This window comes from Caloenas nicobarica, chromosome 1, assembly GCF_036013445.1.
Source record: "Caloenas nicobarica isolate bCalNic1 chromosome 1, bCalNic1.hap1, whole genome shotgun sequence".
Classification (NCBI taxonomy): Eukaryota; Metazoa; Chordata; class Aves; order Columbiformes; family Columbidae; genus Caloenas; species Caloenas nicobarica.
The window spans coordinates 184,191,990-184,264,078 of NC_088245.1; the positions used below are offsets into that span (position 1 = coordinate 184,191,990).

At 45.2% G+C, this 72,089-nt stretch overlaps 1 protein-coding gene across 1 annotated transcript; it reads right to left on the minus strand.

Moving 5' to 3' along the window:
- Positions 1-11,699: 11,699 nt before the first annotated feature.
- SIAH3 (siah E3 ubiquitin protein ligase family member 3) lies at positions 11,700-58,096 on the minus strand. The gene is given in 3 exon segments (XM_065658711.1): positions 11,700-12,293; positions 57,637-57,786; positions 57,788-58,096. Coding segments are annotated over 3 exon segments (1,053 nt in total).
- Positions 58,097-72,089: the final 13,993 nt, after the last annotated feature.

A 72,089-nucleotide genomic window follows, 5' to 3' on the forward strand; every position in this document is an offset into this window, starting at 1 on the left:
CTACAAAGGAAACTACTGGTGACTTGTGCAGACACAGGTACTTATCTTCCAGATGTCTAAAGTCAGAAGGAACAACATCCCTGCTTCATGTCCAAGGGGGGAATGTGGTTCTTGTAGTCTCTCCAAATTCGCTTTCATTTGCACGTGCCTCTGCTCTGGATCAGATACGCTTTTTTTTCACCGTTTTGCTGAATTATTTTACATGAGCTCAATGTCCCTTCCAGGGACTGTTCCAGAGGAATGGGTGGTAATGAGGCAGTAATTTGTATGAAAGACAACAGGTCAGCTGAGTGTACCCTGCTCTGAGAAGAGAGTGGAGGTTGCTCCAATAAAACATGAAAATTCATCTTGCACATCTGGTCAGTTTTGATCACTCTTTTCAACGCAATTTCTATCAAGCTTCATGAGTACCTGAAACAGATTTTGGCAATAAGAAAGCAAAGAAAAATATTGATGTTAAAAGGAATTGACAGGTAATAGGGTTGGAGATCCAATTCTGATCTTGCATATAACCAACCTGAAATTAAAGAAACAATCTGTGGAGGTCCTGGGCAATTTGTGGGGCAGTGCTAAAGTATATTCCCTGTTACTTGTCCAGAAAACAAACAAACAAAAACAAACAATCAAACAAAAATCAAACCCCGAAGCCAGCAAGAAATGAGGAGCAGCCTCATGTTTTTTTCCATCTAGTGAAATGACAGAAAGATATGAAAATGACGAGAACCTCTTTCTTTATTTCCCCACATGATCAGCTTTGGGCTAGACACAGGACCAAAGCTCTGATTTCCACATGGGTTTTCAGCCTCCCACCACCAAATGCAGGTGGTGATGAATCCAGCACACAAGGGCAACTGAGGACAGCCCAAGCTGGGAGCACTGGAACTTGTGTTTTGCCTCTGGTGATGGTGACACTTTTCTTTTCAAACTGGTTGTGACTGTAGAAGATTAAAGGTAGGCAATAACAAACTGCAAGGCAAGCTTTAGCAGGCAGTGCACTTTGGCAAATTTTCTTTTATTCCTAATATTTCATTTCCACCCTCTCATGATGTACTACCCTTTTCATAAAAGTAGCCCTCCAATGCAAGCAGGTGATACAAGCTGAGAATGCTAAGTAGGAATTTAATGGCGTTTTTCATGGCAGACATTGTGAAATGTTTTACAGATACCAATAGAAAGGTTTATTGCAGCTCTTTCATGTAATACATCATCATAAGCATTTTTAGAAAATTATATACATTGGTCCAGATTAAGAAATTCTCTCTGAGCACTTCATACAGTGTAATGTATATAATGTATGGGGCAATGGATACAAACTGGAACACAGGAGGTTCCACTTAAATTTGAGAAGAAACTTCTTCATAGTGAGGGTGCCAGAGCACTGGAACAGGCTGCCCAGGGGGGTTGTGGAGTCTCATTCTCTGGAGACATTCAAAACCCACCTGGACGCCTTCTGTGTAACCTCATCTGGGTGTTCCTGCTCCGGCGGGGGGATTGGACTAGATGCTCTTTAGAGGTCCCTTCCAGTCTCTAACATTCTGTGATTCTGTGATATATTAAGTCGATGGCAAATATTTGGGAGGGACAATGGAATGTGAATGCTAGCAAATAGAAGTATATGTCAAAAAACATACGGAAGGAAACACTGCTTAGCATTTGTACAGTAAATTTCATACCTATTCTTATGCCACTTTCTTTACTTAAATTCCAAACTGTCATGGCTCACCTGAGTTCAGGCAGGTTACTCATGCTTATCTTTGAGTCTTTACATAGTCTTTCCCTGTCCAGTGAAATGCTTAAGCATACACAAAGATCTCTTGACTGAAGTCCTAGGAAAAAATTACTATGTATTTGCCCTTAAACGAAGCTCTAGGAGCTTTGCCATCATAAGGATCTCAAGTGGCACAGCCTTGTACTACTCATTCAAAAAGCAGGAGCTTCAATTTCTTGAAGGATTTTCTTGAGACATTAGCAGAGTGATGCTGCTTGAATTTTAAAAGAAAAAAAGGACTTTTGAAGATGCTGTCATTGATGCTCACAGATGGACACACCTCAGCATTTCAGAGTTAAGCTAAGTATTTGGATTAAGTGACCCGAACTGTAATTAAATCATAGGCTAATCATGTTCCAGAAAATCCTCTTCTCCGTAGTCCTTTGTGGAGCTTCAGGGATGCCCACCTTGCCAGCCCAGCTCCATGCGCTCCTCATTGCCCTCCTTGATGCCTCTTTCTGTGATAACTGGAACTGGAAGCCCGTCTCACAGTTTCTTGTTTGTTTTCTGCCTGCTGCGCACATTGCAATGCCTTACACTAGTTTGCCTCAGGGTTAAATGTGTCTATCCTGGGAAAGGACACTGTTATGACACGTGGCATCTGACACGAGGCTGAAGAGATATCCAGGATCCCCTAGCCCTCTGGGAAAATGAAGTCTTGTGCAATTATATTGAGATAACATAGAGATGGTTTGGGTTCTTTTTAGAAGAATTGAAGTGAGGGACTTTAAGCACTGCAAGGGAATGGGATTGCTGCCTGTGGAGGAATAAGGACTGTTTTGTGGGGTGTTTGGTCTGGAGGCCAGGCTGCTTGCCAGGGAAGGGGACTGCTCTGGAGTGGGGTGATGAGTGGACAGCCAGGTCTTCTGCCTTGGGGGTGGTGACCTCATACTCCATGAAGGTGTTTGAGCTGGAGCTGCAGCCTGAAGTGTGTGGTCTGAGGGACTAAGGACTGTTCCAAGGATCATGCGTCACCATGACCACAACCAAAATCTTCCCCAGACAAAGAGATTTGAATGCAGTTGTCACCACTGGATGAGAAAAGAACAGTAAGCCATAGGCATTTTAGTGACCATGAAAATGCTTCCCAGCATTACCACTGTTATTTCTGCCTTTTCCTAGAGGATCTGAGACCAAATATTTGTGTAGCTGAGGAGTCAGGAGGACCTCTCCTGATCACACCCTCATGTGGGAGCAAGCCAAAAGCAGCCTCTAACTACACAGCCCTTTTCCAACACACTCCTGCTTGACAACAAATCAGTTCTGAATCTATCTTGGTTAGTGCTTCTCTGATCAGAGACGATTGACATCGAGTCCTTTAACATGCAATTATGCTTTTAAAGGTCACCCTGTGAAAATGATGCCATGAGGCTCCATGTTTATTGACTCCCTTCCCTGGATAATTTGCTCACTTTATATGTAGTGAATAAATGCTGTTCTTGGCTGCTGCCCAGCCCAATGGGTCTGAAAGCCAAGCTGTGTCAGCTTTCTGCCAGGGCATTATCACCAAAACTAAAGGTTACTCCAGAAAAACCTCTTAACCTGTAGCCTAAGACTGTCTTTTTCCTGTCACATTTGCATTTGGGCACTTGGCCATAATTCTCCTCATCAGTGTCTCTCCATTTCTTCTCATTTTCAGAACCTGATGAACTCCACCACTCCTTGTATCCAAGTTAGATTTTGTCCAACTGTCAACTTTCTTCTGCAGCGTAGCTCCTAATTTAGCTGTGATGGTTTAGACCTCTCCCTAGAACTGGCTGTTGTGTCTGCTTGGCACAATCAGGAGATGGAAAATTTTGTTTGTTTGTTTTTACTGTCAGCCTGGCAGATGCCTGCAATTGGTAGGGGTAACTTAGCCCCAAGTTGGGCAGTTGACCCACCATGGTCTGAGCCAGTGACTTAACCTGGTAAAGTGCTGAGACTGTTGTGGCAGAATGGCTTCTAATGCTTGTGCTGGCTCACATGTAGTCAGATCATGGACCTCAGAGCAATGCAGTGTTAACATAACGACTTCACAGATCTATGGCTGGAAAGGATCATTCTGACCTTGTGACTGGATGGTGTACATGGGGTATCTGCAAGAAGCCTGTTCCTGGAGGACATCATCAGGTCTGGAGAAGAGCTACATTGCACCTATGCTGCAAAGTAATTGTGTACATCACTGAGGAACTAAGAGCCCAGAGTGTGACACATTTGACCAGACAGCCCCTGAATCTGCATGGGAAATGCAACCATCACCACACAGGGAAACTAAATGAGCCATGGTAAGACCTTCACTTAGGTTGCAGCTTGAGTGGACTCAGCAGTGAAGACAAGTGCATTTTGGAGAAAGGAATCTCTGTTCCTCTCTGGATGGGAGGATCTCTGAAGGTAAGGCTTATATTCAAGGACTTCTCAGTACTTGTATCTGTGCTATTTGGAGTTTCTCTCTATGTACAATGATGTGCCCTCCAGGATGTGCACCCCCTGTGGTGCATCCATGCTGGCCCCAGTGTTCTGGACAGCTGCACTGCTGGTGACTCAGCTCTGGTTCCTCCAGGTTTCCAGTTGAGAGAGGAACAGCAATCAGGAGTGAGACGTGAGGAGCAATCACGGGTGAAATGTGACCCAGCACAGACAGTATGATTAAGTGCTCACCCTCAATACACTAAGGACATACGACATGCAGAAATCTTTTTAACATGGCCTCCCAGTGTGTACATAAACACCAGTCAACACATGTCAGTCCTGCATAGCAGGCTATAGGGCTGGTGAGTTTGCCATAACTCACAGACTGTTCTGTCAACATCAGCCAGTACAGACATCGACTGCTGGAGGGCCCAGGTTTAATCTCTGCCAGGTTTCAACATGGAAGCTATCATACACAATCGCTGTACAACAGCAACAACAATTTACAGGCTGTCAGGAATGCAGCCAGTCCTCCTCGGACCTGAGGCTGTCCCTGTCTTCTGACAAGCCAGCAGAGGAGCCTCATGGAGGCTTACCCAGGGGAGGATAGATAAATCTCCTTGACAGCTCTGACACTGGTTAGACCATTCAGTAGATACTTACACTACTTTCTTTTTTTTTTGCAGTACTGGCTAAGTATTTCTTCACAAAAACTCTGAGAGCAACAGAGCAGGGGCTGTGACCTGCCAAAATTCAACCCTCTCTGCTTACTGGAAATCCCTTTCCAAGGACACATGTCACAAGAAACTGCTGCCCAGAGGCAACAGCAATTTATTTTTGCTGCACTCAGGACTCTCCTAGCTAATTTTTCTTAGTTCAGCATTTCTTTGAGTCATCAGGGTAGCCCCGAGACTGTCACTCTTCTGATTATGTTCTTCCACATCTCAATAAGGCAAAAGCACAGGCATCACCCGAAGCTCTTTTTGAGTAATGATCACTTTCAGGATCAGCTGCTTTTTTAAAGATGTTATCAGCCCTAAAAGACCTCACTGCATTATTATTTTATGTTAGTATATTATACAATTATTCATTTTTATTACTTTGGTTCCCAGAGACCTTTCTGTGCATCAAGACTCTACTGTGGAAGGTACAGCACCAACTAGCCATGTTTTGTAGCCTACTGTCATCATCGGAAGCCAGAGAGGAAGCCCGAGCCATCTGATGGAGATATGAATGGGCCTGATGTTTCTGTGTAAGATGCTGTTTTAATTCTCAAAGCTAAGAGAGGGACTCACAACGATTTTGGCTGCTGTTGGATCGAACATCTCTACAACTGGTGGCATACAGTTCTGTGGTCCAGCCATTTGCCACAGTTTATTGGGAGAGACCCAAACTGATTCCTGCAGGTGTGTCTAGTGCTCCTGCTGTGAAAAGCAGAGATGAAGACGCAGGGTTTGCCTGCATCCCTCCCATGCACACACCGATGAGCCTCACAGAACCTCAGTGGAGCCTCGCTGTCTTGTGCCCTAAAAACACCTCGGCCTAAAAGTCGGTATTAGTAGATTTTTAGAGAACAGTCTTAAAGTCATCGAAGGCTTCAAGCCAGCTGGCCGGCAGCTGTTATCTTCAATAGTTGAAGCAGGGATTGTAACATGAAGAAAGTGCCTACGTAGGCTGTGCTTGTGACTCTGGAGGCACCCTAAACAGGTAGGAGATCATAGAACCATAGAATGTTCTGAGTTGGAAGAGACCCACGAGGATCATCGAGTCCAACTCCTGTCCCTGCACAGGACAACCCCACAGCTCACACCATGTGTCTGAGGGTGTTGTCCAGTCTCTTCTTGAACACTGTCAGGCTTGGGGCCGTGACACTTCCCTGGGGAGCCTGTTCCAGTGTCCACCACCCTCTGGGGGAAGAGATGTTGCACTCTCCCTACAGTCTGCTGGCCAGGCAGTCCAGTCTGAAAATAAAGATCCTTTCCAGACATGTTTCATATACGACAGTGCTTGCTTTTCTTTTTAAAGCGGTCTCCCTCTAGTAGAGAATGGAAGAATATCTGAGTTTCTCTTGAACCCAAGCCAATAGGACCTGACTGGCAGTGAAATTACTCTTGCTATGCAGACAACTGGTCTGCAGCAATAAGGAAAGTGTTTTTAAGATCACCTGAAAACTCTGCCCCAAATCTCATGTTTGCATTTGAATAGGTTTATTTCTTTGTCTAAAAGCTCTGATTTTTCAGCCTGCACCACATGGATGTTGAAGCAGTTCATCACTGTTGCCATGAAAGTTCAAAGTCATTTATCTTCAATAAGGTTACTTGATGCAATTTCTAACAGCAAGAACCCCTCAGTCCTGGGGCTTTCTACAAGATTAAGTGATGTATTCAGATAGGCAGTGTCTCAGGAGAATTTTTCAGTACCTAGAAGATATAAAGCTCATTCCAGTCAAAGGACAGCAGGCTTTGCAATTGGTGTTTTCTATTTGCTTCCCACTAAGGTTTGTTAGGTTCTTTTTTGAAGCTTGGCACCCCTTTGTGAAAGTACTGTGAGAACAGCCATCTTTGCAATGGGTGTTAATCCTCATCCTTCTCTGATGATCACTGCCTGCTTATCTTTCACATGCTTGTTCTGGAAGGGCAAAGCCCAAGGGGGTATAAAAAAGCTATGCATTAATCTATTGCCTTTGTGGAGAAAGAACGACTGATCATAATCGTAGCCAAGGGTATGAGGTATAGGTTTAATTTGATGTTCTGCCAAAGGTTTTTCGAGTGGTTTTCAGCAAATACTTTCCTTCCTTGGTGGGAGCTATGCAGGTGAAAGGCAACAAAATGTTGGGTGCCAGGACTTGAAGGAGCCACTAGCAGCTGCAGGTAGCTGGGTACCCACTTTGGTGTGGAGCAGGACTGCGTCTGGGTGTCCGCACTCATTGTGCAGCATCACGGCCATCTGCACACAGTTCCACAGTGCCAAGGGCTGATCCTCTCATCTGCACTGCTCCCAAGACAAGGCTCCCAGCAGACGAGAGACCCTTTTTCTGGGCAGACAGTGCTGATGTGAAGAGACATGTCCCTGCACAGAGCCTCAGCTCCTCACTGAATTACTGCTCTCAGGAGGTCTGATCATTTTCCTGACAGCTCCTGCTGTGACCTCACTCCGAGTGGTTTCAGCAATGTTTCTGTCCGGAGGTTGAGCTCTCCCTTCAGTTGTACATGTTTGCCTCTGGAGCCTGCAGGCACTATCCTGTGCTACTCTGCTCTGAAACCCCCTTGTTTTCTCCAGGGTCATCTCTGCAGAAGGTGAAGCATCTTTTTGTGTGAATAGTTCTTGTGATGATACATGTGGCAATCTCTGTCTTTCACCAGTCACTCACATGGTGTTAGCATTCAGAGTTAATTGGATTAAAAAAAAAAGGTATTATAAACTTATGCTTGTGTCTGAACAGTTCAGAAGCTGCAGCTCCTCCATGTGAGGTGTTTCTGATCGAGTTGGAGCAGAAGTGCATCTCCAAGTCTGTTCTGATGGACTCTTCTCCAATCAAAGAGTTTTTCAGGTGTTTTATGGGCTAGAGAAGCAGATAAATCACCTATACTAGGGTACTGTCAGTTTGGTTTCATTCCTCTGATGCCCAAAAGAGAGAGCCATGCAGCAGTATCTGGCAATTTATTGTAAACCATCCATCTTGTTATAACCCTTTCATTCTCCAGAATTTACCATCCCTCCTTTCTTCAGTAGGCCTGTATTCATAAAGGATGGTATGAAACAGAGGATGTGATATCAGAGTCCAGTGGGAAGAGGACTACTGCCCTACTTCTCAGCAAGCCCTCCAGCTGGCACTTGCACAGCGAGATCCTTTGTCATCTTCAAGATGATGAGACTCAGGATGCTTCAGCTGATTTATAAGGAGTCATGGATATATGATGTGAGCTTAATTCATAATGGGACTGAGCTGAAAGCACTAATGCTGTTTTACTGCAGATCTGACATTAACATTCACACTGTGTCTGATGGATAGTGCACAAGAACCAAAGTAAGTATTCTAGTGGGTCTGGTAGCTATCCATCTGGCTGAGCCTGATGAAATTACTGTTGCAATTTACTAATCTAGGCACGAGAAAATCCACCCAGGAACACAGATATGTAAAAACTCTTGAAAAACCCCAAACACCATTTTGTCTATCTGTAAAAAAAAAAAAAAAAAAAGAAAAAAAAAAAGAAAAAGAAAGAAAAAAAACCCCCAAAACTGCTTTCGGGTAGGCAGGGAAACAGAATTTTGCAACATCTGCATAGCAATTTTTGCAACACCTCATTTTCTCATGTACCAAATGAAGGGTACTGTCTTACTTCAAAGAAATGTAAGTGTAAGACTGTGTTGTTCATATTTTTGAAGGAATTTGGAGTGACTGGTATAATACATTATAAAGATGCAAAATATTACAGTACAAAATGAATTCTAGAAGCCTCGATTTCAGCCCAGATTTAGGAAGCCAAGCTACAGCTGCCTTTCAACCATGAGTAGAGAGCTGTAAAAAGTGCTGTATTATGGGCACTATCAGAGTGCATGTAAACTGAATTTCATTGTTGATCCTACTTACCAGCATTTTAGGATTTATGTCCCACCGTGCAGACTGTTTGCTTCACCTTTGCTTTATGGCAGTGAAGGTTTGCTCATAAGCTTTGAATTATGACAGAATTAGAATATCTTCCACAGCAGAAAGTCCTTAAATATACCCTTAAACATTTGAGTTTTATGTTGAGATACTTATGAAGGCTGGATTTAGGCAACTGTGTCTTCTTTCTCTCCAAAATGTGTCTTCCTTTTCGGTATTGAGGGTATTACTGGGCAGATTTTCATCAGTACTCCAATGTATCTGGATTTCTGAAATCCCTGCCAGAGCCGGGGTTTTGCAGCTGTGGAGAGAGCCAAGCAGGGAGGTTGCTTGCTTGGCTGCAAGAACAGCGAGAACAGTTTAAGCAACAGCACCCAAGAGGCATAAAAAGGAAGAGGCAAGAAGCACCTTGGGCTCTGCAAGCCGAAAGGCGAGACCTGGGTTGAGAGCTTGAGAATGGGCTGAGAAGGGTGGCCACCAGATGAGGGGGAGGACTGGGAAGGAAATGGAAAGGCCAAACTTTTGATGTGGTCATGAGAAAGCACTGGGAGAAGGACACATCGGATGTGAGGAGGTCCATGCCAGGGGAGTCGCATTGCCACCGTGTCTCATACTGCATTGAAACCAGAAAACCAGGGCACTGGCAAGGGGTGGAGATGCCAGTCCCAGAGAACTGCTGCTGTAACGCTCATCCTATCAGAAATACCCCGGTCCTTTGGCAAGGAGTGTGCCCAAAAGTACCAACAGTGCATTCTTCATTTCAGTAGATAATTTAAGAACAAAAGGTGCCAACTAGCCAGAAGTAAATAGTCTGGAACAAGTGAATACCTGAGGAATATCCCTCCCCCAAGAACCGGTTGTGATCAGGCAGCAAAAGCAGAGTTGCGTTAGGTCTCTTACCACAGCGTACAAAGAATTCAGGAAGTTTAAGCTAGAGGAATTGCTTTTATTGGGGTTTTACTGTTTCTGCTTTGTTTTAATTCAGCAGCAGAATATTTGCCGGAGGAACTGGAGAAGCCAGTTGCAGTCCACAAAAATGCCAATGATTTATTTATAGCTATCATTTAGGGAAAGGGCAGCAGTTGCTGGTTCTGAATATTTAACATCGCAGGGAAAAAGCAAGCCACTCCAAAGCCTGTGTGTTCCAGTGAAGCACTGCAAACCAGCATGTCCCCTTGGCCACCCAAATTCAGAGGTGGGAGAGCTGTGAAGTATGCCCCAGCATACTCTTACAGGGACAGAGACTTCTTCTTCAGACCTCAGCCTGAGTGGTCATGAGCAGCCTGTTGAAGAGACCCTAGCTCCTCTCTGAGTAGTGACCTGCTACGAAAGCCCAGGGAAGGAGGCGAGGTGCATTTGCAACTCAGAAGACATTACCTGCGTAGCATTCACATCAGGAAAATTGCAATTTGTTTTATTTCACACATCATTTATAATAATTCCCAGGAGAGCAGCAGGTGGGAGAGATTAGCATCAGCGTTTTTGCTTACTCAAAGCTCACTACAGCATTTTGAAACACTGAAGGACTGGTCTTAGCCTGCTTTCCTTTCTTCTTTAGTTTTCCAAGAGATTCAAGCAATGACCTTCAGTTCCTCTAGCTACTAACTGACTCAGCCCACCAGATGTTTCTCAAAAAAAGCATTCAGGAGCGGCCAGGCCACAGCCACCCACGGGCAGAAGGGAAAACAGGGAAAGACAATTTCCCATGCTTCTCGAGTGTCACAGGCACTGTAGAGCCCCCTCCTTCAACACAATACCTGCTGTGGTGGGATTTCACTGCTGTTGTTGGCTATGGAGGAGACGCCTGACTGCAGATGGGACCGAGTGTCAGGGGATGGCCAGCACCTGCTTCTGACTCTCCCCAAGGAGCCATCCAAGGGAGAAGCTCTTAGTGAAGCCTGTGTCTTCTTGTGACTATCGTCATCTGTGAAACACTCTCAGCAGAAGAAAGGGACCATCACCACCCCCCAGGTGTATGGAAGAAAAAAAATTAGCGTTATTTTTAAAGGTGAGCATTTCAAATCTCATAGCTAGTTTGCAAGCAGATATTCTGGCTGCACTGTTTAAAATCAATATTTAGCAGCACACACTGTAGGTGTAAGGGGCACAGAATTCAATAGCAAGATCAGTACACAACTTAGAATGGCCCTGATACTTTATTTTCTGAAAATCTCCTTTTGAACACTTAAGGAAATAACAGCTAAAAAGGTGAATAGCCCTGTGGCTGGCTGTGGTTATCTCTATCCTGGAGCCAGACCATCTAGCAAGCCTCTCACTGCCCATCATGACACAGGAGTGAGATTTCACCACCCATTCACTAGATGTCATCCCCGATTTAATGCAGGATGAGTCTTCCCAGGCCCTGGCTCAGCAGACGTGGTGACTTTTTCTTCTGAAGATTTCGTTGTCTGGGTGGTGAAGGTTGCTTCCTCAGAAGCTGAAAAGAGCTCTGGAATTGCCAGCTCCCCAGGGCTTGTTTGTGACCACAGTGTAAGAGTTAAATCACTACTGGTAATACGGAAATCTGGGTGCTCTTGTCCATTAGTGGATTACTTTACCTTTTGCTAGCCAGGGGACCTCCTTAATACGAGGCATTTAGGAAGAAAATGAAGGAAACACATTTGCATATAGCATGCTCAGACCAAAGGTTTCTATGAGTCACCCTGGGTACCCTTCCCAGGAGCAAGTGTTGTTCCCAGTGTTGCTGGAGGGCAGCAATAAATTGATTAGCCGCTTTAAAACTTCTCATAAAATTGTATTAACAAAACGGTAAATACATTACACAGAGACTGTAACCACAGGATGTTTACATAATGCCCACTGTGGACAAGTACTAAATACCATAAAAGACCTGAGACCCCCCCAAAAAGTCCGCAAGTTCTTGCTCTCACAAGGCAGCTAGAGCACCATTGTTCCTCCTCCTCTTCCTCTTCTCACTCACATTTCAGCTTCGGTGTTGTGAACTTTGCTGGTGGTTATTGCAATTCCTATCGCTAGGCTTCCATTGTCAGAAAAGAGCTGAGCCAAGGAAGTGTTCAGCACAAGGCAATCCCCATCTGAAATGACAGAGTCAACACGCTCCAGTACCGACCTGGGGGTCGCCTCCCATTTAAGACGCCTCTGGTTCCTGTTGAGCTCGAGCCGGTAGGTGAAATTGTCAGCTTGGGTCGGCGTGCCTATCAGCATCATCGTAGCAAAGAACTGGGGGTGGCCTTCATACTTCTCCTGCTTCCTGAGGACCAGCAAAAACTGGTGGCCAAGGCAAGAGTGCATGATGATCCAGTCTGTGGGTGCAGGCAGGTGCATGTCCGTAGCCAGGAAGACAATCTCTGCCCCCTGAAGGATGTTGATGTGGTGGGTCTGCCTCAGGTGGGACACCACCACCTCCAGGTGCCCTTCCCATGGGCAGGAGAAGAGCGGGCACATGCAGGGAACCAGCTGGGGGTCGTGCACGGCTTCATGATGATGGCAGGGAGGGAGGACGCCTTGCTCCGCAGATGTCTGCGCAGCTGCACAGCGGGTCGGTGCATACTACGAGAAGAGAGAAATTACATGTGATAGCAGGTGGACCAGGAACTGGTGCAGATACATAAGGTGCAAACCCCATAGACACCAGCCACCTCATACCCCACCTAAAACAACACCAGCGAGAACATCAGGAACTCAGCAGTGCGGAAAACAGGCTGAGATCAAGGGCAATGCAGGCCTGCATCTGCACAGCAGAAGGTGCTGGCAGCTGCCTTGTTCTCCAGGAGAAGAGAAAAAATATTTGAGTCATGATAGGTCACTTCAAATGAAAGTGATGTATGTGTTTAAAAAGCAATTTCATTACTTTTTAGGGAAAAAACTGATTAAAAAGAAAAAAAATCACAGAAAAGCAAGAACAGAATGGGGCATTTTATATAGTTAAGACTCTTGCAGATCAGAACAAGAAAATGAAATATGTATGGCGTTATTATTCTTTAATGAAACACACTGGCAAATACAGGCGTTTCTCCTGAAACAATATGCTTTATAATACCCATAATTTGTGAAATAAAAGCCAGGTTTTGTTGTATATGATGCTTTCATTTTTTTTTTTTCTTTTTGGTCAATGTATTTGTGCTTAATTGATACGCTTATCTCCATAAATCTTAAATGTCTCTCAAAGGTGGATGGGTGGCAAATTAAGGGCACTTTTATACTAAAGCAAATCTGGATTAAGGTAGGACAGCTGGCTGAAAAGGCAGCAGGTCTTGTAGAATAATTCTACACGAGGACTAGGAAGTGAAACCCTCTAACCCTGTCAAGTGGATGTTGTTGAGGAGAAATGAGTAAGTCTTATTCAACCAAAAGTGCATCCACATGTAATGCCATTCAGAAAGAATAATGACTCTCCGCAATAACTCTGTAGGCAAACCCTAAGGTACAGGCATGACAGTTATGATTCATCCTACCCAATTTTAAGCATTTAATTCAGCCACCGCAGACAAAAACCTGGTTCCCTTGGACTGCATCTGCAGTCAGTAGACGGAGGCAGCCCTTCCCAGTGGTGGGTTCAGATCTCAGCTGGACTAATTCACCTCCTAAAGGTGGCACCGACTGCGGGCTGACTGACTGAAGCTGAGATCCCATCTGTCTAGTTCTACCAAGATTTTAGATGCATAAATGTAGATGGACATTGTCTCCCTCTGAACTCCTTTGGAGATGCTTATAAGGAGTATAAGCATTAAGAGTACCTGTATATATATATGTACATTTTGCTTTAACATGTTTTAGGAATACTCATATAATCAGCCCTATGTCTGCTTATTTTAACATATGTACCCAAAATTACACGAAAAATAGTACAGTTCCAACATCTAACAGTTGTCCTCCTCCATGCCACATCTAAGTCATAGCAGATACAGGCTATTTTTGAGCAAAGATTTGTTTTAACCAGGGGCAAGCATAATCCCCTATAACAGGTGCCAGATATGTTGCAAATGGTGCATTGTCTGATCTCTCCATGGATACCATGATGACTTCCGTTACAGCCTTGCCAGGAGAATGAGCGTTCTTATTTCAAGCAGTTTTTCACACCAGAAATTTCACTTTTGCTTTTCAAGATGTTTTGGAAGGCAAACTCTTGGGTCAACAGTCCCAACACTCAGATGACCGGGGCTTCCTTGCCAGCCAGGATTACAAAGTCCTGTATATTCATTCTCATTTTGTCAGTAGCTGCCAACGGATGTGATGGGCAGAGCAGGGTTGTGACTGTTGCTGCTGTGAAATTCATGGCTCTTCCCAAGGCACTGGGTGTCAAATGGAGCTGTTTCTTCTGTCTCTGATATTTGCTATGAAGAATAATTGACTATTTAAGCCCTGTTATTGAACCTTGCAGCTTTTTCTTTGGAGAATTATTACTTTGATAGCACTGTTCTACTTTTCCTCATATTTTACTTGTTTTGCTGTATAAAATTCAAGAATATAAACTTTCCAAGAAGATAATGAATTGAGGACAGATAAATGACTGTCATTGTCTGGGAAATAAAATAGGTCATTATAAACTAATCGAGGTTTAGCTGCCTGCTTATCACAGTGGGATTGCTGGTTCACACTTAATTCTACATTAATTTTTGCATCCCATTAGAATGAAAGTTATGGTTAATTTAAACTCTTTTTGGTGAAGGAGGTTACTGCAATGGCAGATCGTAAAAGCCTTTTAAAAAAATCCCTGAAATGCTAATTGCCTCATAAAATGAATTCTAATCTCCCAATCTAATACAGTGGGTGTGAGCAATTACTTTCTCTCACCAAACTGTTAATGCAACATTAGTGATTATACTAATTAAAACTAATGAACTCATACATGCTGATAAACCTCTCAACCACTCAACAAGTTCCAGCCTTCTATCAGTTTTATTTAACTCCTCTTTAGGAAGATGAATCTTAAATTAACCTCTTGAATAACATTCAAAATTAGGTTTTGAAATGTGAAGCTTTATAGACTGTGTATAATTCCTCTCCAAAGATTACCAGAGTCAGAAAAACCATTTCCACTGAGGATGTAATTGAATTTAAAAATGCATTCTCCTAATTTGATAAGCATGGAGAACAGTGGTAACTCATCCATCTAAACTGTATCCAAGGTAAGAAAATACAAGTATCTCCAAAAATCACTTGATGACAAGCACTTTTCTATGGCTCGGAAACTGGAAAAATAAATTATGATGAATGATTTATTCAATGTGTCTTTCTTCTTTCCTTAATTTGTGATTTTTGTGTGTATGTGTGCAAATAACTGAGAATTCCATTTCACATCTTACATTTTCGAAACTTTTCCATTAATCACTTCAGCAAAGGATTTCTGGTTTGACTTTTTTCAGTTCAGATTTTTTAAAAATTCTGGAAATCTAGCACAAAGCACATGATCTATTTTTATTCTCTGACTAGGTGAGAACCGTCTTCAAAATCTGGTTTCTGAATTATTCAGCATTTCTGTTTCTGAATTCTAAATTTTGTAATATTCTGAAGGAAACATTTAAAAATTCCCTGTCTCGGAAAAAAAGTATCACAGAAAACTATTATTTTACTTTTGCTTTTGAGGTATGAGAGTTACTTTTGGGGCACCTGTTCCCTTGTTGGTCTTTCATATGGCTATGAATCAAACCTCTACAATTAAAATGCAAAACAGGCCTAAAATGGTCACCTTGAACGCATTTAAATTCTTGAATATTTATGAACATTTTTTTAATATGTTTAATCTGCTCCAGTATTTACTTTCCATCATTTATTGCCTGATTACCTGATAAAGTTAGGTTTATTATATTGTTGTGTCAGTCCAGTATTATTCTTAATTATCTTTTAGCCTATTGGCCAATTTCAGTCAAATTTAACTGTGTGATAGAAGTCTCAAAGGCTTTAATTTTCAACCAATTTTGTGAGAAGAGGCAGCAGGGCAGAGAATTATGATGCTTTTGCATCTCCAGGGAAGAACAGCTTGCCACGTGGGCAATATTACATTGTCAGATACGAGGGAATCTAAACAACAGCAGTTTGATCCCAAATGTATTATAGACCCCAGAGAACCCACATGAGACAGCATCTTTATGAACAGGAGAAAAGGCTTCAGCCAGAGTGCTCCTCATTAGACATGAGATAATCCCACCATGAGGCACCAAACCGCAGGAAACCAGGCTCTGCCACTCACAGAAAAATTTCTTTTTAATGATGCAGCTTATTACGGTTCAATTCTCTTTCAGAACAAGTAATTTGGCAAATAACAATTTATAAACACACGGTGCTCTTCTTATGTAGAAAAACCCAAAAGGTTATATAGGGACCTACAACACAAGGATTCTGGGTCCTGCCCCAGCCTTTCTACAAAATTTGTGCTAAAAATGTGACAAACTGCTCTAGGTATGACTCATCTGTTCTAACTTTGCTGTCTGAGGAGTAGGTGGTTAACTCTGAAGAACATCAGCTCCTTTTACAGCTGATGCAGAGCCGCAGAGTACAATTCACTTCATCCTAAGAGGTGCCAAAGGAACATTCTCACAGACACTGCTCTCTACACACAGTCAGGACCAAACCCTTCCTTGGGGCAGACCCACAGAGGTTTTACTGGTTTCTAGACAAGGAGCAGAAGGGCACCTGTATTTTGGTCAGGAGAGTGTTGTACCACTATAGGCTTCTCCTTCTGCACCGGAGACAATGAAGACTGTAGAGAGAGAAATGGACACTTGTTCACATGTGGGTGTAATTCCGTGGCTCCATATCACCACTACCTCCAGTCACCAGTGCCTTGATCGAAAATCCAGGGGGAGGTCAAAGGGTAGGTCCAAGAGGCAGGAATCTCCAAGAGCTTCAAGAGGTAGGGAAGACACAAACATATCTTAGAGTTTGCAGCTACAAAGCTGAGACACTCACCCAAGAGAGAGGGCTTTGGTATTGCTCCTCACGCTCTGGGGAACCTTTTCTGTTTTAACTAGTGAAGACTTTAGTTCAACAATGGCAAAAATAGTGGTAACAGAGGCAGCAACCCACACTGCACCCCTGCTGGGTGAGCTCTCAGCCCTGTGCGATGCAGGCACCAGCTACAAGTCCTATTTCTCTGCACATTGGCACAACTTCAAACAGGAGAGCAAAGGTGGCTGCTGCCCTGAGCTGCCAAATGCCTTGCAATTAAAGTCCTGACCTACAAATGGAGAATCTGCTCACTGCAAACCCCTCAGGGTGAGGGAGGGTTGAATCCAGTCCTCCCACCCCAGGGACATGACCCAGACCCTGTTGATCTAGAGTATGAGGGCGAGTAGCACTGCTGCATTGTAGAATAAAAGCTGCTCAGGTCTTCAGAGTGAAGGTTAAATGTCACTGTTCTGCAATTTCCAGTGCTCCCCAGTGTTATACTGTGAGCCTGGATGCTTCATTCATACTTTTCCTTACAGTAACACGCATAATGTGCAAAAACCCATCCTTTTACATGTCCATGAACAGTGCAGCATGTGCCAAGGAGAACATCCCAAGGAGTGAGGACAAGGACTCATTTGTTGTCCAGTCAATAAGGGTTTCTGACAGCAAAGCAGGTGCTGTGAATAATTATCCTTTTCCAGACACTTCACACCTGTGCAGCTGTATTTTATCCAGTGATCACACACAACTTCACAAACACTCATTAATTCACCCCTTGGCTGGGCTATTTGCTTGGTGAAGTCAATGGTGTAGTCCAGCAGTAATCACAGTAGAGCTTCAAGGCAGGGTCACCCAGAAAACGGCAGAGATGAAAATAAAGCCATTGGACACCAGCCATACTGAACTAGCAGAAAGTGCTCCCTCATCTTCCCAGGTCCAGCTTTAGCACATGCTGAGACACTGGAGGTTGGACTAGATGACCTCTGAAGGTCCCTTCCAACCCAAACTGTTCTATGATTCTTACCTAATCCTCTTCCCAAGAGGGAACCCATATCTGCTCTTTCTATGAATCCAAACTCTTTTTTCCTCAGCTACAACTTTCTTGGCTGGATTACAGGTGACTTGGTAGGAGCTGAGCATGTTCATTGGTGCCTGTGACCTTCAGTGGAGCCAGGGGCTGAGAGGGGCTATGCTCACACCTCTGTTACAAACTCACCCCCTGGGCTAACGCTGCCTCCTCCCATGGCTGACCCCACTCCAAGATCCAGGTTCCTATTGTCTACAACTTTGTAAAACTTAGGCTGTTTGGCATAGCACCTGAGTCTGGCTGACTTTGAAATATATATTAAATCATATATGCACTTATGTAAACACACATAAATGTATTTATATATAGACTCGTAACACTTACAGGTCTGTTGCAAATTTTTCTGAGAATAACGCAGTGGGGAAAAAACGCATTGTTTTGTCCAGGCTAAACCATTCTGGTAGCTTTTTTATTTAAAAAATGGTGGGTGATGATGAGCTTATTTTTACTGTCATTGTGAAAACAGTCCCAAATTTGAGACTGCATTTTTTTTTAATTGTCTCCGAGAAGAGTTCGTTCTGGCATGTATTTTTTCTTCTATGAGGCTCATTGCTGTGGCTGTCTCTGTGCATCACAGGCACCTGCTAGCTGATACCTATGATGTTGAACTATAGTACAACAGCAGTGTTATTTCCTTGTTTAGGATCAAGGAATTTAGCCACAGAGAGATTAAAGATCCAAGTGTATTGACCATATTTCACACAGCCTCTAATTTTTCACTGTAGAATTGCCTCCTATAGCATTTCATGCTTTAAAAATCCAGCCTCCCTCAACTTCAGATGCAGCTACAAGTGATTAAACTATCTGCCAATCAAGTCTAAGACTTTAGGTTGAGCAACTCAGGAGCAGGGATCGACTCACAGGAAGCCATCCAACATCACACAGGGCTTTCCAGGCAGAGTCATGAGTGGAATCCAGCTGTCCAGGGCAACGTGGTTTTCCTCCCAGCTACAGGACCTCTTTGCTAACCTGCCATCACTTATCTCCTCTATCACCCTACGTGTGACAAGGGACAACAAAGGATGCAGTCACCCTGTAGGTAGGCGAGCAACCTGGAAATGTGCCATGAAAACTTGGTGGATTTTTGTCTTTGACCTAAAGATCTCTGCAGGAAAGGAAGGACCTGTGCCTGAAGCTTTGGGATGCTTTGGGTGAGAGCTCCATGGCAACTTTCAGGGTTTCTGTTGGAACAAATCTGCGTGTTCTTCGCCAGTGAAATTTGCCATTTATTCAGTTTTCTTATTGTCTTCCTCCACTTCCATGGCTTCTCAAGCTCTGATTGCTTCTTCTCATCTGTATTGAAACTGCCTCCAACAATTTTCTAATTCTCAGCTTTTTTCTGCCTCATAAAAGATTTGCCACCCACTAACATCCACCTCCACAGTACTTACACCCACCACACAGGGACAGATGCTCAAAAGAGCTATAAAGGTGACATGAAGAAACTAGTGAGTCTTTTAATCCTGGTCTTCACTTAATTTCTCTTCTGCTATTTTTTAGTATGCTAATGAGATTTTGTAAATCTCTCAGATGAAAGACAAGAGACGGAAGGAAAAAACAAACAAACAAACAAACAACTCTCAACCTATTTTTTTCAAAAGCTGTACTTCCACATCTGAAATTAAGAAGTCCAAGCCAGGGCTCATGTTGGGAATTTATTTGAAATTTTAATTACACAAAATCCTATTCATTATGAATGCTTCTGTTGAATTTCTTAAGTACTGAATATTAGTTGCAGCTTTGGCAGTGGAAGGATTTGTTTTCCCTACTATCAAATGGCACCGAGAGGAGAACTTCAAACTCATTTTGATAATCTCATTCTGCAACATAATCAGGCGTGACTTGGTGACACAGCGTACGGGATGTGTTAATGGATGTCCTCATACTAATTACACACCTTTAAGTATGCAGAGAAAATGCTGCTTTAGTACATGTCCACACTGTAGCACCACTCTTCTCTGTATCAGAGGACCCCAAATTTTAGATGAGGTCACATATTTTTCGAGATATTTTGGAAAAAAAATTGGTTTTTGTGGTAGTTATAGATGTAGCAAAAATACATTACAGCATTTTAAATGTATCTCAGATGGAAAGAAATACATTATTCTCAAATTAAAATCCCTTGCTTGCTTTTCAAAAATCAAGTTTTTCAGCATAAGCTGTCATGTGGTCTTGAAGTGCAAGCAAAAAGTATAAAGATGCTTTACATTCTTGAATATATTGAAAACAATGTAATTATAATGAAATATAAACATAATCCATACTAAAGCATTTCAGCCTCATAGATGCTTTCTAAAAGACACTCAGTATACACTGGACAGGGTGGAGCAAGATCTCCTGCTTTAAAACAAAGTTTGATAGAGCATTCTCAGCCCAGGTGGGAGGACATCAAGACTTCACATGTTTCAGGCTGAAGAGTGATGCACTGCCTTGCTGAGCCTCAGCCAAAGCTGCAGATGAGTCACAGACACCCAGAGAAGTTGTCCCGGTTTAGATGCTGTGTTTGCTGGATCTCACCTGGGATCACTTTGTGTGCTTTCTTTGAGGAATAAAATACATTGAATAGAAACAAGCAAAACAATGCACATGGGCAATTCCTGTGGAGCATCTGGCACAGTTGTTTGCTAGGCAGAATAAATGAAAAGCATGGAGATGAAATGGATGAAATGGAAGCATCTAGACCAGTGGAGGTCTGGCAGGTTGGCAAGTTGATACACATCACCTGCTCTGGGGTAATTGCCCTGCACCTGCTCCAAGGGCTTAACCAAGGATTAACCTTAGATTTAAAATCTGTAACAACAGAAAAAAAAGGCATCCCAGCTTTGGGTACACACAGTATGAGACCATGAATGTGGGAACGAATAGGACCAGACATGCTCATAATGCCCAGAGCATCCTTGCTCAGTGCAGGTTTATCCTCACCCACATTGCCTTTCTGCTCTCTGCTACTTGAGTTTGGGACCCTCTGACAGAAACAGTGGCTTCCTGGAAATTTTGAAGGGCTTTTAAAATGGAGGGGATCGCTAGAGGACAATAAACTGCTCCTGTTCCTCAATGAAAAGCCCATGAGGATGCCCTTGCCAGTACCATTTACCTTTACAGAGGCACTAAAGAAAGGAGCTAAACTGAGGCTGTTTTGGTGGAGCAGGAGTTGGCATCCACGCTGTGACCATGGAGGGAATGGAGACAGACTCTGTCTCTGTCATGAGGAGCTTCCCTGCTGTGTAGATGGCTACTGCAGATGAATCTAGGACTTGGATCCTGAGATACAGCTACCATCAGCAACAGAGGTGGAAAAGGTGGGCAGCTGCAGGTCTTTCTCCTCTGCTGGTAGCTTAAAGATAATCTGACTGTTTACTTCTCTGATTCAGTTCTGGAAGACCCTGAACCTCCTCTTAGCAGGCTGCCCAACCTCACAGAAGGGCTGGAGTCATTACAGATTTGGAAGAAGCGGGGCTGGAGACTTGCCTTTGGGACCTAGTTTTGTAACTTGAATTCTTTTTGCTGCATTTTAGGACTGGGCACAATGCAGTGACAACAAACCATAGGCCAAAGCATTCGATGTTGCATTGCAACTGCTGATGCACTAGGGCATGGAGACATATATCCTCTTGTCTTTGGACTAGAAGAAGATTTTATATCTTGTTCTAAGCAAGGGTGATGCCTCTAAATGCCATCATCTTTGGCCACACAGGGCAAGTGTCAGAAGCCAATGCACACGCTATCAGGTCCTGCTCCAGAAGGGCAGGGTGTAGCCATTGTTTATCATGAGGCAATGTTGGTTGTGGCTCTGGGTGATGTAGTTAACGACCTACATATGTAAAAAGAGGGAATCCAAAATGTAGAATTAACTGAAGATTCACTTCATTCTTTATTGACTTTGTATTTTGGATAAAGCCTGTTTTAAAAGTGCAAAACCATTATAGGCTTTAATTAAGAGCAAAATGATAAAGTAGTTCCAAGCTGCATCTGCTCTGTCTGACAGGGGAAGCAGAGTTCAGAAGAACCCTATATCTGACCTGTTGATTTTGTGTTTTACATTCACACTGAGAAAGAAATTAATATGGAAAGGAATTAAAAAACAAAGAAGAAATGATTGCCCACTGTGCTCATAAACTTACCAGTTTAAACTACTTCTAATAACTCATCATCTAATATTCATTTACAAGTTACTACAGTAACAGCATGTCTCCAAGAGAAGCAGATTTGCTGGTGTCATCTGAGATAATTAGACCAAATCCAACCCAAGACAATCCAAATGCTTCCCTTCCATCAAGCAACCTCCAGCTATCACAATTGTATGACATTTAAATTCACTAACTGCTCTTTCAGAAACGGACCCTGGGAGTGCCAAAGGATGGCGCAAACATTCCTGGTCTACTGGAAGGAGAGAACAGATGAGGTGGTGATTGCTGAGCAAACCTGCAACCTCTCTTGGTGGAAACCATGTCTCTGATGCCATCCACACACACTTCCTGGCCAAGGATTTGCGCTGTGGTCTATGTCACGTTGCTCTTGCAACTGTCACAGGGTTAATGTGCAGTTAAGCCTATGCCAGACAGGTCACAGCTGAGTTCACACCCTGGGCTGGGGCCGCATAGGTGGAGCAGGGAGGTAGTACAGGGCATACAATGATGCTGATGCTGGCTTGTTGTCCTGTCTTATAGGCTGTGCCTGTGCCTACATCTCTGTAGCAGTCACTGAGCAACGTATGAGTCATAAGAGACTCCTCATTTTTGGTTAAGACCTTCTCCTGAGATCTGTGTCTGGGGGAATGCAAGAGTGGCTTACAATGGCACCCGTCTCCCTCCTGCTGAGGCACCACTGGTACTGGTGGGTAACACCTGTCTCAAACCCATCCATAAAGGCCTGGAGTGGTGGAGGTCATGCTCAGGTTTCAGGAACATATGGAAGAGGGAAAAATAAATTGTGCCAGGTTCAGAGTAACTGCCCTTTACCCTTCATGTCCCTGTACCTTCTCCACTGGTGACCTAGCCCTGAGCTGTCAGCTTGCCTTGGCTCTGGGTGCTTGCAACATGACTGTGGTGTTGAATGAAGAAATTCTCCCTGTTACAAGGCAACATAAAATTCATCATTATTCCACTGTCAGCTGAAAGTGCGGCTGGAGTTTGTGCTGTCGATCTTAAGAAAGGGAAAAATCGACAAATAATCCAGAAAACCAGTGTGAACCATTAGCTTTGGCCATGAAAAACAAGCTGCAGGTTTGGGGATTTTTTTTTGTTTGTGTAATGTATGCTGCTGCTTCGTTGATATATTCTTTGCAGTAAGGAAAGGGACATTTCTGTGGGAACATTTGGCTTGTGTCACAAATGCTGCTGCTTTTAATTTCGTGCAAATCATAGCCTGTTCTTTCTTCTCCCTCCCCCTCAAATTCTCAAAGAATAGTTCTTCTAGAAGTTTTCTTCACATGGGGAGGATACAAGTGGAAAGAGAGAACAGAAAGGGAGGTTCAACTTAGCCAGAGAAGACAATGTTCCACATACAGCAAGAAAATTGCTTCTATTAATAGAGTGAAATTTTAGATGGTTTTGTTGAAGAAAAAAAAAAAAAGCTTACAAGAAACCTCCTAAGCTAACATTCATGCTTGTGGGAAGGTACTGTATCGACAACCCTCAAGTTTGTAGTGCTCTGCCTGCAGAAGGAGCAGAGCACAGAATACAACAACATTATTTTTTTCCCCAGCCTGCCCTGTCAAAATGCCTCAGATCTGAGACAAAGAAGAGGAAAAGAGGTCAAGACAATCTCAGTGCTGTGCCTTCTGCAGCACTGCCCTTCTGGGGAGGGAATCCCCTGGTATGACCTGGCGTGCTGGCACCTCCGCTTGGACCTCGTGTGCTACCAGTAATGGAGGTTCATAGAATAACAGAATGACAGAACGGTTGGGTTAGATGGGACCTTTAAAGATAATCTAGTCCAACACCTGCCTAGGGTGGCGGCATCTGTCACTAGATCAGGTTGCTCAAAGCCCCATCCAATCTGACCTTGAACACTTCCAATGATGAGGCATCCACGACTTCTCTGGGTAACCTCTGCCAGTGTCCTCACCGTAAAACATCTCTTCCTTATGTCCAGTCTAAATCTACCCTCTTTCAGTTCAAATCCATTTCCCCTTTTCCTGTCACTACAAGCCCTACTGAAAAATCGCGCTCCATCCTTCTTGTAATCCCTCTTTATACAGGGTGTTTCAAAAAGATGGACCCAGTTTCAAAGATACAGTGATTTCAAATCCTGTCCATCTTTTTGAAACACCATGTATATTGAAAGGCTGCAATAAGGTCTCTCTGGAGCCTTCTCTTGTCCAAGCTGAATAACCCCAACTCTCTCAGCTTTTTCTCACAGCAGAACTGTTCCACCCCTCTGATCATTTTCATGTCCCACCTCTGGAACCACACCAACAGATCCGTGTCTGGTTTGTGCTAGGGACCCCAGAGCTGGATGCAGGACTCCAGGTGGAGTCTCACCAGAGTGGAGTAGAGGGGCAGAATCACCTGCCTCGACCTGCTGGCCACACTTCTCCTGATGCAGTCCAGGATATGATTTGCCTTCTGGGCTCATGTCCAATTTTTCATCTACCAGGATCCCCAAGTCCTTTTCATTTGGGCTACTCTCAAACCCTTCATCTCTTAGTCTGTATTGATACTGAGGTTGCCCCGACTCAGGTGCAGGACATTGGACTTCATAAGGTTCACATTGGCCCACTTCTCAAGCCTGCCAAGGTCCACATGGATGGCTTCCTTTCCCTCTAGTGAATCAACTGCACTGCTCAGCTTAGTATCATCCACAAACTTTCTGAGAGTGCACTCAATCCCACTATCTATGTCATTGGTTAAGATATTAAACAGTATTTGTCTCAGTATGGACCATTGGGGTACACCACTGGATACTGGTTTCCACTTGGATATTGAGCCATTGACTGTAACTCTTTGGACACCGTCATCTAGTCAATTCCTTATCCACCTAGCAGTCCCTCCGTCAAACCCATCTTGCTCTGCTATAAAGGTGAGGATGTTGTGGGGAACTGTATCAAAGGTCTTACATAAGTCCAGGTAGATGACATCCATAGCTCTTCCCTTGTCCACTGATGCAACCACTCCATTGCAGAAGGCCACTAAATTAGTGAGGCACGATTTGTCCTTAGTGAAGCCATGTTGGCTGTCTCGAATAACATTGCTGTCTTCCATATGTTTCTTCATCTTCCAGGAGGATCTGCTCCATGATCTTACCAGGCACTGAGGTGAGAATGACTGGTTGGAGGTCACCAGGGGATGACAATGTTGTTCATGGGGAAACCATGAAAAATCCAGAAGCTAGAGACTCATCACCCAGCAGAGCCACAGCTCCTGGAGTCTCGTTATTTTTAAAGTCAGGAAGGGTCTTGCTGGAAATCCACTGGCATAGGTTGTGCAATCTCTTTATGCTGGCTCTGGTCTCACTGGCTCTCCATCCCAAAATTTCCTATTTCAATGCAAGTGTAGCGTTGGAGAAAGGGGGCAGAGGTGCCATATTCGTATTTCTTATTCAAAGCCATTCTTGCACTTTAATGTCCCTCCTCACACCTTCACTTGTCTTGTAGGAAGGTTCTATGTTTTAACTTCAGTCAGGTTCTCCCCATGCAGGCAGCTTAATACATGTTCTTATAAACTTGTCTGGCTGTACAACACTCCATACCTTGCACATCATAAAAGTGAGTAATTGTACAACTATTCTGATATATTTATGGATTTTGAGGATTTGACAGTGGGGTGGCTTTTTGTTGGTTGGTTTTGGTTTGGGGTTGGTTTTGTATTTTTGGCTTTCTATAGAGAGCTTTTTATAGAGCTTTCTGCATGACATGTTATTGAACAAGATGACAGACCACTCATTTCATCACATCAAAGGCATTTCAGCCTTTCCCAGGACCAGCCTCTCTCCTTCTACCCAAAGGGCTGCCAGGGCTGGAGGGAGCAAGTGTCATGGCTCATGGGTGGGACACCGAGGAAAGGGCTGCTCCCCATGTCTCACACTGAAGTGTTTCCTACCTCTTTTCCAGGCCAGTGTGCATGTGTCCAATAGAGGGTACAGCTCCACCACCCCCCAGGGCTCAAACCACCGAGCTCCTGGCTGCAGTCTGGGCTCCTTGTCAGGATGTGACCCTGGGGTGATCAGCATGGCTTTGCTGTCAGGACATGCCTGCCCTTGCGACAACCTGAGTTCAGTTGGGATGGGCATTACATCCACTTCTGGTTTTGTAGAGGGCTAGGAGAGCTCTGGGCAGACCTCTGACACCAGACTCAACATGGCTGTGTGGTGTTTTGTGCAGCCTGTCAGGTCAAAGCATGAACCCCATGCATAGTCACTGCAAGAGAGACACCCGTGCTCCCAGGAGAAGCCACCCAAGTGTTTCTGAGACTTCATAGGCAGCGACTTGCTCAGTGAAGGCCATTAAGCACCTTCATGCTCCTATCAGTGTAGCTTCCATCTGTCTTTAAAACCCTTCATTTCCACCTTCTTTCCACTCTATGAGCATGCAGTGATGGCTCACCCTGCAATTTCCAAATCCACAGAGAGTCCATGCTAACTCAAATCTGAGCTATTCAACTGAAGCTCCCTTAATAATGGAGATAAGATGTACCTCCACAGAGCAATTCATCATACCTATCTTGAACATCCCTGTCTTCAGGGAAAGATGAAATTACTGTGCAGCACCCACAGGATGTTCACTTCTCTTCTGTGGTTAGAAGTGAAGCTGGCGTGACTGGCCCAGAATTGGACATCAGACTTGAAAATTTTCATCATGTTCAGTGCAGCAGGAGAGTCATGACTCGGAGTAGGAAAAGGTGTCAGAAGACAGCCACTGTGACTGTTTAATGGGTGATTATGAGCCCGCCTATTTGCTTAATGCAGAAAATCCTTTGAGCTTACACATTTTCTTCCCAACTAAGAGCTGGTCATCCTGATTTTCAGGCCTCTAGATTTAACAGTGAAATAAAACTAATTTACAGCTGTTGCCATTAGGAGGACAAATTTTCATCTCTTCCTTTGGGTGAGTGGCACTATAACAAATGAATGATTACTGACCCCTGATACCTATTAGAGATTGCAGTTGGGTCATCTCATTTGTTGTTTTAACACAAGAAATTAAGAGCCCTAGCAGGGCTGTCACAAAAATTGAACTGATTATGAGATTAACACTGCCTTTACCAGAGGCTCTGTCTAGAATTATATGTGGGAAAAGCTCAGTGATGAGAAGACCTTGAACCATGGGCTTGAATTGTGGAGCCCAACATGACTTTCCACTTGCACTGGCTTCCTCCCATTGCTACCTGGAAGTGTAATCCAGCTGCTGCATGTTGGACTTTGTTAGCCATATACTTTCTTGGCCTTTTCCCCTCCATCACTGCTCACAGCTAAATTGCCCACCAAAAAGATTTTGAATCCAAAGGGGATCCGTGAACGGGACAGTTTGCTCCCAACAGCAGCTGCTGCAGCAGACTCCTGTGCACTTAACCTGGTGCTGATTGAAGACTGGTCCCTGCTGCCAGGTAACAAAGCTGCTCTCCTTCAAAAGCATCCTCAGTGCTAGGAAACAAATAGCTTTCAAGTTTTAAGGGAAATACTGAAGAACGTTATGGGTAACCTAACTCTGAGCTGCGTGAAGGCAAAATGAGACCCTAGCAGTTCAGCAGAGTCTCAAGCTCAAGAAACACTTAATTGGATTCTGCTTAGACCCTGCTGCCCTTAGAGTGAGGGGGCTGCACATCACGCAGCCCCTGTGCTGATCTGAGATTGTTCTCCAGGTGCACCCTGGACCCTCAGATCTGCCAGTCATCTCTGATCTAGCAGCATTGCTCTTCCCTGCAATCTACACTGACACACCGTGCATTTCCCATCGTGTGACACAGTGCCCTGGCATTGTCTCATGTACTGAAGGAAAGAAAATCGTAAGAATTGACTGCCACTTAACCACTAGCTAGTCATTAGTTGACTAGTTGTTCCTTTTTCCGATCCAACGTACAAGGGAAAACTGTCTCACTGCCTTTAGTTCATAGAGGTCTGTTTAGTGCATCCAGAGGCAGAGAAAATACTCAGAGCAGTATCCTACACTGGGGTTTCAAGTTAGCACTGCATGAAAGGAGATCAGAGCTATAACTCTCTCTTCTACAGCAGAGCTGAGTGTCTCTGCAAGCTTGTGTTGTGAAGCTATGTGGCAAGACCTGCTTTAGATTTAGACCATAGTGCAGAAGATAAAGGATCAATGAAGGACTTAATATCTTCTGTTTTCCTTCATCCACAGCCACTTAGCACATTGTACTCCAGCACAGAATAGAGCTGTACAAACATAACTCTTCCACCACTGCAAACCAGAGCAGAACCAGTACACGCCAGCTTAGCATGCAGATCATTAACCTCATCCCTGCTTGGGGTCTTGTCAGCACTGATGAGAGCATCTACCTTCAGGGCAGGCAGTGGAGACCCTGTTTCCACAGAAAGTTCTGATGCAGTTATGGTGGGAAACCTTCTATTCCCTTTCCATTGCTGCAGCCCCAACTCATTCATCACAAATGCTCTTTCCCTAGAGCTGCTTCACCTCTTTGGTGGACCGGGGGTTGTGAGGTCAGCATTGCAAAGCTGGACCTGCAAGTCACATCTCCATTTTGCTTCCCATATGAGCTTTCTCCTTGTGTTACTCCTGCTGCCTGTTTTACATGAAGATCAGCTTTAACTTTTGGGCTTGCTCCAGCATGATTCACTAAAATTATAGTAAGTATTGAATGGTAACAGATATATTACAGAGGCAATGCTATTTGGGATACATTAAGTAAAGGGAGAGGTAGGCCATGCTGCTTTCTTCTTTTCAGTCTGTTACTATTTATCAGAATGGAAATTAGTAGCAGCAGAGACGTACAGGATCTGAATCAGCCACAGCTTAAACTGGTCAGAGATCATCCAAATGAATCGGTTACAAAGAAGACTTGCTGTTGTGTTAGATAGTTATGGGCCTGGTACTGCCCGTGGTTACACAGTAGTTACATGAATGATCTTGTGAAATCAGAATGGTTCAAGGAAAAAAAACTTGTGATTCAAGAACCTCGATATTATGTTAGTCTGCCATACTGCTTCTTGTTTCATTTTTACTTAGTATTGCTCAATATTTTATTTCCTTCTGTACTTAGAAAGGTGTCAAGCACTGACAACAGTGATGACTGGATAGTGTTTTTCAAGCCATGCAACTTGGGCAGTGAATTATAAAGAAGAATAAGAGAACAGGGAAGGGGAAACACAGTCACAGCTCCAGGTGACACTGGCAAAAGATCAGAGGAAAGTGAATGTTTCAGGATAAGAAATTGAGGTAAAAAGAGTTTTATGCAGCAGATTTACACTAATATGTGGAACAAGGTGAACTATGACTCTTAACAGTCAGATGAAAAGACGAGCATCAGTGACATCAGTATCAACCTAAACTGAGTTTCCCTTTAGCTGGAGTTCCTTGCTATTGGTCTTACACAGGTGACTGTAGTTAAAGGAATGCAGGATGAAAAATTAGAGAAGACCGTATGTGAAATAACATCAGGATTAAGTTAAACAATCTGAAACTGTAGAGTGGCAGAGTTATAGCTTAACTTTCTTCCCAGTTTAGTCTGTCATTGTCCTGATTCTCCCATCACTCGGCTATTTCTCTCTCCACTGCATGAAAGGGGAGTTGAGGGTTGAGGGTGAATAAGCCAAGCTCAGATGCAGTCATCTAGTTTTCAGTTTCTACACTCGGCTGAGACAAATCCCACCCTGCTACCACGTTGGCTCCTGAGCTTCCTGGTCACTCTCAGCCCTTTGATTCTGTCTCTTCCTGGACCTGCACTGACTTGTCCCCATGTTGCCTCAAATATGGCCCTCTTATTGTACCCATGTCTATGGCTTGCAGCCTTTAAAGGACAATGATGCACCGGTCTTATGTGCAAGGCCTAAACTGCCAAATGAAGGAGGTCTAGGGACAGATCTCTGGTCTCAAGCTCAGGTGACACAATCTAGCTTAGAGACCAACCTTTGTTGAAGGAAGACAGGGCAGCCTGAACCCATGCCAAGGAACAAGTGGTGCAGATAGTCAAGGTCCTGACCTCAAACCCAGACCTCATCACTAATTTATCAGCCTTTTTACAGGTCAATAAAACAGGCCAGTAGCCATTCCTTGCTCCTGAGGAAAAGTGGCATAGCTTCTGTCCATGTGGTTCAACTCACCTCTCATACAGGATGACTTCTCCATTTTGTCTGGTGGGAACAGCCCCTGATCTCTCTGAACCCATCAAGGAGAGCACTCGCTGGCACAGGACAAACCCAGGGGGAGTACTGGCCATCACACAGCGTGGATGATTGCAAGTTGGTGCTGTGGCCTTGGTCTCCTGTGGCTTGGTGGATACAGCCATACCCAAATTTCCCACACCCAGAGGTGGCTCAGCTTGCACAGGCGAGAGGCAGAAATTCACATCAGGGGAGTTCATGTGTCACTTCCTGAGCCCTTGAAGGTTAATGGTTGCACGGAGACTGTCAGCCTTCAGGGACATCTTTTGGCACCTTTCCTAAGCACTCGGTCATTTGGAAGGGAAAATAATAAGTGCTTTCCCGCAGAAGGCTTCTTCTTTTGACATCTCATGTCAAATTGCAGTTTCATGTCAACTACGTGTTTGTTTTCATAAGGCACTGTGTAAAAAAAAAAAATCTCATCCTTCAAGCGTACATTGTGTCAGCAGTTCTTTTGGACTGATTTCAACTCCTCAGCCATACTACAGCTCTTCTACAGCTAGAAGAGGGCATTCAGGCTTTACCTCCCCTGTCAGCCAAAGAGTCACACCGCTCTGCAAACTGCCCTTGAAATCGATGTGGTTGCTATATGAGAAATACTTAGCACATAAATCGTAGGACATGGAGGCGTTGCATATTACAAGGCATGATAAGCGTGCAGCGAACCTGCTGTACAAGCTCATTTCAAAATCTAGCACAGGACTCCCTACTCTCCTGCCTGCTTGGTTCAGAGCTTTAAGGGAGGTTGTGCTTGTGAGGGCATGTGGCTAACCCCATCCAGAGTCCAGTCAGCCAGAAATGGGGCTGAGCTTTCTCACACATTATGTTTTTTTTTGTGGTGATATGCCCACAACTCAGGCTTGATGGTAAAATGAGCTTTCTCGCCTATTTTTTGCACTTTCACCCAAATCTGAGGATGTTACTGGGTGGGCAGTGGTTAAAGAACAATAAAACAGGAATGGAAGTGGCATACTCACCTTTCAGTAGATGCCTCTACAGGGCTTGATAGTGTGCACACTGATAAATAATTATAAATGGGCACCTTCTCCTGAAATAGTGAGACAACAAGGGAGGATGGGAACGATCTGTGCAAGTTTTCATGTGTCTGGACATTTGAAAGCCAAGGAGACCACCGTAAGGCTGCATCCAGGAGGTGCTTTTGTTTCCAAGCCCACCAAGGAGAGTTAAATCTATGCATGTAACTATTAAAGGCATATCTTCCATGTTCACAAACCTGAGCCTATAAAAAGACAAGCTCGTTTACCAGGGAAAGTCTTTCTCTGTGAAAAACCTAAAGGCTCTTTAGACGTGCCAAATTGATTTCTTTGTCTTCAAGCACGAATATCAATTAAACTGAGGTTATGTCCTAGCTTAAAAGCAGGATGAGATTTATGTGAACAATCAGTTTCAGTTACAGGGAATTAATCCTAAGTGTATAGTACAGGCATAGGAGTGCATTACTTCCCTTTTATATAATTTGTTTCCTGATACTGGCACTCTGTAGCAAGGGTACCTCAAGTAAATTTGGCTTCTCATTATACATCCAGATCCCATCAGCACAAGTACAGACACCTGGCGAAGGGTCACATTCAGTTGAACATGCTCAGCTGTGTGCAGGTGACATCATGTATCACTGGAGGCACCTCAAGGTTTTGTAGATGTTACTGGTAGAGGAGCCGTGGCTCCAGGGAGAAACGCAGATGCTGAGTGGCCAAAACAGGTCTCGCTTGCGCTGGAGCGGTGCATTTCTCACTTGGCTGCTTTCTTGTACTACCACCCTCATTATTTCTGCTATTATTATTTCTCTAGCACTGAGCATAACAAGTACCTTCAAAAAGGACCGTACAGAAAGGGTGAACTGCTATAAACCCAAATTCTTAGCTGGACAAAGCCAGCACAGCTCCACCGCAGCCATTGCACCTCCGCTGTGAAGCTGTGCTGCTAGGAGCAGGGAGACATGGGGACAGCAGAGGCTCTCGCAGTTTGCGTGCTGACGTGAGGAAAGATAAAGCCCAAAGTGCTTGTGGTTTTGACTGCATGATGACCCCACTTCAACAGAAAGAGTGGAGAGTGATCCTCACACTGATCCTTTCCACCATTAGGGCATTACCCTGAGAAGAAGGAGATGCGGCTTCCAAGCCATGGGAGAAACTTCTCACTTCTAGGTTCCTCTGCAAGCAGTGAATGAAATGTAGACTGAAAGCTGCTGCCAGGGAGCTGTGTCTTCTCCTGCCCTCTGTGCTGCCATTCTTTGTTGGGTACACTCACAAACTAAATACAGGATGCCCTTGGGGAGCATGGGACTGCCTGATTTTGCACCTGGTGAGGTACAAATCGGAGACACTGAGATGAGCAAGACAGTGTCCTAAGATGTCAGCCCTTGGGGGGCAAGGAGGCACACCAGGAACATTAGCACATTTTCAGTGCCAGCTTTCATATACAGAGCCTCTTATGGTATCTAAGTGATCAGGTGAATCCTTTTGCATTAGAGACCAAACAGCATCTAATTGTATTTTAGGAGCTGAATCTCACCCTGAGTCTCCAACAGGTCATGTTGATGGACAGGCAAAGGAAATATCACAATTTTCCCCTACACTGGCAAAGGCACAATCCATCATGGGAACTTATCCATCCCCTATATACTGGGAGACCACTGAAAACCTTGGGTATCTCAGTCTATTGACTGCAGAAGGGTTACTCTGCTCTGTAACACCACGCTCAAGCTTGCACCAAATGGGTCTCATACAGCTAGCTGAGAAAAATGGGACACCTTGAATGAAGATATTGGGAAAATGAATTCAAAAGGAAGGGCCAGGTACTGGAGGTCTCTGCTCTGCCAATGGGAGCTGAGCCTGGTAGTGGCTGTGGCTGCAAAAGAGGATGGGAAGAATGAAAATAGGCTCAGCCAGACCAAGAGTTCAGTCTGAAATGCTTGCATGGGGGTTCCCTAGGTGTGAGGCACACGATAACAGTGGCACACAAGCCTCACACAGTGCCAGGACATACCAGTCATAATATACACTCTCACCAGCACTGCTGATCTTGGTGCCCGGCAAAAAATCACTTGCAGATCTCTGCATCCATATATCACTTATGCCCTGACTCACTTGCAACCTCCTCTCTTCCTAGAAATGTAAATCTCTGTGACCCAGGGATCCCAATCTGGGCTCTGGTTCAGCTCAGCTACGTATTTTGGCTCTGACCGCTGTGGAATGATGAGAAAAAGTCTGTAGAGCAGTGACTCATGAGATGAGAAAGGTGAAAAGGCAACCAGAGGTAGGACTGCAGAGGTGGGGATAGGTAACAACTCGAAGATTCAAGAAGAAAAACACCATCATAGGAAGATATAAAGTCCTAGGCAGCAACGTAGAGAGCTGAAAACTGGAAATGAAGCAGCACTGAGGACCTGTCACAAGTGCAGCATAAACCAACTCTTCCCTACCTGATGGCTGGCCACCTGTCCAGCAAGGACTCTTCAGATGTCTTATCAGGGACACCGAGCATACTAATGCTTAGCCTGGTAGCACATTAAACCCCAGCAATCTCTTGTTTGTGTCAACCAACAAACAACTTTTATACTTCAAAGTCGTGTATATCCTGCTTACAGAATCTCTTTGTGCATAGCAAAAGGTGCCTGAACAAAGTGACCTAGAAAAGGAGAGTTACAGTTTCCTCTCTCCAGCATAGAAAGCCAGCATGACCAGTAGAAGAAAATCCGGTTTCTTTGTTCTTGTTCTCCCTTTTAATCTTCATCATCCCTCCAGCTAGTGAAAACAAAACACCGTCATTGTGAATTGTTGGTGTTGGGAGTTGCCACAAAGGCACAGGGGTAAAAAACACTGGCAGAGTTATATTTCCACTTGTACACAAGTGGAAAGTGAAGTGTGTAGTATGTCATGGCACTGACTCTAAAAAGACAGGACAAAAATTCAGTAAGAGTCACTGAACAAAATACCTTTGAAGATGTGGACAGTTTATTTAATGGAAAGTGAGAGTCTGCTGGGCTAGAGTATCTGTGCTCTCAAAAAGAGAAATCTAGTTGAAGTTTTATGCTTTGTGTTTCAAAGATCTCAAAACCAACTCAAAGTGTGATTCATCTTATCTAACACCACATGTTCACAGGCATCTGCATATGATCTAGTCAATATAGGCTGTCCTAATGGTCAAAGTAAATAGCATAGTCCTCTGGGCTCACCTCCTGATCTACTTTTCCATCTACTCTAGGCATGTGTATATCCCTCCACTGGGTAAAATGGGACCCTCCAGTTAGCCAGACTTCTTCTGTATTTGGCACCTGAGAGGAGCACTGTGCACAAAGGGAGGAGTCACTGAGGGTGTGGAGTGAAATCAAAACGAGGAGCACTGGTCTGGCTGGGATGGAGTTAACTTTCTTCCCAGAATCCCATATGGTGCTGGACTTCGGATTTATTATCAGAACAATGCTGATGACACAGGGATGTTTTAATTATCGCTAAGCGATGTTTGTTCAGTGTTGAGGTCTCTGTTTTTCACTCTACACCCCCGACAAGTTAGCTGGGGGTGGGCAAGAGGTTTGGAGGGGATACAGCTGGGACATATGACCCAAACCAATCAAAGAGGTATTCTACATCATGCTCAGCAATAAATTACCAGGAGTGGGGGAGCAATCTTTCCAAAGTAGCTTTTGCTTGGGGACCAGCTGGACATTGGTCTGCTGGTGGGATGTGGCAAGTGACTGCATTTGTATCAACTTCCCCCCCCCCACCTCCTTTTTCTTCACTTATTAAATTTTCTTTGCCTTGACCCACGAGTTTTTCTTGCTATTGATCCTCTGATTCTTTCCCTCATCCTGCTGGTGGGGAGTGAGGCCAAGACCAGCATGCTAGCTTTGTCAGAGTCATCCCTGAAGGAAATGGGCTGAGCCAGTGGTGAAGCTGGTGAAGGGTCTGGAGCATGAGTCTTATGCAGAGCGGCTGAGGGAACTGGGGCTGTTCAGCCTGGAGAAAAGGAGGCTGAGGGGAGACCTGATCGCTGTCTACAACTGCCTGAAAGGAGGTTGTAGCATGGAGGGTGTTGGTCTCTTCTCCCAAGTAACAAGTGATAGGATGAGAGGAAATAGCCTCAAGTTGTGCCAGGGGAGGTTTAGAGTGGGTATTACGAAAAAATTAATAACCAAAAGGTTGATCAAGCACTGAAACAGGCTGCCCAAGGAAGTGGTTGCATCACCATCCCTGGGGATGTTTAAAAGACACGTAGATGTGGTCCTTAGGGTCATGGTTTGGAGGTAGACTAAATGATCTGAAAGGTCTTTTCCAACCTAAATGATTCTATGGTTGTATATGATAGGAAGCATGGTCTCCAGCCCCTGCAGATGAAGGCTTAACTCAAGCTGTGGTAGCCTGCTCACATTTCAGGTGTGATAGCGAAGGCAGTGGCTGAGCAGCTGCCTACTGCCAGGAATGAAGAAAGGGGCAGTAGGCATAGGATAACACCATCTTTTTAAAATTAATTTGTTTGTGACCTCTGATGGAGAACTACAGTGGAGGCAAGTGATGATTTACACCTGGTGGCCAGACAAGACTGCCCACACAAAAGCTCTGTGGTGTTTCTCTCCACCCAGCCTGGCTTTAGGTGAATGCAGAAGAAGAGAAGTTATCTTCTCTTTAACCTTTCCATACACCTCCTTGGTGTGAGGCTGCCCCAAAATGCAGCACAGACATGGCCTGACCACAGGCACATTCAGCATTGCTTATATCATGTGTCTTTCCTCTGATGGCCTCCATCCTACACCTCTGCCCTTCCTTCCCTGCTGCCCTCCTGCCCCACTCTGGTGGCACATAGCTCTGAAACCAGAGTGATCCCCACAGTCCACCCCCACACTCCAGCATGCAACTTGCTGCCTGTGATGTTCCCTGTGCTGATAGTCCAGTCTTGGCCCCCTGGCCAACACTGCAGCAACATGTCTTTAAGGCTTCCTCCCTGTCTTAGTTACTATTATTATTTCACAAGAGCTTCTGAGAGTTTGGGAGCATCTTGATAATTTCTGATCTTAAGCTTAACTTCCTTATGGTTGCATTAACTTCTCCTTGTCTGGTTGTGTATGCTTAGGAGGTCTGGAAGCCAAATGTGTTGTCTCAACACTTAGGCAGCTTGCTATCCAACACACTGGGTTTCTTTTGGTCCTCCACTGCACTGAGGTGACACTGTGTGATAAATCAGATGTCACGAACCCAGCCTGATCTGGTGCAACCACAGTGACCAGGTTTTGGAGCCTCTTTTGGTATAAAGTGCACTTGTGGAAAAGTGATAGCCCATTGCTTCCAGATAAATACAAATAAGGAATGACTAAAGTAGGTCTCTCTCCCCCGCCTTTGAATGTGATGAAGGACACCACGTTAACAATTCTTCTAGCCGTCATGATAACATTTCTGAGCATGGAGCCAGCACTGGCACCCTCGGTGTCTCCTTTCCGCACCTCCTCTGAGAAAAACTGATCCTGCTAAGTAAGAAAGGACATTCCTAATCACATTAGGATCACCTTAGAAGGCAGACAGGGTAACAAAATTAAAGCTTTTAAACCATTATCTATGCTTCATGAACATCTGTATTGATGCAAGCCTGTGGAGAGTTAAGCTGAGCTATGGCTGATCTCATTATAGCTTTAAAAACCAAAATATGTGGAAAGCTGGTCCATGGCTGTAAGAAAACCATCAGTCTTTTTGCAAGAGGCGAGAAAGAGCTCTGCTCATTCCCAGAGTGGTTATATTCTGATTCTTGATTTAAAAAACAAAATTATCTCCAATTCATCAAATCTTTTCCTAGGCTCCATATGCAAACTAATATATACACATATACCTAGTCAGGTAGTGTGCCTATAATTTCATATTACATGCATTATGCCACAGTGTTTTAATCCTGTTGTCTGCATCTTGTCTGATGTAATAATTTATTGTATTATTTTGCATAACCAGAGTTGAGGTACTGTATGGAGAAGCCAGGGAGCGTGTCTGATCTCCTTGCTATGACAGCAATAATTGAAGTCATATGGTTATTGTACTTGGACAGAAACATAAACTCTGCAGAAAAACTGGACTGGATGAAAGAGAGGATAGGACTGAATTTTGGCTAATGAGAAGTAGACATCTGTATAGCAGATGATAAAGTGGTTAGGAATTTTACTATGCAACATGTTTTTCTTAAAAGCACTAAATAGGAACTATTCACATATCTCTTAATATAAGTTAGGAAAAAATAGGATTTCCTGTTGACTTATAAAAAATATAATTTACTGTGGAATAAACCCCTCATTTTCTTTGTATATTTACATATATATATAAAACTAAGAAGGTAAAAAATCAAACCAAAATATTCTGAATTTGATTACATCAGACAGATGGGCCAAAACCAAAAAGCTGGTATCTGGAGCTGGGTGTGCTCAGTGCAGAGGCATATATGGCTATGTCCAGCAAAAGAAGATCAAGTAGTGAACCCAAGCAGTGGACTCCTGATCATCCACATACCCAAATTATGAACTCACTCCATATCTTTGCACCTCTCCAAGGTGAAATTTCTATAGCGAGAGCTAACCCTAACCAGTTGAAGAAGTCATTGGCATTCAGATTCAGACAAGAGATTACCTCCCATCCCTCTTTCATTCAGCATTATAGATATAACCCGCCAATCTCGGACTTTGATACTGTACTTCCTCTGTTCAAACATCACTTCTGCAATGTGTTTATATTGTTGTGTATAAATGCATACACGTGCGTGCACACACCCACATGCGTTATCTTCATTGCTCCCGTTTAGCAGAAATCTGAGCCTAATTTTAAAGTGTCACAGCTCAAATATAATCCCCCAAAAGAGTTTGCAATGCAGATCATTTCAGCAATCTGGTTCACAGCACAGTGCCCGAAATGGTAATATTGGTAACAGACTGAGATGAGAGAGCAGAAACTTTTAAAGCCAACCTCACCACTGAGATCTATTATGAAACTACCCTCTCCATCTACAGACATTTAATTGCTACCTGGCTTTTGGCCTCATTAAATTCCAGATAATTAATCCCTAAGTACTAGATTTTCACTCTGCCCCGAGACACTTCAACAGGTTTTCTTAGCATTGGACCTGAAATGATCATTTCCTGCTCTCAGTGCTCAAGACGCTGTGCCAAGCAATTTAATACATGTCCATTAACAGCAGACCATTCTGTGATATTAAGGGGAAGAAAAAGACAGGAGAAAAGTACAAGCCTTGCACTATCATCAGTTTCACAGTGAATTCGAGTAATCAGAAAAATGCAGATGTAACCACTCACAGGACAATTACCCCATTGCTCTCCAGGGAGCTCGGTTTGTTAAAAACCTGGTCCCTTCTTTTGGCATTGAAACCACCTCCCACTTCCACTCTCAATTCTCCAGTTCTGGTTCAAAGGTGGAAAAAATCTCAAGGAAATGAGCACAATGCACTCCCTGTTGTGAAATAAGGACATAAAAGTTGTAATTTAGTCCTAAGTAAATACTACCACAGATTTAATTCAATCAAAACTTTCCTCTTTGTCTTAAATAATCAGCAGAAAGCATCTGCTGTAGGTCTCCCTTCCTTGACCGCCACCAGCAGAGGCATAGTTGGTAGGGAGTATCCTGTGGGTGATGTGCGCAAGCAATGCCCTCAGGGACAAACAGAAGTCATCTTGCATGAAATCTGCACTTTTGCCCCTGGACACCCAACATCATCTCCATTTTTTCTATGATTTGGATAACAACTTTAATGTAATCTCTCATAGAATGTCCTGAGTCGGAAGGGACCCACCAGGACCATCGAGTCCAACTCCTGTCCCTGCATATGCCAACCCCACAGGTCACACCATGTGTCTGACGGCGTTGTCCAGTCTCTTCTTGAATACTGTCAGGCTTGGGGCCGTGACACCTCCCTGGGGAGCCTGTTCCAGTGTCCACCACCCTCTGGGGGAAGAACCTTTTCCTGATGTCCAACCTGAACCTCCCCTGGCACATCTTCCTGCCATTCCCTCGGGTTCTGTCACTGGTCACTAAATAGAAGAGCTCAGTGCCTGCTCCTCCTCCTCCCCTTGTGAGGAAGCTGGAGCTGCCATGAGGTCTCCCTTTAATCTCCTCATCTCTATGCTGAGATGGTGCAGCACAGACTTGAAAGCCACTTTCTTAATTTATTTTCTAGACTGTTGGGGCTGGCACAACAGCCCTATCAGGGCTGAAATGTCCTCACAAAGCTCCTGGTTCATGTACTTTGAGATGAGACAGGGGTAGTGTCTGTCCTCCAATGAGCACTCTTTCTGGACTAGAAATGCTATCAACTTACATTTTCTTTTTATGTTGTTTTTTGTTTTTTTTTTTTTAATTTTTATAGCACTGTATTTCAGTTTGTTGTATGTTGCAGGTGCCCAGACAGATTATCTCTGAAAACAGCACAATTAATGGCTTTCTGTGACTTCAAAATCAAATGTATTTTAACCAACTTCAATAAAAGCCCCTTCTTTTTGCTGATAGGAGGTGTGAACCTGTAAGCGCTAAGCCCCTGAAGCTTTCCCTGACTTCAGAAGAGGTTTCATCTCTCTTTCCACAGAATTACTGAGAGTGAACTCCTCCTTAATGAAAAGAGAGGAAACCGGGGCTTAATTCTTTCTGTGTCACAGACCTTTGTTTAACCTCTGAAAGGCCTTGGTTTTTCCAGCTCTACCACACAGGTAACCGTATTTATAAGCAGACTTGGAGTTTCTATTTGAGGAATATTTTATGAAAACCTGGCTATTTGCCAAAGACACGCATGATATTTTCCAGACCAATGAGCCATGGACTCTTTACTGCAGATGGAAAAAAAAAAATAGACATACTAGAAGATCCAGTCCCCTGAAACAGGAGTTTTGATATCTAGTTGGAACAGAAGTGGCACATTAAGGCATTATAACACTACCAGTGTGGTTTGCCCAAGGCTGAGGTAGCAGAAAACCTCATCTACCTGATGTGGGATGACCAGGGCTGCTTCAGGAGCCTGCAGGACAAGATGTTCTGCAGGGAGAATGCTCTCTGCCTGCTCCTGGGTGCGGAAACCAGCTGGATGGGTCAGGATGTGACTGGGAGAAAAGGGAAGGAGCAGTCTGGCAAAATGGGGCAGGGGGAGGATGTTACAGCTGATGTGGGAAAGCAGAGGAGAGAGCTGGGACTCTGCTGCTGGGAGTAAGCGGTGTGTGCAGACACTGCTGCCTTTTGCAGAGTGCTGAAGCACCAGCCGGTGGTTTTGCAAGCTGGGGTGACTTTCACGAAGTCTCGGAGGGCAGCAAGTGCTGATCCAGCAGTCGAGATGAGCTGTAACTGCACTGCAAAAGCTGGGAGAGAGAGGAGAGTGGAGGAAAGCGGCCCTGGAGGGACCAGGCTGATGTGGTGGGTGTCGAGGGAATGCTCAGGCTGTTGCAAAACTGTGCAGAGGAAGGGGAGTCTCACTGAATCGATGCAAACCTCTATTGTCAATCAGCTGTAATTGATTTTTCTAGGGTTATTTTATTTCCTCCCCTCCAACCCCCAGCAAAGTTACTCTCTTTTTTACAACAGAGTCAGTGTTTCTGTGGGGATATCAAACTTCTCCCAAGCAGGAGGGAGGGGATACTTAACTTCCAGGCTGTTGTGTGGTATCTCAAGTTGCTACTATTTTGTTAACATTCAGGAAAAAGAAAACACTGAACAGCCTCTTCCCAGCTTCCCCAAAGCCCGTCCAACGACAATTAAATGTAGCCCTTTTTTTTCTGCTGACAGTACCATTTCTCAAAATATCATATTTTGCTCATAGACAAGTCATCTCTGTCAATGAAAGTCATTGTGTCTAACCTAGAGGTCTTTCTAAAAGACATCAGGGAGACAAAGTGGACTTAAACTCCTGAGAAAGGATTTTGGTTTGGGATTTGTGCAGCTGGCCAGGTTAGGTTACCATAAGAGCCTCTCTGAGCTTTAAAGGATGTGTATTTATGCCTGGGAGGGAAGAAAATTTCACGGTGTCCTCACCAAAGCTTCACCCTGTGTTACATCGGTGAAGTTGGTGAAGGGTTCGGAGGGGAAGCCATATGAGGAGCAGCTAAAGTCACTTGGTTTGTTCAGCCTGGAGAAGAGGAGACTGAGGGGAGACCTCATGGCGGCTACAGCTTCCTCACAAGGGGAGGAGGAGGGGCAGGCGCTGAGCTCTTCTCTTTAGTGACCAGTGACAGAACCCGAGGGAATGGCAGGAAGATGTGCCAGGGGAGGTTGAGGTTGGACATAAGGAAAAGGTTCTTCCCCCAGAGTGTGCTGGACACTGGAACAGGCTCCCCAGGGAGGTGTCACGGCCCCAAGCCTGACAGTGTTCAAGAAGAGACTGGACAACACCCTCAGACACATGGTGTGACCTGTGGGGTTGTCCTGTGCAGGGACAGGAGTTGGACTCGATGATCCTTGTGGGTCCCTTCCAACTCAGGACATTCTATGATTCTATGATAAGTTTCAAAATCGCATCCCTCTTTTCCCCTGCCCCTGCCACCAGCTTCACAGGCTCTCTCCAGATGCTTGTCCTCAGCGATGGATGAACACGCTGTGAATACACAGAGTCGGTGGGGAGCAGTGGAAGATCCTCAGCCTTGCAACTCGCATTTTGTTTAGACCAAAGTAGGCACAAACATGATGCCCTGTAGTTCCTAGGATTGGTGGCTAAGAGGCAATCCCAGGAGATAGTGGTATGACCCTTGTTTGAGGGACCAGTGCTGCACTTCCCAGAAGGAAGCATGATGCATAAACAGAGGAGCCATCGAACTTGTGCGATTCCCATTTTGCCCAGGCAGCTACAGCAGAAGGAACCCTTGGAAGATGGCACTGCTACTGGGTCCTGACAGACAGGAATTCCCTTCCCAGTTATTATTTCTTAGCATGTATGTATCGCTTAACCCAGATCTGATGCACAGAAATGTGTTGTTCATGGTAACAGTCTCCTCCCCTTTTATCATGACAGGCCAGCAGTTTTATGACAGTCTTTGGTACCTGCTGTGTCTACAAAGCGTTGATTTATAGTTTGCTTAATTAACCTTGTTCTATTGCATATTGATTTTCTGTGTGGTTAATAGTTTAACTTAAAAATGATGTGAAGGCCGTAACTACATTAAGCCTGTATGAACAGCAAAACCTCCCGACATAATAAAGCAAAAAATTGTTGCTGACCTGCAGCTGGTGCATCCTCTCCCCGAGAACCTGCTTAAGCATCTTAGCTAACACATTCTCTGAAATAATTTATCTCAGAGGTGAGATCATAAGCAAGCTAATTAAATACCAAATTGGTTATTGTGGGTGCATTTACTGGGCATGAAAAAGTGATGCATCTCTGACATTTCCCTCTGTAAATACATTTTAAATAAGACATTGGTAGTGAATTACCATACTATAAAATTAAACCAAATAGATGTATTTTGAATAAGGCAGCTGCATTATGATAATTAAATAACATCAATGGATTATGCTTATATAAAAATTCCAGAAAATCAGGGGCATCACATCATGATATGGCATTTATTGCTTCCCCAGCTATAGCATCTGGGTTAGAAGACGCTCAGAGGATATGTCCACATTAGTGACGAGAGTAGCACAGGGCAGGAAGGAGGGGGCCGATTTGCTGTTCTATTTTGAGGATGACCTCTCCACACCCACTGTTTCCCAGCCATGAAGTTTGGGGCAGCTGCTAATGCTGTGTGTACACCACAAGTCACTTCCCACCATGATAACACCAACACATGAGCTGCAGGGTACAGCTCCAGGCTCGGGACCTCGGGGAGCCCTGCACCCTGGCTGCTCTTATTTACCCCTTTGAGCACATGCATTTCTTCTCTTCTTCAGATTTGGGACTGGGTTTGAGAGGTAAACCCACCAGAAAGGTGGGCTTTCTGCTCTTGCTCCTCTCTTTGCTTTGCAACAGAAGCAGCTGCCCGGATTTGATGGGATTTGTGCATTTTTGGAGATTCAGCCATGAAAATATTGCATCCAAGATGCCATTCAGCATGTCCAATAACCTGGCCAGCACATGAGTGGCCTCAGCCTTATCTTGCACACTGAAAATGATGATAATACACACACACATACACACACACACCATTTGGGACTGTGACAGCCTTGGTACTCATTTTCTGTGGTGACGGATATGCAGAAAATTAAGTTGCCTGGCAGTATAAAGGAACACCTTTCCTTTGACCATGTAGTACCTGTACATCTACTACTGCCTAACATGCCCCTCCATTCTTATTTTAACCTGTCATAAGGCAGTGCACAGTATCCCCTTGAATTTTCTGCTAGTTAAGAACCTGCTACCACTGAGCTGACAAGTTTGTGGGTTTTTTTTTTATTTGCCATGCGACGTTAGGACATATTCTATGAGAGTTAATCCTCCCCTGGAATTAAACCCCCGAGACTGACTGGCAGTACTGCAAACACTACAATTTCTGCCTCTGCTTCAGCTCTGGGAACTCTTTGTGCTTGGTACTGAATGAAGCACAGTCTAATCACTGTTGTCCATGGGGAACCACCAAGAAAACACAAAGTGCTGAAGAACATTTTTGTTTATCAGTGAAGATAAGGATGGTGAGTACTCCCACATATGTTTTTGTTTTTTATCAGGTCATTGGTCTGATGAAGCGTAGATGATTTATGATGGACCTCCCAAGGGGTTTGCCGTTTTCTAGAGAAAAACACAGAAGTTGCTGCACTGACACACACCTTTGCAAATTAGTACCTTCAGCCTTGACCTAGGTGACTGAATTTTACTTTGGTTGGAAGCTGAAATTAAAAGGTGCCTACTCTGCTGAATTTGTTATGGAAAAAGTCAAGATGTTGGTGCAGATCTACCCCAAAACCCCAATGCATGATGACAAGGGAGGTTAGGGGGTCTGCACATGCCTTGTGGCGTCTACGCCAGACCATTGTCTTCTGTCCATCTCTGCCTCCTCTTACAGTCCCAGGTGGAGTGAGCATTCTCTGCTTCCCTTCAGAAGGCAGGCAGGGACACCACACTGCGTAATGCTGTGGCGGCATGATTGCTTCATTCCCTCTCAGTGGTGGCTGCATATTAACTGTGGATTAACGAGCCCTCCAAGTATTACTTAATGCTCCTAAAATGCTTTATATTTTCTACTTACAATATAATTATCATTAAGGGATTAAAGTAAAAAAAAAAGAAAAAAAAGAAAAAAAAAGAAACTTTGGTGGCTACAATTAAGCTTCATCATCCTCATTTTGGGTCTTAGATATTTACAGCCCAACTGTGAAATGGGAAGAGCATATCCTCCCAGCCTCTTTGACACCAAAAGGATTGGTGGCTTCACAGCGTTTATAGCAACAGGACCAGCTTTGCAGATGGGTCCCTCACACACATACAGCAGCTTAACCTACAGCAGGAGATTTGTCTGGTTTGGCCTCCATCCCAAACCACCAAACTGACATCGGAGAACATTGTCCCTCACCTCATTTACAGAGAGACAAACCAAAGGCACAGGCTCCTGCAGAGCATCCCAGCTCCCTGATCCCTGCGGCGGGTCTGGGGACACGATGGACGGCTGCAGCACGTGGATGTGCCCGTCAAGTTTGGAGGCAGATAAACCCCAACGCCTCGGCAGGATGCTGCAGTGAATAGATCCTGTCTCCTGCAGAGCTTATTAGTTCAGGCACAGCACCCGTCTAATGCAGCTCTTTAGCTGCTAGGCTCAGGCTGGCTCGTATCCAGTCTCTGCTGTGTCTCAGCTCCATCCTTTCTCTCACCCCAGCTCCTGGGACAAGCGGTTCAGGAGGTGGGCAGCCTGCCAGTGCTGCTGGTGAGCTCAAAGGCTGTGTTTGTACACAGAGGGGAAAAGCAGTCTTGGGTATAAAGGCAAGCACGGCAAACTCTCTGTCACTGTTAGCTGTAGCCTGGGCTCAGGGCATTGGGTCAGACATCACTGAGTGCTCTCCAGGGAGCTCAGCCTGATTTTGCTCATGAACTCAGGAACAGATGCTCACTGGATGGGTCTTGGGGAAGTCTGGTGATGCCCACCAAGAGGTAGGGCTGTTCCCCACCGGAGAAACAAGTTATCCACAAAACTGGACTTGGGCTGTCAGATTTCCTAACTGCAGAGGGCTGGACTAGGTTCTTGCTCATCTTTCAACACTCAGCTGTTTGCAAACACCAGGTGGCATGGGTCTTACTGGAGTGCCTGAGCTGTAATTACGGGTCAGCCAGGACTGGAGCTGTCTGCACCCCACTGCATGACTTGCCTCTAGAGAGCATCAAGGTCCTTTTACATTAAAAAGAACGCGGAAGTTACTCAATCTGCACATTTCTTCTATGTTGTAAAAGTCAAGAAACAAGAGTTACTATCACAAAAAATGCTGAAAGGTTGCTTTCAGCATCAATTAATTTTCCCTATAAGTGAATAAGAAAAGGTCTTCCCTTCCCCAACATCTGCTTCATCAGACTGAGTTCTCTTGCTATAGGCTGTTGCTTGGCCTCTGGCAAATTGAAGTTGCTTCAGTTAAAGCAGCAAATAGGCAAAATACCCAGGCACAGCCTGGATTTATCTGTGAACTGAGATGTTGTTTTCTGATCACTGGCTTATTATTAAAAAATCATTAAAAGCTTAAAAATTATTAACAGATACCTCACCAGTAAAAGTGTGCTTAGCTGCAGCACTAAATTATCTTCAGTTGCCTTGTGAAGCTCCTGGAGATTAAGCTGGCTTCTGATCTGTTTTCTGATAGTGCCTTCATCTTTTACCAACAGCCTGAAAGGAAGTTCAGTCTTTATAATCAGTTATTTACAAACCAGTGGTTATGTTTGCATGACCTCGCATGACCTTAACATTTTTGAGTCTCTTTTTTGAAATATTTTCCGCGGCAGAAGAAACTCAGTAAAAGTTTTGTTTTATTTTTAAAGATGTATCTTCTCCCTTGAGACTCCAGTCAGGAGTTGCAACTGGATGAAACATTGCAGTTTGGCTGTAAGGAGGAAACCAAATGAAGTGGTGGTGAATTACTGCAAGCATTTTGTCTTTGTCCCTGCCATATTTTATATCCTGAACTAGGGCATAGCCATAAGCTGCCTGCAAGCAAACACACCCCTATTTGTAGGAACTTGCTCCTGCTGTCTTCTTTGAGTTTGCATTCTCTTGAGGTTGGCAGGTGGCTGTGGAAAATGCGTCTTTTCATCCGCTCCCAAAAGCACAGATAATGAGGGGCCTAAACCGGGCTACATGTCTTTAGGCAAATATTTATATGGGATACTGCTTGGCTGAAGAGGGGTAAAGAGGTCCCAAAAAAAAACTTTTGCCGGAGTGATGGCAGAGAGAAAACTAAACGATCCAGACAATCCCCTGACCACATCACAACTACTTTGTAGGAATGCGAGTAGAGAAAATGAAATGTGAACTACCCTTCCAAGCCAACAAAACACCAGTAAAACACTTTTCAAGGACCAATGCTTCATGCTCCTGTCAGGTACCCTCTGGTGAAGCTTGCTACAGGACACTTCTGACCCCAGTGCTGGCAGGGCCACTGCTGGGACTCACGTTCCCACAGCCAAGGCAGCAACGGGGAACATGTGCCTGCACTTCAGCTGCCTCTTCAGTCTGACATATTAATGAAAACTCTTTTAACGAACCCACAAAGGTCTGTGGAATGGGATGGTGGTGGTATGGCAAGCAGGCTTATGCGCCCCTCTGTTGCCCCTGCGCTAGAGGCAATGACAGCTTTTAGGGGAACAACAAAATGTGGGATGGCAACATTTTAAGCTGCCCCAACAAAATACAGCTCACCTGCAGACTTCCATACTGCAAACCATGAGCTGGCCTAAAGAGGCTGGGTAAATCAACATTTCCTCACCTCTAGTGATGTTACCCCATCCTAACTCACCAAAACCTGTGTGGTACATCTGGCTTTCATTAATCAAAGATAAATAGAAACAAATTCCATCAAGCCTGGGATAAAACCCAGGATCCAAACAGGAAACAGAAGTGATACTACCTAAGTAGCCTCTCTGCTTTATACCTCTTTGCACAGCTAATTAACAGAGCTCACACACCAAAAAAGTGGGTCTGAAGCAGTAAGGATCCTGCCGTAGGGGGCAAGTAATCATGAAGCAGTTAATTGAATAAACCCAGGGAAAGTTTGTTCTGCTGGCAGCTATCCCGTAAGGAGAATGAAAGGCAGATTTGTCCAAGTGGATTATTTGTTCCATGCGACTTGCTCTATGTTATTTGCTCCACTCGGTGCTTTTTAGGAATGCATTTACCCTTGTGCCATGGTGCGAAGTCTTCACAGAAGGATGATGAACAGTCTGTCCTCTCCCCTTCAGAGTTTATTTTGCATTGCTTGTAATTACCAATAAGGGTGCTTGTTCCAAAGCATATTTTGAAGTATGCCTTGTACTATTTTGCCATCCCTCATCTGCCACAGTGACCCCCTTTCCAATCCAAACTGATTTAATTAGCTGGTAATAGCTCTGGGCTTTAGACTACCATAAGGATTTGTATTTCAGACAAGTTTAAATTACCAGATACTTGTGTAACTAGTATAGCTCCATATTATTTCACTGGAATCAGCCTACTGTGCTGATCCTTGGGTTCCTGAGTATGTCCCAAATGCCCGTCTGTCTGTCTTCTTCATTCTTTTCAGATATGTCTTTCAGATACAACTTTGGCTTGGTTGTTGTTGACTCATATGTTCAATGATTGCTCTTGAGACCCTTATACTGCTGCAGACCTCTTTGCACTCCAAAATATCAATCCTGTTTTTATACAGGATTGCAGGGCCAGAACAATTCAGGTGTCAAAGGATCTCCTGCTGGTTACAGTCCTGCTAACACAACTCAGGATGAGGTTGGCCTTTGCCACAAGGGTACGTTGCTGGCTCACTTTCAGCTCGTCCACTAGAACCCCTTCGTCCCTCTGTATTGCCTGGCAATGGTGACAGCATCCGTGGTCTATTTGTTTGGTATGCCTGAAATTGTCTGTTGTCAATTAGTCCAAAAAGTTGTTGCCTACTTTTTTCTTTATGAGATGTTCCTTCTAGTAGAAATAAATTGAAAGCTCTCACCCTGCAGTTGTGTTGCTAGTCTTTTTTTTTTTTACTTTTTTTCTGTATCTGAGATCTCCCTCAAAGCTTGCTTTTGAGGAGTGGAAAGAAGATTGTCTTACCTGAACCTGTGTAAAATAGTAGTGAATATAATACTTAGTGTTATTGTGCCCAAACTTTCTGGGTTTCTCTTAAGGAGACAATTGTCCTGATTGGGTTTTCTTTTGCGTAAGTCAAAGAAACTGGAGTTCATTTCACCTAACTTCAGCTAGATAAAAATGATCTACCCATCCCAAGCTAATCTTCTGGCTTCCTTGATTTTCAGTGGCAAGAAGGACAGTCTTCCTTTGAGAACAATTCATCTCGCTGATCCTAGACCCCAAAAGATGGTGCACCTCAGAGATGTTCTCATCTCTCAGGTAGTGCAAGTAGGGAATCACAGAATTGCCCCACAAGTAAAACCCCATTGGTCTGTAATGTGACTTGTCATACCATGGGGATTCTACCAGCAGAGATAACACCTCCTTGTGTGCAACGAAGCATCCTATCTGAGCAGATGTTGCAATGTAGCAATGAGACATCCAGGCCCACTCCTCTATTAAAGAGAAAGATGTCTTCAATCTGCCCTGCACTATTCAAAGGAGATGGACAAGTTTGCTAGACTCAGAAGGCTTTTCATATGGTCTTTTGCTGGATCAAGTTTGATAATTTTTAGAATAAGTATGTTGGAATAAGGATCTGATCATGCAAAAATACATATATTTGAATCTGTGCACATGCTTGACACTGAGCCCCTTACTGGCCTTGCTGAGTTCAGAGCACCATCGTGATCACGGCCACCATCCTGCTGTTTCCATTTCAACCTCTCCTTTCCGCAAAGCCTGAAGGTGACCTTAACAGTCCCCTTACCCCAGCTGCCCTATGTAATCCTTGTGTGGTGGTTATTTACTCCATTTTCACACTTATTACTTTGCTTATTTTCCACATGGCAGTCCCCAAGAGTGGAAGAACGATGTGGTTTTCTGCTCCATAGCAGCCGCCTCCTTGCTCATCTATAGTGTTTGTTTTCTGCACAAGAAGACATTACTGATTTAATCTTTTTCTGTCTCATTTATGCTCCATTTCTCTGTTTCTCTTTCCACTTCAGCTGGCACTTGATGTGAGACAGTGTGTGATCTTGTGTTTAAGATATTCACAAGAACCTGTGTCTCTTCTCCACCATGCATTTCCCAGTGGTTAATGGACAATTGCCAACCACTCTGGAGCTTAATATTTCCACATGTAAAATAACAGTAACATCACTAAAGCTGTGAAAAGATTATTTTTCACTTGGGAGGCCAGTCTGGAAGGAAAAGCGATTTCAGTTTGGATCAGCTCAGAATGAAATTGCTCTAGAAGAAAAGCACTACATCTGGTATGGAAATAACTGGTTAATTCCTTTCCAAAGTTATTTCAAACATTTCTACCTTTTTAAAAAACAAACACCAAAATAAACATGCAAAGTACTCAGAGGTCTCTGCCATTCTCCCCCCGAGATGCTTTCATGTTGTTGCGGAGACTGAAGGGGAGAGCTAAAGATAAATCCATTAATGTTATATAAGTCGCTCCAAAATGCCTCTAAATAAATAAAAGTGCTTCAAATTGTACACTGCGTATGTGCCAGGAAATTCATCAGCAGTGCCAGGACACTCTTCCCTCTTTGGAGGAGAACTCTGTGGGAGAGCCGAGCAGGAGTATTGCAGGTGGCTATTAGCAGCAGGTCACCCAGAGCAATTTTCAAGAGATCTCCATGCACCACTGGGGTTTTGCCGTTCAGCACAGCCCTCAATAATCCCTAAGGGTAAGAGCTTTGTGGGAGGTTGTGAAAGCCAGCTGAGGCCACTGCTCTCCCCAGCTGCTTGCTCCTGCAGCATGGAAGCAGAAGGGATGAGTGCCTACTTCGGTAGTGCACACGCCGGATTGCCAGCTTAAATCCCTGCTGACAGTGGTTTTGCACCACCACACTGAAGCAGAGGGAAGATGTTCTCTTTGGCCAGCACTGGTGAATGGATCATGATGGTGGCTCATTGCGCTGGATGGACTGTTGTGGCACCTCCAGCCAGACCTGACTACTTGAGCCCTGATCCATTGCACAGTGGCAATTCACTTTTGCAGGTGTGTAAGACACTTGGCTTCCACTCCAACTGCATCAGCAAGTGATGACAGGAACATTTCATTGCCTCTTGTAGCTCTCCTCATCTTGCTGGTGATCATTTTAAAGCAGGACTTCATCTGTCAATAGGTAAATAGGTGGCACCAAACAAGCTGAGGATCGAATGATTTTTTTCTGAAAGAGCTTAGAGGAAAATAAGAGATCCAAAGTTGCAGTGAAATTAGTGATGCTTTCCTTTCAGTGGGAGTAAAAAAAAGGCCAAAATTAGGTTATTGAATGACAGATGAGAACAAGACTTTGGTATAGCACATAGTGGGCAGGATGAGGAGGAACAATAACGCAGAAAAGAAGGAATCTAGCAAAAAGAGGCAAGCTATGGAAAGAAAGAGAAATGAGGCAGTCTGATAAAGTGCTTAATGTCTCGCCATCCATGCTTTCAATTTCCAAATAAAGCATGTTCATTCATGGGCTGGGAAGTTGCTCCTGCTTTCAGAAGGACCCAAGCGGAGACCTCAGGCCCAGTCTCTCCCCAGCTCCATCAGAAGCTGGACCCAAATCGGCTGAACATGGTGGCTCAGCTCTGCTTGCCTCTGTTGCAAAAATCACATGAAAAGCAGGCTCAGTGTACTACCTAAATCTTGTTCAGCTCTCCGAAGCAATTCTCTCGGTTCTGGTGGCACATGCACCTCCTGGCACCCACCTCCAGCAGCTCCAAGGAGGACCACAGCTCTGTACTGTGCCATGCCATGCCATGTGTGCCAGCTCCAATGCCACCAAGATGTGCTGAGGGCAGCCCATCATGGTCATTGCTCTCATGGTCATCGCTCCCACCATGCCAGGAGAGCAGCAATCCTCACCACCCCAGCCTCCCACAGCCAGAAGAGTGTGGCTGTGTGTCCCATGCTCCTCGCTACCTCACTCAGTCCCCAGTAAAGCTGGGTAAAGACTGTCTCTCCCACTAAAATATTGCAGGATTCACAGTTTCTCCCTCTTCTGCACCAGGGTGAGAGATGCTGATGGCCCATTGTGATGGGAAGGCTCTGGAGGTGTCAGGGGTGACACCCAAGTTCTCAGTTCTAAGCCAAACAGGACAAGGATTATGGTATTTCTACGGTGGAAGAAGCGTCGAAGCCTTGGGGAGACCGGGCACAGGCACAGCAGCTCCTTTCCTTCACTTTATGAGAAGTCTCAGGATCTGTTGTGTTTCTTTAAATTCAGTTTCTTGGATTAACTAAAGAACCACGGATTGTCACTCAGAAGTTTCTAAGTGTCCCCAGCTAAGTGTACTGGGAGGTCTTTGGTACCGGGACAGCATCTTAATGATTGAACAAGAACTTCTACTCTGTAAATTCTGAATTTGGGGCAAAATTCTCTATGTTTGGGAACCTGGCCTGGGACTTTTTAACATCTGAGCCTTGCAGGACCATGCTCAGTGCTTGGCTTCTCTACCGAGGCAAGCAGCAAGGTGTGCTAATTAATGCCAGTTGTGGGAATGTCCAAGTGTGACTTACATCTGCTGGGAAGCAGCCTGAGACCTCGCCACTCATTTCACATAATCAAGGCTTATATTAAAACATCCCTCTTTCCTCCACACTCCATGTGTTAGCCACAGCAATTGCTTTGGAGCAGTATTTCTCCTGAGGGAGGTATCTGGGCCATTACATCTAACCCGACGGGCTGCACTGAGAAATTCTTGATATACTGAGTTGTATCAGAGTGGGTGGGTGGATTAGAAAGAGATATGTGGTGGTGTCTGACGGCTACTCTTCACCCCTGCGGGCAAAAGTCCTGTCAAGGGGAGAGGCATTTCTCTAATATTATAACAACGGTGCCATTTCCCATTGATAACAACTGCCTTGAAATGTCCTGCAACCAGGTCAGATTTGTTATTGAAATTCACCCCCAAAATCAAAAATGGGTAGGAAAGGGCTCAACGCTTATCTACTCTATCCCATCTCCAGAGCTGTAGCATGACAGGCAGCACCAGTTAACGGCGGTAATTAATTTTTCAGATTGGTTTTGGGGTGGGAGATGGGGAGAAGGAAGATGAAGCATATTAACACAGAAACTTCTGAGATGGCGGCATTTCCCCTCCCTCTGCCTCTGCCAAGGAGGTGCCGTAATTGTTATTCTGGGAGACCATGCTGGAGCTCGGAGCTGCCCTGTTTTGCAGTGTGCGTGGAGCAAAGCCCATGCCACCCTGTTCTCCCGCACCGTGGTGCTGTGGCTTGTACAGATGTGTGGGTCTGTGAGCTCAGGATTATTGGGAGAGGGAAGAGAGGCGAGAGGAGAAGGGAAAAGGGAGAGGGGAGCTCCCAGGACCAGGCAGCAGCAGTGACGGATGGACAGACCCCCGGGAGAGCTGCGTGAGTGTACTCTGCCTCCCCTCTGGAGAGAACCATTATGGTCACATCTGCAGGTGACTGTGGATGCACAGACAAAGGCTCCCAGGGTGCTCACGGTCAACTTGGTTTCCAGTTTTACCCACTGAAACCCCATCAAACAGAGGCAGGGCTGAAGGATGGGTGGCAAAGCAGTGCTGCTTGCTGCGGTCCACATCCCTATGAAAGGATTTGGAGGTCTGAGGTGCTCAGCCCTGGCCCAAACTGAGACCCAGGTGCCTGGCCAGAAAACTGGCTTTGCAGGCAGCAGGAGGGTTTGCAGCTCCCCTCATCTTGGCTGTCACAATCCTGCTGGACATTGCGGCCAAACGCCACTTGGGCTCCGTAAATCAGCACCCTAAGTGATAGATTTGAGCGTGTCTGGGCTGAGACAGTGGCAGAGGACGTCTGGGGGTTGTTAGCAGTGGGTTTCAGAGTCCCTTTCCTTCCTTGCACTAAATAAATAAATAAATCTAGTGCACCGTAGCACTTTAATCCTGCTGGGGATAAAGTGGATTACAATGCTATTTGGCTGCCCACTGCACGCAGAGCCAAACTGTTATAACAGGATTCAAATCCCCTCCCTAACTCATAACAGATTTGCTTGTTGCTTTAAAAAATAGCTAGAAGACAGCTAGAAGACCATGTTATGATCCTTTTTGAATATAAGATTGAACTATTTACGGCCTCCTCTAAATATGCTTCCTTTCATAATTCAACAAGTTCCTTGAAGTCCTACAGAGAAAAGAAAGGGTGTTTTTTACAAGAACATTGTAAACGTACTTTTTTACCATTTAGAAGCACACTTCTCACACTCTTCAAAGAGTAAACGTTGCGTGTAAAAAGCTAGTAACTTTGTGAACAAAGAGGATCTATTTTACCCAGCTGTACATAGCACCTCACAAAGCATCGTCACCCGGCTGGGCTGTGATGGCACTGCTGTCCCGTGCTACGGACAGCTGGTTTTTTGGGCAGGAGCCGATGCCGGCTAAAGAGTGAGGATGCAGCCTTCTCCCCAGGGTGCAATTAGCAGTGATGGGAAGAATTGGTATTAACAGGGAAAAAAATGCAGAGGAATTCACTGAGCCTCATCTCCACAGGGACCAGCAAACTCTGCTCATTTCTTCCATGCACACAGAGATCCTTAAAATTTTCCTGGCACACTGGGACCTGCAGCCAGCAGCAGCAGCGGTGCTCCTTTAATTAATGTGGCCTTAGAGGGAGCAGCCACTTAACTGGGGAGCTCCATTGCCTGGCCGTGCCTCTCCAAGGGGAGACATCAGGGCGACCGTACACTTGAAGGAAGACAGGTTACAAGGTAACGCATATAATATGATTGAGAATGAAGGTGACCTATAAAAGTGCAGTAAATATGTGATTTTCTCTGCTCGGCAGGTGAATTTTCATCCCACTGTAGCACCACGTTGTGAGGTGCTGCTGCCGTGCCTGGGGAAGCTCAAGGGAGGACAAAGAGCAGAAAGCAGCAAGAAGGACAAAGAGGCTCCAAAACAACCCCCCCACCCCATTCACACCCCTGCCAGACAGGCAAACAGAGAGTGACGACTGCAGAATTGTCTTTCCTTGTTTAGAGCCGCCTATGTCAGCCTGTTGTGCACAGGGAAAATAGCAGCAGATCAATAGAGATATCTGCGCTGACGCTCTTATCATCTCCTTTAAGATACACTGAATCCCTCATCAGCCTTCCCAGTTAATGAGCCTTTCAGTTGGAAGAAAGACATTGTTTTTTTTCTGAACGTGTGATTCTCTGCCAGTCTCCAGACCTCTCCTAAAGAAAGAGGTAAGTGATGGGCTCTGGTCACAGTCAGAGGTCCAGGCTGTGGCTATGGTGACAATGTGCTGATATAACTTTATTGGAGAACCTCCCCTTGGTCTATGTACAAGTTTGTGACAGCAGAAGCTGGTGCAAACTTTCCCTGAAGGGTATCACACACTGAGTGCTTTCCATGATGACCTCTGACACACATACGTGATCACCAGCCATGGGTCTTCGAGGTGGGCTAGATCCCACCACCATCTCTGAGCACTCCCCTGGACGGAAAGAGTGAGATTTGAGGTCCTGCAGTGGTTTGACTTTAATGGAGTTATGCGCGTTGGCACTGATTGAGGACCTGACCTAGGTGAGGGATGTCAATGTAATCACACCAGAATATGATGCCCGTCATTTATCATTTGCACCAGTCAGCCAGGAGGCCCCTTGCCTGGGTGCTGTAGAGATACAGAATAAAATAATCCCTTTGCAAAGAGCTGACAGTTTTGGAGTAAGCACAAACATTTAAGCCTTGAAGGAAAAGGAGAGAAATTACATTGCTCCTAGCCCTAGCAGGGCTAGTTTCCTAGCAGGCTTATATTCATTGACTGTGAACCTTAATACAGTTTTCACTCCACTTGTCAATTGTTAAGATAGATTTGGGGGCTGTCAACAAAATGCTACAGTTGAAATGACCCAGCTAGAAATAATAGACTATGAAACATCAGAGTAGTCATAATACTGTAAACCATCACAGAGGAATATCTTAATCCCTTTCATTGTTAATAGTCTCTCCGGTGTCATTTGGTGTATGGGACAGTTTGGAAGTGATTTCCCTGTTCCAGCTTCAGAAGTCTTTGCACCAGGTTGCTGGAGGGAGCAATCACAACCTCCCTGTTCATGTTCAGGGCAAAAATATGCACCCTGAGAAGCAGGTTCATCTGACTTGTCTTTGAAATCAGTTTTCAGACAAGACGCCTTGCCCACTGGAGGTGGCCACCTCTCTATGACCAGGTAAGAGCAGGTGGGACAAGGTGTCCGGCTTGGAGACAGATGTTGCTGGCCACTGGGTGCTGTTGGTGTCGTGCTGGGCACAAAGGGGTCCAACCCACCCATCTTTTCTGGCTCTTAGCACAAAACAATGGTGTGTTCCTTACAGAGCTGGTGGGAAACCAGGCTGAACACCTTGAGAGTGTATCAGTGCTAAAGCCTGACATATTTACCCATCTGGATGTGAGCTGGGTAACTCAGGAGCACTTTCAAAGTGTTTTTCACTTTACGATCAGAGATTTTTTTCAGAACAGAGAGGTTTCTTATCAGCTTGTCCATCTGCCTGGTGTCTCAACAGGCCCATGTGGGGAAACTGGTGCCATTAGGTTCCCACTGCAACCCTGTCACAGGAGCAATTCCTACTAAGTTCAAGACAATTCTCTCTGGGGCTTTCACTGGCACGTCAGATCCTTTCCTAAAGGCTCTGCTTTGTTTCCGAGAGAGTTTTACGTGCAGTGCCTGCTTTCAAGAGCTGCCAAGACAGTACCAAGATTATGTATCTCTCTACTGGGCTTTGAGTCTGAGCAGTGAGGGGCTTGGTCATGGGGGTTTTAATACACTAAAATGCCCTCTGTGTTTAACAGAAAGGAACAGAAGCATCAACTATTTTTTTGGACATTTAAAGGTAAAATGCTGCAGCTCCTACAACAGCAAATCTGCAATTCAAGAGGACCTGAACTGATAAATTCAGGTCTAGACCTAGATAACAGTGAAGCATTCAGCAGACACCTCTCTGTGGGACCTCATCAGGCAGTGCCACTGGCATTGAAATTGTCTTGTGACCTTCAATAACCCTTTTTCTGCTCAGCTTTTTTTTACTAATTAAAATTATAAATGAAAGTAGCAGGAGACAGTCTCATAAAAGGGGTCAAGCACAGAAACACTCATTTACAAAATCTCCCCATGCACTTCGGAACGTGAATATTTCTTTTATCTATTTGGATCGCCAGATGCTTTCAGACAGCAACAAGGCTGTGGGTGTTTTAAATAGCTTGTGTTGGCAGAGGAGCTGGATGCTGGCACAGGTGAGCCCGCATCCAAGCTGTCCATCCCCTGGGAGATCCTGCTCTGGCCAGCAGTGCTCACCAGGCTGAGCACAGCCTTGCATGGCAATCCTCCTGGACATGGCATCCTGCTGCTAACAATCTTTCCCTGCCTGAGCACAGCCCAAGACTGGAAAGATAACTCCAGGAAATCTGCCCTTTTTTTGGGAATGCTGCTCCAAAGAGGGGTTTACCCCATCAATGGACCTCCTGGGGACCTGCAGCTTGGGAAAGATGCTCCTCACAACCACTGCGAGTTCCTTCTGGAGACCCCAGCAGAGCCAAAGATAAGTTGTCCTGAATCGAATTCATTTCTGAGCTTGCATTGGGCTTGCAGAGTGGCATCTCAAGTCAGGTCCACGAGGACTTTCAGCAAAACAGGGGTCACTTCGTTAAACTTGGTCATTCACTACCATAACAAAGTAATTAGAGCCTGGCAGTCTCTTTCTCCCCCTGCTGCTCCTTCTCTATGTACAAACATCAGGGGTCTGGCATAGACGGAGCTCTTGACACTTTGTCAGTGAAAAACCAGTACCGTGTAAGTAAGAGAAATGTTTTATGGGGACTATAAATAGTTTTGCATTAAGGCAAATGTATTCTCCTGCCTAAAATAGATTCACCTTGCAAACAGCTTAAGGACACTTTCAGCACCAGACAAGCGCTTTCAGACTCCGCTTCAGAGAGAGAAACAGCCTTTTTCCCAAAAAAAGCAAACAAGACCAGCAGCCAGAGACCCCTATGCTGTCCCCCAGCGCCCCCCATCCTGACCCCACTCCCCACGGCTGGGCAGCAGCCAGCGGTGCTGGGGTGTCAGTCTGGGAGATCGCTCGGCATCCTTCCACCAGAAACGGAGCTTAATTCATCCAACTAACTTTTCCAGTCATTTTCTCCAGAGGCTCGCAACATGCGTGCTCATTACACGGGTGAAAGGGACGAGGAAACTTTGGGGAGGGGGAGCAGCTACTTCCGATGGTCTCTCAGAGCAGCGGGTTGCTTTCCTTTTGCTCCAAAGGGAACTGAGCAGCCAAACAATGCAAACATCCCCTCTGCCAGGGCTGCAATGTGTTAACAGCACTCTCAGAGCATCATTTCATTCCCTGTGGAGAAAAGCCGCCGGTGGGTTGGAGGGGAGGATGAGAAGATGTCAGAAAAGAAAAAAATATTTTTAACCCACCTTTAGGCTGTGCGTTGGGTTGACGACGCAGACAAGTTGCCCGGCAGCTGAGAAAACCCTCTTTGCCTTGTAGTGCTGAAACCGCAGGTGAATAAGATCTAACACAGCCCCAAAGCACTGGGTGAAGAAAAGCATCACAACTTTTGGCGTTCGCTGCTGCTGCCGCCGCTGCTGCCGCTGCTGCTGACGGTGGGCAGGGGAAGCAGCCAGGGAGCCCCTGAGTCCTTGAGCCCGGGGAGGAGAGTGCAGTCGGCGAGAGCTCCGCTCCGGCACAGCTTAGAATGCCTTCATATTCATCATCAAAATAAGACGGGAAGAGGCTTGCAGCAGCGGGGCGGCCAATGGAAAGGACAGAAATGTTATCCTTGAGGTCCAGAGACAGCCAATAACAAATGCCTCCCCTCCAGAAACTCCCTGATGAATTGAGCCTGGCGGAGAATGTATTATTGAGCATTACCATACATCAGCACATTGCATTTATCTTGTGATTACAGCCAGTCATACGTAAGGCTGTGGAGATACGCAAGGCAAAATTGATTGCTTAATGTCTCCATTTATTAATTGCCTTAATTTAATGAAAGAGTGCTCAGATACCAAAGCTAAATGTGGGGCTTAGAGAAGAAGCCCACCAGTGAAACTGCTAGAAAGTAGCAAAAATAGATTAAGGAAACTATGTTTTACTGAAGGATAAAAATCAAATAAGCAAAGAGTTACAGTTCTTTGCAGAGGTTAAGCAGAAGTAGAGCTCACTGTACGAATAAATTTACACCTGTGCCTTTGCGGGCTTCAATTTGGATTTTCACCACTCTGAAGTTTTCTACATTTTATTTTCTGCTACTTCACAAGGGTCCCAGCACACAAATAACATTCCCTCCCCTCCCCACCTAAAAATAGGAGAGGTCAGGTGTCAGGTTCTGGTGTAACTTGCAATAACTCCATTTAAAGTCAGCAATATTTTCTTGATTTACACTCACTGGTGGATCAGGTCCTTTGGACACAAAACATGGTAATTACCGGATGCTGGAACTACAAGAGCATAAAAAGGCACAGAGCATGCTTCTAAAAATAATGAAATACATGATGCATGAGAGCACACACAGATAGAAACTTGCACTGAGGGAAAAGTGGCTTCTAAATCAACAGAATAATTAAACATGCAGAAGGTTTTTGCCTGTCATTCATCTGCATATCGGTGGGCAGGAAATGACTAATTAGCCGTTAGATCGTCCTAGGCACTAAAAAGGAATTAAGGAAGTGCAAGGAAAATAACGTGCTTTTGTGTATTATTGCCAGTGCATATCTCTGTTGGTGGGCAGGGATCCTTTTCGAGCCATTAAGTCTCATTAAACTTGAGTCCCCATAACCGGGTTTTCCAGGAGGTGACTGTGCCCAAGCAGCCGAGGGAGTCAGAAAGCACATTCATTTCATGGGACGATCCTGTGTGATATGTTGCTCTGCTTGTTAATAAATCAAAGAGGGTTAATTTAATTAGCTCTCTGCCAGAACTTCCTATCAGAGCGCTATTTAGGCTTGCTAGCTAAGTACTCAGATGGCTTATTTAGCCTTGGTAATCCTTTTTCCCTTCAAAGCCGAACAGATAAAAGTAGCTGCTTTTTTTTTCTTTTTTTTTGCTTCTTTTTAAACATGAGCCCTGCGCTGGGGGTAAGTCTTGTGCTCCAGATGGAGCAGCCCCTGTGCAGTGTGGGCTGCATCCTGGGACTGGATTGTCACAACTGCCTCTTCCTAAATCAATACTGCAATACTGGCTCTGCCAGACTGCAGAGAGCCTGTGTGGGGAAAAAAAAAATTAAAATACACACCAGGTCTGAGTAGATAAATAACTGGGATATTGTGAATGCTGGAACAGCTGACGATGCAACACCCCCAAAAACATTAAAGACGGGAGGAATATGTAACTTTCATTTCTTAAAATTTGCTTGTAAATGAGAACAGGAGATAATTTTTGCAGTGCTGGGAGACACTTTGAGAATATTTTCAGGCAGACTTGAGGACAAGTGGCTGAATTGATTTGCTTAAATGTATCCTTTTCTCCGTTCCCAAAGTAACTGCAAGCATCCAGCTATTTATTATTTATTTCTTCCTGATTTGTAGTTTCTAGCTGCACAAACACTTTATACCAGCAAATCTGAGTCTGCAAGGTATCAGTGCAAGTATTCTGCCACCAAAGCCTTAAATGACCAAAAGGTTCTTGTAATTTACATTGGTTATCACCACCTAAATCCCCTGGAATTTTTTCTGTTTGACTGGGTGACTCAACTGAATGTGCAGCTCGGAGGTAAGACCACATCTGTGGGCAGCAGAGGTGTCACCCCTCACCCCTCCTATCCAGCCAGCCCTGGGGGCCTGGCCGTGCTGTGGTCCAGCCCCCCTGAGACCCATCTGCCTTCCCGGGGGTGCAGGAGAGGTATCCCTGATCCCACAAGGGGGTGTCTTCAATCTAAATATACCTCCCAGATGCTGGGATGCAAAAAGTGTTGCAAAGAAAAGACGACATTCAAGGGTGGGGGAGGGACCCTTGCAGTGCCCGAATCCCTGTATGCATCTGCACCCATCTCACTTTCCACACATGACCTTCTGAGGAGCATCTCCCAGCAAGCAATATTGGTGGAAAAGGATGAAAACAAGCACTCAGTGCATCTGAAGGCAACTCTTGCCCAGAGCGTAAGTTCATGTTTGTGGTGATGTTTTTGTGAAACTTTTTGTTGCTCATATTGTTCGCGTCTCGAGACGTACGTGCAGCACCCGCTTACTGCATTTCAACACAGGACTTAGCACCGACTTGACAACGGACCTACATCCACCAGCTGGCTATGCATGCAGCTCCACTTACAAACAAAAGCTCAGCAGTGTGGTCTGGTGTGCGAGTGTGGATCCAGGTTTTCTGCTTTTGCATCAGGGAGCTCTCAAACAGAGTGACTCCATTAATTTAAGTTTACAGTGGTTTCATTCAGGCTTGGGGATGCAAGATCTGCTGCCTTATCTGGCCTCAAACCACGGAGTGGGTCCTCAGTGACATTATTTAGCTATATGAAGGCAGCAGGGAGAGAAGGAACAAGTCCACGTGCAAGGGGCACTTGATCCCATTTAACTGCTGTTTGCAAATTTCTGGTGTCTATAGCCATTATTGCTGAGATAGTTAATTCTGTAAAATGTGACATAGCAAAAAGGTCATAGGCTAAATATTTATTGGGATCCACATTTTGCCAAATTAGTAGCTCTAGTGTCATCACCGTAATGCACACGGGATTATAATTCTCCAACACCTCAGCTGCTAGTGCAGTTGCTTCAGGTTAGCATGATAATAGGATCAGGTAGACATAAAATCTGGCTGCAGTAGTGCTAGCTTTTGGGTTCATCCACTTTGCTTTTGATCAGAGCTGCTGATATGAAAGGGAAACACTTGCGGGTAAACACAGGGTCGAGGCATCGTGCAACTTGGCAGGATGGTGGCCCAGGAGAAGCAGCGCTCAGTCCAAACCCAATGTTAAATTGCAGTGCTCGATTTTCAATCGGATTTCCTTATCATTCTGACTAGGCACTTTTGGGGGTGACCTTCCTACATGCTGGTCTCTCTCCCTTCCTGCCCTGCCAGACACCTCCGTGAATCCAAATCCCTTCTCATCCCTACTTGTGTGGGGTGAGCAGCTCCAGCTGACATCCACGGGAAGACTCTCACATAGATGGGATCAGGCTGCCGTCCACTTCCGACATCTATAGAGGAAACATAACCTGTCTTGAACAACATCTGCACTAGTCTTTACCCCAAGGATGGGAGAGGCAGATTCTGTTCAGGGCATCGCTCAGGCAGCTTACTGACCTGTTTGTGTGGCCATGTTTCTGACTGCTGGTAGGATTCCTGGCAGGGCTGGCTGACGTGGGACCTACTTTAGCTCCACTGTGTATATATTTCCTTGGGGAAGCAGCCAGGCCAAGATAACCTGCTGCTGCCCTCTAGCAGGGACAGCCTGCATGGGCACCTTGGGGCAGGGAGGGACCCCCTTTTACACTCTCGGTTCTGCCTTCTAGGGATGCTACCTGGCTATTTAATGGGTCACTGACCCCATCTATTTAAGGTTCAAGTCCATTTTCTGCCTGGCCAGGGGTTGGAGGAGCAGCATCCATGCCAACTAGGCACTCTCCCTTGAGTATCTACATCTGCGTGCATCGGTCCAGCTCCCTTTATAGTTGTGGAGGGAACACAGCATACTGAGGATGTATTTCCCCTGACCTGGCTGGGATGTCAGGCAGTTTTCTGCATCCTTTGGATGCAAACCTAATGTATGAAGCTTCATATGCTCTCCTGGATCTCACGACAGATTTTGGGGAGAGATGTTTGCGCTATTAGTTATCATTTGCCTCTGTTGTCCACCAGAATTTAAAGCAAGAACTTCAGAAATATCTCACTAGCTCAGTGCAAAGGTCCCTCTAGCCCAGCACCCTGTCCCCAGCAGTGTCTACAGGAGATGGCATTTCGAGTCAGCTCATGGGCAGGGGCCAACACCTTCTGTCCATTCTCCTGGTATTCCCTCAGCACTTACAACTGTCATATTTGGACATCAGAGGGCACATCCCTAAAGAAGCAGAGCCAACCATTTTTAAAACTAGGAGGACAGTCGTAGCCCTGTAAAGCACATGTCACTTCATACCAACTGCTTTGTGCTTTGGTTGGAGCCCATCCTTTCCAAACAACCTAGCTTTGAAGTTTCCTGTGAAGAAGACCAGTGGCACCACCTGGAAAGTTCTTCCAAAGGTTATTTATCTTCACTACTAGCATTTTTTATCATATTTCCTGTCGGAATTATTTTCCTGCATAGGATTCTGCCTGCAGGAAGTCATCGTGCCTTCTCTTGCTCAGCTGGGGCAGCCTCTGCTATCACAGACCTTCTCTACGTGAAGACACGTTTTTTTGCCTAAAAACTCCTTCAGCAAACTGAATAGACAGATAGTGCTTCCTTTGCAAAGCACCTTTCTTGCCCAAGATCAGGTCACTTTTGCAGCTTCTCTATGCATTTTTCTCTATCTTCTCCTCATCTCATCTCAAGCCTGATCTGCTCCTCCCCGCTGATGAGGGTAGAAGCAAAATGACCCATCTGGCTCACATGATCACAGTGCACAAATTGCAGGTATGATATGTCCACTCCTTTGGGTCCCCATTCCCACACCTCCCTTTTGCTTGCAGGGCAGATTTGTCACATCGCTCCTGTTTGTCATGCGGGAAAAGTTTTTTCTGCACCCTCTGCCCACCTGCAGAGCACTGGCAATGCACAGCTGCTGAGGTGGGCTTTTCCTGCTAATCTCCCTTCAGCAGAAACTCATATTTGCCACTGTATTGAAGGACAGTAATATGACAAGAGGTGTTTTTCTTTTTTCCTTTCAAAGCCAACCTTCCTACATTATTATTAGCAGTACATGACTTTTCTGGTCACTGGGTCAAGAGGGGAATTCTTCATTTCTCCTTGGGGAAAATCTGTTGCCTAGGGAAAAAGGTTGCTGCCTTCATCTTCTTAATTTTGTCCCTTCACAGCACTACGTTTGGTATGCTCTACCTTCCTCTGCTCCCTTGTTAACGGGAGAGCTTATGGCAATATCTCATGCCACTTCTGTCTGCAAATGTTATACCCCAGAGAGAATCTTTAACTCTCACCAGCAAGCCAGCAGCTCAATAAAGACACTTTACATTTTCATGCTGTTATTAGATAAAGTAACTGCCATCATTTCCTATTCATAGTGGCTGCCCGGTGCCCACATTACCATAAGTATGTATTGCTTTCACTTGCCAGCCTTACCCAATGCCCAGTGGAGAACCTTGCTGCCCCAGGCCATACTCATGCAGGAGGCTGGATGGACTGTAAATGCCTTGGTTGCCTTGTGTTGGTGAGAAAAAGCACCAGGAGCCCGTAGTGATGGATGGAGGAGACTCCTTTTCCTGCCATCAGCCTGATCAGTGGCTTATTCTGAGTCAGCCTCTGATTCTGAGCAGGTTTTGTGGGCTGGAGAGTTTCTCATTTGCTGAGGAGCCCGCCTGTGTGGTTGTCTCTGGTCACGGCTGCGGGTTGGCGTTTCACTCCCAGAGCTGCACTCAGCTGGAGAGGTGGCAGTCAGCAACACAGACTGGTGGCATCAGCGCCGGTGTCACCCTTTAATCTCCCTCGTGTGGTCTCAGCTCCATAAAGATGCTGGGGGCCTCCCTAGAAGCCTGCCAGAGTCACAATGGGCTTTTTTTTTGGTCCAGCTGCTTTCAGACGCAGACACACACATGCATGGAGATGTGCAAAGGACAGGCAGGTAGCAGGGATGAGACAGACTTGCTGTGCTCACGTCAAAGTGTGAGTAGCTTCTGGGTGTGCAGGTGAGCTCTGTTGAACCAGGTCATGTTGCTCCTGCTTCCCCCACAGAGGAGTGCCTGGGCAATGAAGAGGTGGAGGGCTGTATCCAAACAACTGGTCTCTGCTCTTCTGGGTCAGAAGAATGATAAATAATTCAGGCTTGCTTCAGAGCTTTGGATCCTACATCCACATTTTCCTGGGCTGGGACTTGTCTCTCTTCAAAACCTGTTTGATTCAGATATAGGAGACATTCATTGGGGATTTTCCTGCCATATCTTCCTCTAGCAGACGCCTATGCCTGAGTTAGCTGGCCATGCTTCTCAAGGCAGTGGGAAGAAGCAGATCTGGGGCATCTCAGGTTAAAGGACATATTTAAAATGGGCTAGATGACTCACTGCCTAAAAGTACCAAACCCCCTCCACTGACTGTACATCTGTGATTCTTGCAGACGTTGCACCAAACTCCTCCATAACCAGGCGAGATGAATCCCAAGCCCAGCAAGCTGGGTGTTGCCACACAAGCAGTGGCTCCAGTACATGGTGGCATCCTGTGACCCAACAGAAGCCCCCGCACATCCCACCTGGGCAGTGGGTGCCATGACAGGGCCTGTTTCAGTGAGGACCTACTTGTCACCAGCACTGCTTGGCCAGCACTGCAGGAAGGCCACCCCTGGCTGTGACTGGGAGGGATTAGTCTCTGCAAGGATCCTGCCTGCAGTAGGGATACATGCTCAGCCCACGCTGGTCACAGCATCTCCCTGGCCTGGCCCCAGTGAAGGCCTCAGCGTCCAGGTGACCCCAAATTAGTCTGAGCACACACCAGTGCAAGACCCTCTGTGCCCCCTCTGATCTCCATCCTGCTTTGGCCCCCACCCCCCATTGCCAGTGAAGGCCCCTCACCAATACCAGCATGAGCTGGGGATGGTTGCACAAGCATCCTAATGTTGACTGACGACCACTGGCCAGGCAGGACATGTATCCTTTCCAAATCTATATTTACTCATTTAAAAAACGTGCCTGCCAATGCCAGTGTTGCTGAGGTATTGCTGCAAAGCTCAATTAGCTAATGGCACAGAGAATTGGAGAGGGACGTGGATGGGAGGCAGTACTCTGTGCCAAGTGCTGTTAAGATGATTACCACGTCCCAGTGTATCACCAGACACGTCCACCCCTCATGAGCTGCAGCTGGTAACAGCTTGCCTGAACCGTGTCCATTCACATCTATACATAATACCAAAGGCACCCTGGCAGCCCACAGACAGTTAAGGATGAGCCCACCTAAGTCAGAGGTGGTGCAGGGAGTCATCTGCCCAGAAAGTGTGCACAAAAAAAAGGATGCTCAACAAGAAGAGCCTCATCTGGAGCACCACGTCCTCTCCCCATGTTCACACGTGGTGCTTCCATGACACGGGTGGTGTTTGTAGACAGCTATCTCCTGGCAGAATCCCTCTCTTGGACCAGGTCCTTGTGGGCAGGTGGTTTCTCATTGGCGTAGGTTTTCAACAATGCTTGAAATAAATTTAAGATATGTAGTGCTGGACATGACAACAACCAAATAAATGCTTGCACTCTCAGTTTCCCTGGAGAGAACTGTTTTAATACTGACGGTGTTGCCTCTGTTTTGGGGCACAGCCACAGGACAGACCTTATTGCTTTTCTTCCTGCCTTTGTAAATTTAACTAAATTAATTTGATTTATATAGCCAATAAACAGATGCTTCTGTCTCCTGCTCTCAGACACAATTATCAAATGGACTGTTCCTGCAGCCACCTCTCCGCCAATAATAACAATGTCCTTTAGTTGAAAATAATCATTTAAAGGGGCAGCTATCCTAATTGCCAAATGTCTTAATTCCGGGTCTGTTTCCCAGAGAATAGCTAATGCTTTTCATAATGAGATAGGTTGTCATCTCTGGGGATACAACCACCTTCTTCCTGGAATGCGTTTCATGCCGGAGGACACGCGTAGCAACCGAGAGCAATATTGTCAGCAAAAATCCCAGCTGACGCTACATGTTTCTGACTGTGATACCACTGACTCCAGGGAGGCGAGTAGAGCCTGACCTCAGCCCAGCCAGCAGAGATCAAGGCTGCAAGCTCCCAGCCTGGAATTTAGCTCTGCTACTTTATGCTGAAGGGAAAAATCCCAGAGCCTGCTCTTGAAGAGGATTTTCCAGCAAAGTGACTGTTTTGAGTTAAATGTCTCAATGTGAAAACATCCCTCTGCTGGCAGTAATAGCCAAGGGAGAGTTCCCAGTGTCATTTGTGTTTATTAGCACTGGGGCCAAAACTGCACATATTGCTAATCATGGCACATCAAAAAGCCAGGTGGTAATTCAAGGCTTGATTTCTTTTTTTCGGGGGCTCAGTGTTTCAGTTTCTGTTTGGCATTTCTTACAAAAAAATTCTGAGCCTTCGGTAAAACTGAGCGTCCAGATAGCTCAACGCAAAACCTTAAAGCAGGTTATCAAAGCCATCCCAACTATATCTTCATCCGTTACTAGAAAATAAACAAGTCCTGAGGATCTTTTGTCAGCAATTATCCAGCAGACAGCAAATGACTCCTCCTCAAGCCCTTCCACCACTGCTACCCACCCTCCCACCCAGCTGTTGTCCTCCATCGAGGACCGATGAGATGAGCAGATGAGCCCTGACCCACGGCCTCCGGGCCGTCATGCTCTGGTTCAGGGGGGTCTCAAGAGGTTTCCTTCCAGTGCGCCCTCTGGTTTACATTTTAAATAGCGATTTATAAACACATGACACAGCTAACACTGAAAACCCAGCTTGTTTGGAAGCAATCCTTGTCACGCAGTGTGACAGTGGTGTGCTTCAGTATTTGCATTTTCTCTTTTGTATGTAAAGATATCAAGTGATCAACTGACTCTCTCGGTGTTATTTCACCTCTCTGTATGAAGCAAGCCCATCGGAGACACTTTTCTTAATTACTCAGCAATCCCACTGAGATTCATTTATCTCCAGGGTTAAAATACGCCAGGCATTTAAAGTGCAAACCAAACGATTGTATTAGAAGTTTGCCAGAAGGATTATCAACATTTTATGTGTGTAATATTCCTGTTGGAATGATTCAGAAAGGTGGCTCTGATGTATTCCATTTAATTATTTCTTTTGATGGTTTTATAAATGTGCTTTCTACGATCTACAAGCAGGGTACATCTCGATTATATATGACATGTTTGTTTTTAACTAAAAGCAAATCAATAAAGAGACTCTACTTTTTATTTAATGTTGCTATTGGATGGCTGCTCACAAGAAAAACCCCACAAATATTAGTTGAAACATAAAATCCAAACAGGCTACTTAACAAAGCACCAAAAAATAGATGCCAGACTTTGTTTTGGAATTGGATTACAAACCCTGCCCCTGCATCTGAAATGCAAAGCAGCAGAGCTGGAGGATAAGGCACGAAGCAGCACCTTCACCCCTCTGCCCGCCAGCGCGGTGGCCCCAGGAGTCAAAAGGAGCCCTCCAACCCCAGAGAGCACTTGCCGCCCACCCTGGCCCCACAGCCCCCTCCAAGAAAGGAGGAGCTGTGACAAATCACAGTCCCAAAGTTGAGATCAGGAGGTTTTTTTGCATTTTTTTGGATCTGAACGTCATTCATCTCCTGATCCAGCGTGCAGCCCGGGGGTTGCCTCCTTGTTGGCATTTCTGCCAGGCTTGATGAGGATGAGATGCTCCAAAGCACAAGCAGGACAAAGTCATGATGGAGGACCTGACCTCAGGCTAGTCAGGGCTGTCAAATTCATTTCCCTCTAACAAAAAAACCAAAAAGCATATTTGGTTCTTCTGAAACTCAGCTGGAGGAGCTTGGGCCGCCCTGGGTCTCTCAGCCCTTTGCTCCCTGGCTGAGCTTCTACAGGGCTGGAGCCTCTCAGCAGGAGAGGTGCAGCTTGGGGATGGGAGCGGCCAGGACACGGGACATGTTGTCCAGTGGGGCCATGCACAGAGAGGGTCTGGGTGCTCCAGAATGAGATAGGGGTGGGGAGCAGCTGTGGCACCCAAATCTCAGCTATAGGGGCACTTGCAGCCCATGTGGGTGTCCTTAAGCCCCTTGGGGTGTCCAGCCTTTCCCAGCCCACAGGGTCTCCTGACTTGGTTTTTGCTTTCACAGCCCCATTTGCCTCCCACCACCAGCCTTGGAGAGGTGATCTCTTGCCTCCCATGGCAAGTCTGGAAGTCGCCACATCCATGGACGACACAGACTTCTCCACCTCAAAGGTCAGGGCAAGGAGAGTGGTGGAGGAGGAAAACAGCACCCAGATGAATTCACACTTAGCAGTTATTGCTAATACATTTATCGTCATGAGAAAATGTGAGCAAAGAAGAGGATTTAAATGGCTTTTGCTTCTTGTGCATCTGCCTTTTCCACCCTTTGCAAAACCCTTAAATTAATTTCTCCTAGAGAAGAGAAAGCTCTTCCAGATCATTTTCCAAGGCTTTGTAATTAATGTAAGCGGAGCCCTGAGGGGTGTTCGATTTGTGTTAGAGTGTCAGTCTCATTTACGGTTAATTTGGGATGGATCCACTCCACTTTGCTTAGCTGGACTGTAGCATGGAGTCAGATCTGTTTATGAGATGCACTTTATTACCAGCAGAGGTACCCTCAGGGCACTACATCAATTTACAAGTACTTAGTCGCTGCTTTCTCTTAACCCTCTGACTGCCAGCATATTTGCATTTTGTAAGTTAAATAAACAGTAGTCCACGGCTGACTGGGGCAAATGGCAATTTCTTTAGCTAGTGGAACCTAACTAACAAGATAGGAGTAAAGGCATCCACCTGTATCCTAGTAATGTTGTCATTGCACTGTGACACTTCAGCTGGGGATCCCTGGGATCTTTATGTGACAGCGTAGGGGACAGAAAGAGCAGGGGGGTGGGTGGGTAGTGAATACATGAGACTCTCTGTGTGGGGTTGAGTGACCCATCACTGCCTGCACGAAAGGTCTGGGCAGCGCCTGGAAGAGAGCCTAGAAGAAAGCCCACGTGTCCCAGATTTCAGTGCTCTGCTCTTGTCTCCTGCTCCAGCCTCCTCCTGCTGCCCGATGTCAAACGTAAATGGGGAATTGTTTGGGTGGTTTCCACCCTGACTCCAGAGCGTCATGAAATCACACTGGTCTCTGGGGTGTTTGAATGATGCTGTGAGGCCTCTGTGGGGGCTGAGCTGGGGAGCGCTGCCCCTGCAACCATGACATTGTCCCTCGTTGGTGGCACAGAGGGTGAGGGGCCTTTGGGGGGAAGGATGCAAAATAACCAGAAATGAAACAGTGTAAAAAAGGAGCTCAGGCTCAGGTGTGACTCCATCTGCCAGAGCAGAGAAGAAGATTGTCCCTGATGTTTTCCAGTAAAAAATGGCTTTTCCACTCAATAAATATTTTCAAGAACATGGTATTTTCAATGATTTTTCATGATCTGAACAATTCTCGTTGCAAAGAAACTTTCAAATGTTTCCATTACTCCAGGTCTGAGTTTCTCATGGAGAAAGATGAAAAAACGCTGGCATGGAAAACAGAAGTCTCTAATTCCACGGGAAAAAATAAATCCCCATCAGCTCTGGCTGCAGTGTAGGAACAACCCTGCAGATAGGACCCAGGAACAACTTCCCGTCCTATTTGCTGACTGCACTAGCAAGGGAAACTTTCCCCTTGGTCAGGGCTGTGGAGCAGGTTTCCTCCTATAACCTTACGAGAGGGAGCAACCATTACACCGTATAGCACGGGTCAGATGTGATGACTCGGTGTCCTATGTCAAGACCAGTCTCCTTCTGGACTCTCAACAGAAAATAATGTGCAAGGAGATAAATGAACCTCTGCTGTACCAGCTTTTGGGGCATTTTTCTGCTCCAGTCACACTTTGGCTGGGGCAGGAAAATCCCAGAAGAGAGGGGCAGGGATGTGTAGGAAATTGTAACAGAGAGAATGTGTCAAGAGGGACAGCTTACATCGGATGGGGGAGTAAACGCGGTTAACACAAAGCATTTTAAAGCTGATAGTAAATGACAACTATGTTCCTTTGCCCCTTGTTACTAAGTCGTGTTGGATTAATCTGGCATTAAGTGGTATTTCTGTCTCTCTCCTCTGTCACAGAGATGCATCATTTCTGTGAAGCACTGGCCATGATACATTTCATACATGTGGGATCAGCCTGTGTTTGCAGAGGCTAGAAGTGGATTTCTCTACCCTACTGTTCTCTTGGACTGTGTTTCTAGGTATTACATGGGAAAAAAATAAGTTCGCAAAATGGCGGCATTGGCTGTTCAGATTCAGCCTGGCTTGTTCTGTTCTTCCCAACCGAAATCCGGCTATCTTGAAAAAATGTTTTCCTTGTGAAAACCAAAATGTACTGTCACCAGACAAAATTGTGATGTTCCACCTTGGAGAAGACAGTAATGAAGAGCTGACCCTCCAGGACATATTTTCTCAGGTGCTCTGGGATGTCTGAGGAAATAATGAGTGATGGTCCCCAGCTACACACAGAAAAAAAATAGATCCTTTAAGAAAGTCCATTTTTATTGCATCTACCCTGAAGAGCAAAAGGAACAACCCTGAGAGCTGTGTCTCTCCTGTGGAAGTGGCTCTAAGACTGTAAATGCAAAGTTGTGTTTTCTCTGTAAGATTTTCCAAAGATCTCTCAGGAAAAAAAAAAAAAAAAAAAAAGAAAAAACAAACAAAAAAAAAAGAAAATTAAAATAGTAGCAATTCCTGGAAATTCTCCCAAGCTTTGTGGTGCGGTCCTAGTAACATGTATCGGGAAGCAGAGAATGACTGCATTCAGCATTTGGCATTGATTGAATATATAGATTGGTGATGTCTCAATTTCTGGTTTAATCTTTCCATTACCTATGGTATTTTTTACAGGGAAAGCCTTATTATTTAGAAAACAATTTCTATCAGCCTTCACATAGATGAGAAGCTGCAGCATCTTAATGGAAGGTAAATTACTGGTGCTTTCACAGCCAGAGCCTCTCCCTGGTCTGATGGAAAGGTTAACCATTTAGCACCTCCTCAGTCTGAACACCGTTTTCCAAGTGAATGAGAATTTGGCAGAATTTGTCACAGTCTATTCAATAGCAGGACAAGCTTCTATGATCTGCTGTGAGGGATGCTTACTCCATGCCAAAGGGGTCTAAATTTTTAGCAGTGGGAAAATCCTATATGGGGAGAGCATCTGGCAGGGGAATGACCTGCAGGGACATGAGCATCAGTGGGTCACCCCATTTGCCAGCACCCGTGGCCTCGGTCCAGGTGACAACCACACCTCAGCTGCCAGGTGAGGGCTTTTGGCCACCAGAGTAATTCGGGTGATCTGTCCCCACCCTCCTCCCCCAAAGCAAATGAGCAATTTCACTTGAGCACCAAAATCGGATTCCAGCTGATGTGTCTGGGTGGGCAAGGCAATTGCTTTAATCCATTAAGCTACTTTAGTTCCCCATCTTTATCTGAAACTCACAGACAGAAAGTGTCACTGGGAACTGGATGGGTTTAACTACTTAATGCAATCAGAGTTCCCCAGGTGCAAACTGGGGTTTCTCAGTAACCTTGTTTAAAAGGGAAACGGCCAAAAAGAAAAGGCTCTGTTGCAACTTTGGATGCACCGCTTTGAAACCAAATCCACATCAGACAATCTTTGCCAGCCAAAAAGCACCTCAGAAGAGGACGGGGACACGAGTGGTGTGGGGTTTTTCACCTGAAAATGTCTGCCAGCCTGAAAGCCCATCTATTTTTAAAAGCCAAGCAAATCCAACACGTACACTAAGAAGTCTGGAGCAGGTTAAATCAGTCAGACTGCCAGCAGACAATGGTGTGACATGTTGATTTTCCTGTCTCTCCCTGTTATTTGGTAAATGACAGAGGCTTCTCACACCTCCGGCTGTCACAGATCTGCAATTTAAGGTGTGCGTGGTCATTGCAATGTTTGGATGATTGCGAACAGCAAGGTGCATAATGAAAGCCGCTTTTGGCATCAGGCTTTAAAAGCACGATCTCACTCCCCCTGGCTATTATTTAGCTTAGATTTTGACTAGGGGGGATGTTAAAACCTACCTCCAGCCCTGCCTGTGCGTGGGCAGCAGACGACCCTCTCTCCATC